This window comes from Ranitomeya variabilis, chromosome 6, assembly GCF_051348905.1.
Source record: "Ranitomeya variabilis isolate aRanVar5 chromosome 6, aRanVar5.hap1, whole genome shotgun sequence".
NCBI classification, from domain to species: Eukaryota; Metazoa; Chordata; class Amphibia; order Anura; family Dendrobatidae; genus Ranitomeya; species Ranitomeya variabilis.
The window spans coordinates 481,248,756-481,320,844 of record NC_135237.1 but is presented as its reverse complement, the minus strand read 5'-3'; the positions used below and the strand labels follow the sequence as shown (position 1 = coordinate 481,320,844).

The 72,089-nt window shown below is 41.7% G+C and overlaps 1 protein-coding gene across 2 annotated transcripts; it reads right to left on the bottom strand.

Moving 5' to 3' along the window:
• Nucleotides 1-18,460: 18,460 nt before the first annotated feature.
• On the bottom strand, nucleotides 18,461-67,238 carry PI15 (peptidase inhibitor 15). 2 transcript variants are annotated; one of them, XM_077267868.1, is made up of 6 exons: nucleotides 67,117-67,238; nucleotides 66,507-66,836; nucleotides 22,639-22,757; nucleotides 21,575-21,707; nucleotides 20,178-20,293; nucleotides 18,461-20,031 (listed from the first exon to the last, which is right to left on the bottom strand). In XM_077267868.1, exons 2-6 carry the CDS (start codon nucleotides 66,777-66,779, stop codon nucleotides 19,896-19,898), a joined length of 777 nt encoding a protein of 258 aa, XP_077123983.1. In that variant the 5' UTR covers nucleotides 66,780-66,836; nucleotides 67,117-67,238; the 3' UTR covers nucleotides 18,461-19,895. The 2 variants fall into 2 exon arrangements, with proteins under 2 accessions (XP_077123983.1, XP_077123982.1); XM_077267867.1 differs by lacking the exon at nucleotides 67,117-67,238 and having other exon boundaries at nucleotides 66,507-66,965.
• Nucleotides 67,239-72,089: the final 4,851 nt, after the last annotated feature.

The window sequence follows — 72,089 nt, the reverse complement described above, 5'->3', positions numbered from 1 at the left end:
TCGGATTACCGGGTGGTGCCCCCTGATTTGTCCCTTTATGTGTGGCCACCTTGCATGCATATTCTAAGGAACTATATCTGCATTTGATGTTATATTTGCCCAGTCTCAATAAAAGTTGTTGGATTGTTTCTCAGCCTGCCGACATTGCCTGCTCTGTCACACACCTCGTCACAGTTGGATGAAGCCATTTATTGTCAAACAAGTGTGTTTTCTCTTTTTACATCATAATGACAACCCAAAACACCCAAATGACCCTGATCAAAAGTTCAAATACCCCATTTCATAATTCCATGTATTGCCCCCTCTAACATCATTCACAGCTTGAAGTCTTTTGTGGTAGTTGTGGATGAGGTTCTTTATTTTATCAGATGGTAAAGCTGCCCTCTTTTCTTGGCAAAACGCATCTAGTTCCTGTAAATTCCTGGGCTGTCTAGCATGAACTGCGCGCTTGAGATCTCCCCAGAGCTGCTTAATAATTTTGAGGTCAGGAGACTGAGATGGTCATTCCAGAACCTTCACTTTGTTCTGCTGTAGCCAATGACAGGGCGACTTGTGTTTTAGATCGTTGTCATGTTGGAACGTTCAAGTATGTCCCATGCACAGCTTCCTTCAACTTTGATCAAGTTCCTGTGCCTTTGTAGTTCACACATCTTAAAAACCTCAGCGATTCACCTCCATGCTTTAGGTCGGGGTCACAATAAAATGCAAGAAGCTCGCACGAGTCTCTCGCATCAATACCCGCACTGCCACCGGCTCTTGGGAATGCAGCGTTCAGCTGCATAGAAATACATGCAGCCGCACACTCTGGTTCTGAGTGCTAGCAGTGCCAGGTATTGATGCGAGAGACTCATATGAGTTTTTCCAATTGTACTCGCAAGTGTGACCCCGGCCTTACAGTAGGAATGGTGTTCCTTTCGTCATAGGCCTTATTGACCTCTCTCTAAATGTAACATTTATGGTTGTGGCAAAAAAGTACAATTTTGGCTTGTCTCTGTGCTGTTTTGCATATTGTAGGCAAGATACTTTGTGGCATTTGCTCAGTAATGGTTTTCTTCTGGCGACTCGACCATGCAACTCATTCTTCTTCAAGTGCCTCCTTATTGTGCATTTTGAAATAGCCACACCACTAGTTTTCAGAGTCCAGTATTTTAGCTGATTTTATTTGTGGGTTTTTCTTTGCATGCCAAACAATTTTCCTGGCAGTTGTGGACAAAATTTTTGTTGGTCTACCTGACCGTGGTTTTGTTTTTACAGAGTCCCTGATTTTACATTTGTTAATCACAGTTTGAATGCTGCTGACTGGCATTATCAATTCCTTGGATATCTTTTAGCATCCCTTTCCTGTTTTATACAGTTCAACTACCTTTTCCTGTAGCTCCATTGACAATTCATTTACTTTTCCCATGACGCACAATCCAGAAACATCAGTGGCTGGATGAAAGATGCAAGAGTCTGTCTGGATCCCAGAAACTCACTCAGCTTTTATGCACGCACACACAGACTACAAGCAAACAGGTCACAGGTGAGGATGTTACCTTTAGTAGCCATTCAAACCCATTGTGTCAACTTCTGTGCATGTTATCAGGCCAAAATCACTAGGGTATGTGAACTTTTGATCAGGGTCATTTGGAAGTTTTGGGTTGTCATTATGATAACTAGATGGTGGCCCGATTCTAACGCATCGGGTATTCTAGAATATGCATGTCCACGTAGTATATAGCACAGCCACGTAGTATATTGCCCAGTGACGTAGTATATTGCCCAGCCACGTAGTATATTGCCCAGCGACGTAGTATATTGCCCAGTGACGTAGTATATTGCCCAGCCACGTAGTATATTGCCCAGTGACGTAGTATACAGCACAGAGCCACGTAGTATATTTCCCAGTCACTTAGTATATTGCCCAGCCACGTAGTATATTGCCCAGCCACGTAGTATATTGCCCAGCCACGTAGTATATTGCCCAGTCACGTAGTATGTTGCCCAGCCACGTAGTATATTGCCCAGCCACGTAGTATATTGCCCAGCCACGTAGTATATTGCCCAGTGATGTAGTATACAGCACAGAGCCACGTAGTATATTGCCCAGTCATGTAGTATATTGCCCAGTCACGTAGTATATTGCCCAGTCATGTAGTATATTGCCCAGTCACGTAGTATATTGCCCAGCCACATAGTATATTGCCCAGCCACGTAGTATATTGCCCAGTGACGTAGTATACAGCACAGAGCCACATAGTATATTGCCCAGCCACGTAGTATATTGCCCAGCCACGTAGTATACTGCCCAGCCACATAGTATATTGCCCAGTCATGTAGTATATTGCCCAGCCACGTAGCATATTGCCCAGCAACATAGTATATTGCACAGCAACGTAGTATATGGCCCAGCGACGTAGTATATTGCCCAGCAATGTAGTATATTGCCCAGCCAGGTAGTATATTGCCCAGTGATGTAGTATATTGCCCAGTGACGTATTATATTGCCCAGCGATGTAGTATATAGCCCAGTGACGTAGTATATTGCCCAGTGACGTAGTATATTGCCCAGTGACGTAGTATATTGCCCAGTGACGTAGTATACAGCACAGAGCCACGTAGTATATTGGTAGTATATTACCCAGTGACGTAGTATATTGCCCAGTGACGTAGTATTCAGCACAGAGCCACGTAGTATATTGCCCAGTAAAAAATAAAAAATAAACATACTCACCTTCCGATCCGAGGGCCCCTTGTAGTACTAACATACTCACCATACTTGTAGTTCTGTCGCCTGTCGTCTTCCGGTCCCAGCCTGCTCACGCAGGGCCTGTGATGACGTCGCGGTCACATGACCATGACGTCATGGCAGGTCCTTCTGTCAGACCATCCGTGCCAACGGAACGTGCCGGTTGCATAGCGAGGAGCGGGAAAGGCGGCGTAGGTGAGTATATAATCATTTTTTATTTTTTTTATTATTTTTAACATATGTTTTTACTATTGGCGCTGCATAGGCTGCGTCAATAGTAAAAAACTTGGTCACACAGGGTTAATAGCAGCGGTAACGGAGTGCGTTACCCGCGGCATAACGCGGTCCGTTACCGCCAGCATAACCCTGTGTGAGCGGTGAGCGGAGGGGTGTATGCGGGCGCCGGGCAGTGAGTGCGGGGAGTAAGGAGCGGCCATTTTCTTCTGGACTGTGCGCGTCGCTGATTGGTCGCAGCAGCCATGACAGGCAGCTGCCGAGACCAATCAGCGAACCGCGACAGAAAGGACAGACAGACAGACAGAAAGACGGAAGTACTCCTTAGACAATTATATAGTAGATGACCGCCAATACGTCTTTGAACTGACCTTATATAAAAGAGAATAGCCTCCCCATACAGGTGACAATCCAGGAGCTGTCAGCTGTGCACTATAGCTGACAACTTGCTGCATCAGCCACAATCATTGTTTGCACCATCCAAATCTGTTTAACCCCTTAGATGCTGCTGTCAATAATGACTACATCATATAAATGATTAACAGAGTGCGGGGCTTCCTCTTTATCCCCATCGGTGCCCTCAGATCATGATTTTGTGATTCTGATGTTTGCCATGGCAATTCATGACCAAATAGCGGCCTTAGAGTCTGATGGCTGTTGTAACCTGTTCAGAAGTTAGCGTCATTTGCGTGGTAAAAATACACATTTTCATTTCTGGCATGCCACTTTGCATTAATTCCTGAAAATCACCTGAAGGGTTAATAAACTACCTGACTGCAGTTTTCAACATGTCAGGGGGTGCTGTTTTTAAAATGGTATAACTTTTGGGTGTTTCCCAATATGTGGGACCCCTAAGGACACTTCAAACCTGGATAGGCCGCTAAAAAAATACATTTTGTAAATTTCCTTGAAAAAATGAAAAATGACTGCTACATTTTGAAACCTTCTAAAATGCTAACAAAATAAAATAACATTTTACAAATGATGCTGATGTAAAGCAGATATGAGGGAAATGTTATTTATTAATGTTTTGCTGTGGTATGGCTATCTGGATTAAAGAGATAATCATTCAAAGTTTGAAAATTGCTAATTTTTTATAATTTTTCTCAAACTTCTGATATTTTTTATAAATAAACGCAAAACATATTGTCCTAAATTTACCATTAGCATAAAGTATGATGTGTCACGAAAAAACAATCTCAAAATCACTGGGATATGTTGAAGCATTCCAGAGTTATTACCACATAAATTGACACTGGTCAGATTTAAAAAATTTGGCTCCGTTACTAAGGGGTTAAAATAAAAGAGAAAACACAGTAGTTTAACAATAAATGGCTTCACCCAACCACTAAGCATGAGTGGAGAAAAAATGTTGGTGTTATCGTTCATATTCTCTGAAAAAAGGCCAAGAAAGCAAATTCTGCCGGGGTATGTAAAGTTTTGAGCACAACTGTAATTAGCTCTCTGCTTTGAGCCATTGGAGGGACTCACTTCTATATAAACCACAGCAGACAGTCTCTAGCTACTAGTTATTAGTTAGTTTTCAGATAGAGCTGGTTTCGGACACCCTGCTCCTGTATGATTTTGGGTATCCTGTTGTCTGACCTTGACTTGTATTTTGACTATGTGTTTGCCTCCTGATTTTGTTCCTCAAGTGGCTTTTTGGAATTGACCCAGCATGTTGACCCCTCTTGCTGTGATTCACTCCTCTGGACTGCAGCACTTCCGTGGAAACAAGTCAGTGGACCCCGTTGTAGGTTCAAATCTCTTTACAGAGGTTAAAAGGGTGAAAAAGAAGAATCCAACCATAAAATCTCAATACATGAAATAGCGAATCAACAATATATTTTATTTGAATCAGATGATAATCAATAGGATAGAAAAACAATGCCTAAAAAACAAATAGTAAAAACAAATGGCAAACACCCAGACAGGTATAAATCAGTATCCAGAGGAAGAGAGTTATGCAAAATTCAATACAAGACATGTAGTATATCTTACATACAAACTGGCATAGTATAAATAGCATCGCTATTTATCCATTATTCATATCAAATCTTTGTAAATGAATACAGTAACTAGATTAGTAAGTAGGTAAAGTGCTAGTGCAATAAGGATTCATTTATAGCATATATCAGTTGTTGCCTAGTAAGTCAGGCTATAATTGATAACCTGTGTAATGCCAATATAGGAAAATGGACCTAAACAAGAAGATCATAGATCCTACGGCATGTAGGTCCAATATAGGTGAGCATTTACCACTTATAGTGTGTTTCTTCGCAGGAGCTAAATTTCCTCAAACAATTATTTGAAGACTTACACTGTCAGGCTTCCTCTTCCTAGTGGTGTTCACCCCGACACGCGTTTCGGCTTTCCGCCTTAGTCAGATTCAGGATTTCCTGCCAATCACAGTAATGCAGTAGCCAAGTTAGGTACCGTCATTACTGTGATTGGTCAGTCGCAGAGCGTCATCGGGTTTATATAAGACCCGGTGATGCCATGTTCTGCGCATTGTACCGGGAAATAGTGTAGGGAGAGTTTCTGCTGCAGAAAGGACAGTGTGTTATATAGTGTTATAGTACCTGCTGTTGCAACATTAAACCAACAGTCCTTTTCAGGGCTAATTCAAATAGATTCTATTTTATAATACCGCTCTTATCTGCAAGTAATGTAGGGTTAGCTGGCGGAATATAGGGATAGTGTATTAGAGGCATTTAGTCGAGATTCATTGCATTACAGTTCTTTGTACTGCTACGTACAACAAAAAAAGTAATTTCTGGGGCAATTTAAATAAATTCTATTTTCTAATAATAAAACTGTTATGTGCAATTTTTGTAGTATTAGCTGCTGGAGTAGGGATGACATATTAGAGGCATCTACTCAGGGATGGATTATTGTCTTACAGTCCTCGGTGCTGCCACATACAACCAAAGGTCCTTTCAGGGCCAATTTAAATAGATTCTATTCTCTAATACTACCGCTCTTAGCTGCATAATAATTTAAAATGCACAAGGCGTGAGGTAAGTGACGGAGAAGTGGATGTGCTGTTGATGGTGAATGCAAGGCCAAGGCTGTGGGACAGGTGAAACTGTGTCTGCTTGCAGAGCACAACAAACACTCTCATTCACAAGACCTAGTTTCTTGTCCCACCTTTCAGGGGTGAGTGAGACATCACTCTTGAAGCCAGAACAGTGTGAGCAGGTGGTCGGTTAGATTGCAGATAATACTTTTACAGTTTACTTTGCAGCACCACCCTGTCTTCCACACAATCCAGTCTCACTAACCAACAGTCTGGACCACATAATCCCCACCCTGATCGTCATTCCTCCCACCATGGGAGACAAGTTTTCCCACAATTGGACACTCTTAGGATCTTTTTGCGTTTTCATTTATTGATTCTGGCCTCTCGCCCTGCACATTTCAAGAGGAACATGTGGAGATGGTGTGTAGTGATGCCCAAAAATTTGAGCAGCCACAATAAGAAGAAGACAATGGTGGGGAATGGCAATTAGTGCATCAAGAGGTGGATGATGATGAGGCACAGTTGCCAACAAGTCATATTAAGTCAACAAGTCAGGAGGAGGACCAGAGTGCGGAAGTGGAAGATGCAGTGGTGGATGATTAAGTCACTTACCCAACCTGGCAAGATGGCATGCTGAATAAGTGCAGAGTGGGAAGGGTCTGCAGCACCGCAACAGTCATTAAGAGGCAGTGGGGTGGCCAGAGGTAGAAGGCGGGCAACTGTTCCCCAGCGCACCCACACTTGACCAGATCCCAGGCTAAGAGTTAGGTGTTCCCTAATCTGGCACTTTTTTACAGAAAGTGCAAAAGACAAGAAAATGGTAGTTTACGACCTGTGCCTTACCAAGCTCAGCAGGGTCCAGACTCTACAAGCCTGCCCACCACCTTCATTTTCAAGCACATGTCATTCAAGCACCTGACTAGGTGAGCTGAACATCTTGGTCCATAATCAGTGTCTGCATGTCTTTTCCTCTGTGCCACCTGCTTGTCAATCCCCTTTGTCCATGACACAGGCAAGGATGCTTCCTGACCCGCACCTGTCATTGCACATTCGCAAGCACCCTCAGAAACCAAGTCCACATCCCTGTCCCATTTTAGAGTTGAGGTGTCCCTACCCCAAATCTTGGAACACAAGTGTAAATACCCAGCCACCCACCCACAGGCTCAAACAATAAATGGCAATATTTCCAGATTGCTTGCCCTGTAAATGTTGTCATTTAGGCTTGTGGACACTGAGGCTTTTTCAACCACATGATGGTGGCTATTCTTCGGTATGTGGTCCCCAGCCACCACTATTTTGCCCAAAAAGCCATCTCAGACTTACACCAGAGCGTGTTCCATAAAATCACCTGTGCCCCAAACAATGCAGTTACTGGGAAGGTCCACTTAATCAACCTTCACGTGGACAAGTGCTTGTGACCATGGATGCTACATTTCCCTAATGGCACACTGGGTGAACCTGTTGGATGCCGGGACTGAGTAAGTACATGTGTTGCCGATGCCTCAAATTGCAGACCTAAGTTCCATCAGCGTTTCTCCCTCCTACTATGCCAGTACCTACACACCGCTCCTCCTCCTCATCTTCCATCTCAGAAATATAATCCATATCAGTCGCAAGATGGAAGCACTACAGCACTTTAAAACATAACCTTAATTAAACAAAAGAAATCCCCCAATCGGATATTAGATTAGTTAAAAGCAGGCAATACATATGACATGCATGGTTTCAAATACACGCAGATATAACATACAAAAAGTGCCAATGATGCAACCAGTGCAAGTAAAAAATGGAAGGATCTCACCCTTTTCTTGAGACACCTGTTCATGGAGGCACTAGTGGGGGAAGAGGGCGGATGTATCACCCCTAAACTCCCCTGTCTTGCCCTATATGAAAGTACCTGCCATAACAAGGGCAGTACCCAAGTTCCACCTAATTATGTCAACCCCCCACAGACCTGTCAATACATGTTTTGGCCCTAATTCAGTGGCCTCTTCAGGGGAATATCAATAGTTTGGGGTAAGTATAAGATGGGTAGCAAGATATATAAGTGGCTTTACAGTGGTACTAGGCCTTATATATGGTGTCTAAAGCTCACCCTCAGTGCTGCCAGATGACCTCTGCCCTGTGTATGGTCATTTGGAACCATTGAGGGTCAGTTTAAGACACCCTATCCTTCTAATTTTTACTTGCATTGGTTGCTTCATGGGCACTTTATAGGTTATATCTGCATGCATTTGAAACCATATGTTATATGTATTGTCTGCTTTTAACTAAGCAATTGTAAGTACACAGTGCTATATAATATGATGATTGCAATATACTAAGAGGATACAAATTTTGATGGGAGGAGTACTTCTTTAAATGTGCATCATAATTAAAAACATTACTTAGTGTATGGACAGGGTAAAATAAAAATAAGGAAATCTTTCATATTTACCTGCTGTCACCTCTGTGGATACAGCATAGGCTATGTAAGTAATGATATCCTCATTCTGCTGTCACATTACTGCTGAGGCCTGCAATTGTCAGTCAGGTGACTAGACCACCATGTCTAGATGGTTTTCTGATGGTGCACCTTTCTAGCCACCTAACTTTGGCAGCCAATCACTGGCTTTAGAGATCCAGTGACAGAGAAACGGTGACCTCAATGCTATTGGCTCTCTGGTAGGAGTAGGTCACTCGTGACTTGTGCTACATTCACAGAGGTGGAAACAGGTGAATGTGTTACATTTTGTTATTTTCATTCAATCCAGGCCCCCTGTATAATTTTTAGTTTGGCCAAACAAGCGCTCTAAGGTTTGTTGCATCATTGTATTTACCATCATTATAACTGGCACATTGTAAGTAGGGGACCTATTATACATTTTGCATTGGGACCCCATAGCGATAAGTTACGTATCTGATTGTGGCTATTTGCTAACATCATTTTGACTAGCTACATATTATAGTCTGTACTGGAAACATCTGGATAAGAGGATCATCTTGTACAATCAGTAGACTGGAAGCGCTCCTCATTACCCCGTAGTTGTTAATGCAAATCATTGGTGACATTGTGTAGGCACAGTTTCCAAGACCCATAAACAGAACATTTTATGCAGTTACTGGTTTATTCTGTTAGGAAGCAATAATATAAATCATTATGATATATTTGCTAAACGTGAATAAATTTGCATTTTTAAAATCCATTTTTCATATTTAATCTTTAAAATCTCAGTTGGGCATTTATTCAACAAGGAAGCTAACTACCATGATAGAAAATATTTTTTTTAGAAGAAGAAACTCTAAGGAAACTAATAAAGAATAGAAAAACTGAATTATGCTAATCTCAGTGTCCATGCTAGAATTTTGCTTTTTCTTATGTAGTTTATTCCTGTATTCCATGCCAATTCATTTCCTAATATACCTTATTATCACCCAGAGTTTCATATATCTATTCTAATTCCCCTACACAGACATTAAGTTGAAAAATACGACTCTTTCTAGCTGCAAATGCCAATAAGTATCTGACAGATATGTCCATTGTTACCTTTTGTCCTTGCTCAATAAACTTCAAGATGAGCGGATTTAAAATAAAATGTAATTTTGCACTATCCTTTTGGGAGTTGTTTATGCTATATGTCTTTATATATGGCCACCTGGTGGAGGACACATATGTATATGCTGTCATGTACATTCTGCCTCAGTGACTTCTAATTTTGAGCTGTTCGCAGTGAACTGCTGAGCTTCATCTACTGATGGTTGCAGACACAAAAGATTTATCGTAAAAATGTAAGACTTATTCAGGAGATATGGAAGCATGTATTAGAAAAAAAAACAGAGCTCCAATTAGTACAATATAAAGATATATTAGACTTAATATTATATTAATAGGTATACTTCCACATTAAATCAGAAAGCAGTCTCATTTCTGGTTTATTTATGGTGAAATATTCAACCAAACTTGTCATAATTCATAGAATCTGGGAAATTGTATGCTTTTAGTTGTGAGTTCTGGAAGCCTTAGTGGGGTGGGGTGCTCTCCAATTGGTTGGAGCAGGGAGCTGATGACTTCAGCTGGAAGCACATACCCACACTGCCAGACTGACAGCACTACAGGTCATAGATACTCTAACCTTAGTGGTTGGACAAAGCCCGCCATCCAAAGCTTCTGGAGTGGCTGCGGGCTACTATTTTTTAGGCTGGGGTGGCCAATATCCATGGCCCCTTACAAGTCTGAGAATACCAGCTGTTTGCTTTAGCTTGGCTGGTTGTCAAAATTGTGGAGACCCCAAGATTTTTTAAAATTATTTATTTAAATCATTTTAACCACTTTGCGACATTGAACATAAAGGTGTATCCAAGGTCACCTACCTTCCTTTGATGCAGGCTGTGGCAATGATCCTGCAATTTTTCCGACACATTTCAGCTGATTTCATAGCATAGCAGATGAGGCCTGCTGTGTGTAGCATAAGCGATCAGATGATCACAGCTTCAAGTCTCCATTGGAGACTGCTGAAGACAGTGAAAAGTTAAAAAAAAAAAGTTTCAAAAAATATTTTAAAAAATGTAAAAGTTTAAATCAACGCCAATAAAAAACAACAACACATATTTGGTATTGCTGCATTTAGAATTGCCAGATCTATAAATCTATAGAAAGAATTAATCCAATTGGTAAAAGTCATAACGAGAAAAAGAATCAAAATGCCAGAATTGCGTTTTTTTGGGTCACCGCAACATTGCATTAAAATGTAATAACGGGCTATCAAAAGATCATATCTACATCAAAATGACATCAATAAAAACATCACCTTTGCGCTAAAAAAAAATAAGCCATCACGAAAAAAGGAGACGCTGCGGGTCTCGGAAAAATGCAACTTTTTTTTTCACAAACTTTGAATTTTTTTTCACCACTTAAATAAAATAGAAACTATACATGTTTGGTATCTATGAACTGGTGATAACCTGGAGAATCATAATGGCAGGTCAGTTTTAGCATTTAGTGAACATGGTATGAAAAAAAAACCAATTGTGGAATTTTTAGCAATTTCACCATACTTTTATTTTTTCAAAATAACTCGTCCCACAAAAAACAAAACAAGCCCTCACATGGCCATATTGATTGGAAAGTGAAAAAGTTATGGCTCTGGGAAGGAGGGGAGCAAAACAAAAAAAAAGGGCAAAAATGGAAAAACCCAAGGTGGTGAAGGGGTTAAATTTTTTTTAGTGCCAACGTAAGATTAGAGATAGCCAAAAATGGTCAATCAAAAACATCTTCCAAGAGTTCATTCTACTTTATTCTTTCTGACCCTCTAATTTGTAGGCCAATATGTGATTGCTTTGTCTCATTTATGATTGTAAAATTTTATAAAACTTAATAAAAATTACAGTTATTAAAAAAAATGGTCAATCAAAATGAATAATTTTGCAATTTGTTTTATTGAATATAACATATTACAATTTATATAAGCATGACAATAGACTCAGATAGTATTTTTTATATCCTGTTTATTTCGATGCATGAAATCACAATTGCCAGAACTGAAAGGTGCTTTCACTATAATGGTGGATTATATTCTTGTGCAGTCTGTCGTCTACATATGACATAGAAAGAATACAATGCTATTAAGTGCAGTAGGTTTATATGGCCTTCATGTATTTACCTGAAGTATAGCACAATACATGTAGGAAAAAAATCATTTAAAAAAAATACAATTCCTAATTTAAAACGTTACAGAATCAAATATACAGTTATTTTATGTTTAATGTGTAGGTCCGGTTACAAATAACTTTTATAATGTTATGGTGCTTACTGAGAAAGTCTCATTGCAATACACAGCATTAGAGGTCCATGCCTCCATTCCTATTGTGCAGCACCAGAAACGACTGTCTCTGCAAATATCCTTCTCCAAGTAAATGCCACAACAGTTTAAGCTGGCAGTAACTGAAAGTGCAATTTAATATACATCCTACTATGTACTATAAAGCCTAAGTGAAACATACTTAATTCTAATAAATATCTGCAACATTTTATATAATACAACACATGGTTATCACATAAATACCTTTTGCAACATTACAATTTTAATTAGGTTTATATCTTTGAGTCTCTAAATTTTAAGACTTTATTTCATACATCTTTCTACAGCAGCTCGGAGAGATTCTAGAGTCTTCTAGTCTTGTGCTACCACTCAATGATAAAGGAGCAAAGTTATCAAAACTGAGTCTAATAATATTTTTTTAATTGCCTTTATTAATCACATATTAGCTTTCATTTTACCTGAGCCATTAAAGTCTACAGTATCTATAATTTAACATTTTATTAAAATGTGAAGGGTGAGTGCCGGGACCCCCACAAAGCGTCTGATAGACTTATCATAAGTGCACTGTTCAGAAGGCAGAAGCGCTCAGCTCTTTTCTGAGCATGCATGGAAAGTCTATGAGCCCATACACTACTCTGTACATACACTGACGGAAGAGATGAGCACTTCTACCTCCTCAGTTGCACACTTTTAACAGATCTTTTGAGCAATCGGTGGGAGTCTCAGGACCCAGAACTACACCTATCTGCAGGCATTTCAGACTCTAAGAAAAAAAAGTTATAAAGTTAAAGTGTTGGTACACTTTAAGAAATACAAGTTGAGCTCCGATATAGTCAACAAACGCTGTTTTTCTTTTAGAAAGGAGCAAATTTAGCAGAGGATCAGGTAAAAACTTTCATTTTTTCATAGAGTCTAGATCTCGTGAAGTAATTATCCCCCTCTACTCCTCCTTGGTCAGGCCTCATCTGGTATATGGGCACCACGTTTTAAAAAAGGCATTGAAAAACTGCAGCAAGTTCAGAGAAGAGCTACCAGGATGGTGAGCGGACTGCAAAGTATGTCCTACGAGGAACGGTTAAAGGTTCTGGGAATGTTTTGCTTCAAAAAAAGAAGGCTAAGAAGAGACTTAATAGTTGTCTACAAGTATCTGAAGGGATGTCACAGTGTAGAGGGATCATCCATATTCTTATTTGCACATGGAAAGATGAGAAGCAATGGAATGAAACTGAAAGGGAGAAGATGTAGATTAGATATTAGAAAAAACTTTGACAGTGAGGGTGATCAATGAATGGAACATGCTGCCATGGGAGGTGGTGATTTCTCCTTCAATGGAAGTCTTCAAACACGCGGCCGTAAAGACATCTATCTGAGATGCATTGAGCAAGGGGTTGGACACGATGACCTTTGAGGTCCCTTCCAACTCTAACATTCTATGAGTCTATGATTCTATGATTTATTCAAGAAAGCAAAAAGTAATCCTTCACTGCAAATTGAAGTTAAGACAAAACAATATTTTTGGGGGAGTGTTACCTGTTTTGAACTTCAACTTCAAGTTTCCTATTCATAACTTACTAAGTTACATAACTATGTTATAACTAAGAACTCAAGAGTTGTGGTTTTGAAATGTGTAAAACTCCTCCAGAAAGCTTGCTTTTTGTCTTGAATCACATTTTGTACTAAAGAACTATTGTTTAATAGCATTTTTCAATAGCACCAACTTTCCTGCCCTGCCCCCCTCTGTGCACCGCCAGCTAAACACAGCATGGACATTGCTATACTTGAGATGGTGAGTCGAATTATTTGCTCTTATTTTAATGCTTTTCTTTTAGACAGTTTTTATAACTCTGCCCCATTGAGTCTTCAGTAGGCTTTTGTGGTCCATAAGGAAATCAACATCTTTCACAAGTACCGTATTTTCCGGCGTATAAGACGACTTTTTAACCCCCGAAAATCTTCTTAAAAGTCGGGGGTCGTCTTATACGCCGGGAATCGTCTTGTACGCCGGTGTATATGGTGGGTGGGGAGGGGGAGTGATCCTGATGACGAGGGGGCGTCTCACAGGAAAGTGAGTAATCCCCATTACCTTATCCTAGCGGTGCAGCGTGGGGGTGTCAGTGCTGGGAGCGGCGGCGGCTGCTGTGTTCTGGTGCGGCGGCTCCTCTTCTGTGTGGGGCCTCTGTGCTGTGAGGTGGCGGCGGCAGCGGCGTATCTTTATCCAGTTGGGGCTCCTCCGGCATCTCCTTAGCCCTGGAGGCCCCGCCGCAACTCCATCGGTGCAATGTGGTGGCCTCCGGGAAAATGGCCGCTGCTCAGATTCAGATCTCGTGTCCCGAGATTTCGGGACGAGATCTGAATCTGAGCAGCGGCCATTTTCCCGGAGACCACCGCATCGCACCTATTGAGCTGCCTCCGGGAAAATGGCCGCTGCATTGCACCGATGGAGTTGCGGCGGGGCCTCCAGGGCTAAGGAGATGCCGGAGGAGCCCCAACTGGATAAAGATATGCCGCCGCCACCGCCACCTCACAGCACAGAGGCCCCACACAGAAGAGGAGCCGCCGCACCAGAGCACAGCAGCCGCCGCCGCCACTCCCAGCACTGAGACCCCCACGCTGCACCGCTACGATAAGGTAATGGGGGATACTCACTTTCCTGTGAGACGCCCCCTCGTCATCAGGATCACTCCCCCCCCCCCAAAAAGGCACATATTCACCGGCCCTATAAGACGACATAGGGTGTATAAGAAGACCCCCGACTTTTAAGAAGATTTTATATTTTAACTGGTAAAGTTGGGGGGTCGTCTTATACGCCCAGTCGTCTTATACGCCGGAAAATACGGTAGTATAAAAATTCAGGTCTGGAGTTATTTGGTACCTTTGGAGTACATCATTTTAAAATTATTCAAATTAAGTCATAAATAATATTGTACCAATTATATTTGATTTACAAGAATACATTTCTATTTTCTTCCTTTAGCATATTTATGTTGGTATGCTGGACTGCCAGAGCCTGATACCTCCATAAACAGCTGTTATAATATCAGCTTTTAGGGCATTGTTGCAGTAGATTCTACAGCATAATATCTGGTCTCTCCTAATACTACTCCAGAAAGACGTGAATAAATAAAGTGTACAGAGATTTTGTACAATCATGATATAATGAATTTGTCCCTCTGTTAAATAGAGGTATTCATGCACCAAGTTTTCTATGATATGAATTGTAGAACATAAGTTGTGCTTAGCCATAAATTGGATCCATATAACGTTACACATCAATAAGAGGTTTTACCAATAAAATTGCTTACGATCGAGCATACAAAGAAAAACACAGTTAACAATAAGACAATCATAATATGATAATAAAAATGATATCAGAATATAAAATTAGATTGTATTGGCCAAAACATATCTAAGATACCTTGTGTAACTTTTGCTAAACTACCTTTCTCCAACTCATCAATCCAGCACTGAGCAACTTTGGACAGACATGTTAACATTCTTAAATTGGTGGTCTGGGCATCTTATGTTGACAACTGATCAGCTATTAATTGTTTGGGTGGCAGCAAGATGTAACAGTGAATGGAGCTCGTCAGTATAGCTCCATATAATATGTAGAGGCCGCTGCCGGGTCCTGCAGATTAGCTCCCCATTATCATGTATTGAAGCTCAAGTGCGGTTCTCCTGTGACAACTAGTGATGAGCGAGTGTGCTCGTTACTCCAGTTTTCCGAGCATGCCCTGGTATTCTCAGAGTATCTTGGGTGTGCTCGTAGATTATGTTTGAGTCCCCACAGCTGCAAGATTTGCGGTTGCTAGACAGCCTGAACACATGCAGGGATTGTCTGTTTGTTAGGGAATCCCCACATGTATTCAGGCTGTCTAGCAGCCGCAAATCATGCAGCAGCTGCGGCGACTCAAACATAATCTACGAGCACGCCAAAAATGCTCGGAGAACACCCGAGCATGCTCAGAAATTTCGAGTAACGAGCACTCTCGCTCATCACTAGTGGCAACCTTTCTTAAATAACTGGTGTCTATGAACTGCAATCATCCATTGGATGCAGTTACAATACATACATTAGCTGGAGCATTCTAATGAACAAAAGGTTAAGCGTTAAGGAAGAATAGTGAATAAAATAAAACTGATATTTCTATCTAAACTGTTATGTTTTGAAGGCGGATGTATAAATGTTAGTATTCATGCTTGAATTATACCATATGTAATCATGCTAGCTTTGCTTAAAAAAATCTAAATTCTATTCTAATTTCTAAACAATTAATTGCAATCACTAAAAATATTAAATAAGTGAATAATGCCCACAATGCATTTGTAAACATGAATTGAGTTTACCAGATTTCCATTTTAATTATTTCCGGAACTGAAGAATGAAAATCATCTCTAACTGTCAATTAAACTATTTTCTCAATACTATGACTGAGATGAATAAATACAATCCCAGTTTTGGGGTGTTGTAACTGGTAGACAGAAAATAACTATCTTTTACAGTAAGTAGGTCATTTTCTGCCTAAAAAGATCAATATTATAGCAAGTCGCTCATTCAGCTCCATTTACGGGAGCAATCATGTGCACAGTGCACACTGTATGTGGACAGCTGATCATTACTATCATTGTTCGCTCCCATAGAGTTTGCACTGTTGGCAGCACGTCCTCCGTACATACAAGGGCATGTGCTGCCAAAAAGGGATCATTTTTATGTCTACATAAAAAGTGCGATTAGCTGGCAAATATTTGCTCGTTTGTCGGCTAATCGCTGCACAAGTTTACAGGGACAGTGATCAGAAATGAGGATTCCTATGAACTTTCATGTAATCAGTCACTGACCTGTGTAAGAGGGCCTTCAGGCTCTGTTCACACTGGGGGCTTACACTTAGAGTGCACATTTAAATAGTTTCACCAAATGTATGTCCCACATTTATACAACTGTTCTGTGAATTTGCAAACGTGTGAAATATTCAACGATATTTAGAAAGAAAATCTCAATTGATTAGTGAGTCCTTTCTTAATGAATAAGTTCTGTGGGCTCTATACTTGCTAAGCATCATTCAAAAACACTATATGCACAAAAGTATTGGGACACACATCTTAATCATTGAATTCAGATCTGCAGGCCATTGCTGCAGACAGGGCCGGCGTCAGCACCCGGCGTACCCGGGCAAGAGCCGGGGCCCTGCGAGACAGGGGGGCCCATTCAGGGCCGGCGTAAGGGGCAGGCAGCGGCCTAGGGCCCCCGCTCCTCAAGGGGCCCTCAGCTTGCGGCACATCACGCAGCTGCTATGGGGCCTCTGTGAGGCAGGGGGGCCCGCCTGTCGCCAGCGCCAACTCCCCCGCTGCCGCATTGATCTATACCAGCGTTTGCCAGTAAAGTTCAAAGCAAATAATGGAGGAGAGAGCGTCACCTGACGCTCCCTCTCCCATCATTCCCCACTCTGCCTCTGACACTGCCACTGCGGATGCGTGATGACGTCATCACACACTCACTGTGTGTCAGGCAGTGCAGCGGCAGCCGCCGAGACCGGAGCAGGGAGCAGCGCGGGCACGTTGAGAGGTGAGGAGTGTTTTTTTTTTGTAACTATAACAGTGAGTACAGGACTATGGGGCCATTCTTGGGGGGAGGGGGGCTGTGCTGTATACTACATGTCTGTGCTATATACTACATGGGCCGTGTTATATACTACATGGGCTGTGCTATATACTATATGGGCTGTTATATGCTGCGTGGGCTGTGCTATATACTACGTGGCTGTTCTATATACTATGTGGGCCATGCTATATACTATGTGGCTGTTCTATATACTGTATGGGCTGTAACATACTACGTGGCTGTGCTATATACTACATGGCTGTTCTATATACTACATGGGCCGTGTTATATACTATGTGGCTGTGCTATATACTATATGGGCTGTTATATGCTACATGGGCTGTACTATATACTACATGGCTGTTCTATATACTACGTGGGCCGTGTTATATACTATGTGGCTGTGCTATATACTATATGGGCTGTTATATGCTACGTGGGCTGTGCTATATACTACGTGGCTGTGTTATATACTATGTGGACTGTGTTATATACTTCATGGCTGTGTTATATGCGATCATGAATCGTGGTGTTAAAGGGGGGGCCCACTGAGACCTGGAGCCGGCCCTGGCTGCAGATATGTAAAATCTAACCCCTCGCCATGCGGACCTTACAAACATATCTTGTTCTAAAGAGCTCGATAAATTTTAGTAAACTAACTTGTCATGGCTGCAGCAATTTAGTTCCTGAAGAATCATCAATACTAAAATCACTCAATAACGGCAGAATCTAAATCTCATCTGGCTTTAACATCAGCACAGAAACAGTAAGTCAGGGGCTTCACGGGACATTTCCATGGTCCAACAGTTACAGTCATATGAAAAAGTTTGGGCACCCCTATTAATCTTAAGCTTAATGTTTTATAAAAATAGTTTTTTTTTGCAACAGCTATTTCAGTTTCATATATCTAATAACTGTTGGACACAGTAATGTTTCTGCCTTGAAATGAGGTTTATTGTACAGAAAATGTGCAATCTGCATTCAAACAAAATTTGACAGGTGCATAAGTATGGGCACCCTCAATGTTGGCGTTTAATTTTTTATTTGCTATTTTTTATTTTGTAGTAGTTCATTGCAAGAGTTTTTACTTTTATTCTAGATGAGCAGCAAGATACTTTATTTGACCTACAGACTGAAGTGTCCTGGCCATCAACAATACAAGAATTCATAATTCAAGGTAAAAACAATGGAACTGTGAACAGAGCCTAATTCCCTAAAGGGGTTGTCCAGCTAAGAAAATTGTAAAATATTAGTAAGCTGCACTTTTACTAATTTAAGCACTTTTAGAAACATATTTTAAGATTTGTTTTACATTCCTGATCCAACAGAATTCTGCATGTAGCACCAAAAGGAACATTGAGCACCTATTGTAGCTGAATTGTATCAAATGAAAAACAAACTAAGTTGAAGAGGTTGTACTGTATGTAACAACAGAACACTTTAAATAATAAAAAATCTAGACATATGTAAAACCTACCTATGGAAAATGCAATAATAATGAATTTAATAAAGCACCATAGGTCCCCTAATTGTAATCTTCAACACTTTCAATTGATAGATTTATTGAGAACCAAAATAGTCAGTTCTAGTCAACTACAGATTTTTATGAAAGAAAGGAAAAGACAATTGCCTAAAATTCTTAAGACGTAATACAGTATATCTTCTAGGCTGATATAGAGTGAATTTGCATGTCCTGACCTGAGATGTCGAATGATCATGAAGCTAAACGGTTGCACAGCAGTTTTATTTTGGTTGCAAAATTATGGACGTGCTATTGTGCCAAAATATACGGTAAAGTTTCTTCTTGTGGAGAGTGCCAAATCGCCACAGGAAGACTTATGGACCTTGCAATGCACCATTGGGAATTTAAACAGCAAAGTCCTTTAGAGGGTTGATATTCACTTTTAGGGTTGCTACTTCCAATAGACGGTGTTACAGTTACCGTCCTCTTCCTCTCTGAATAGGCAATTTGCATCTTCCAAAATACGGCACTTTTTTGGTACCATACTGTATGGCACTCAGTCTTAGGCCCTGTATGGTATATTTATTTGTGCACGGCATAACTGCACTATAGTTTTTCATAGAGGGTTGCATGGAGTGTTTGACCAACATCATGACCATAATATTGCTGTGTGCAGGAATCAATGGAACTAGTGCGTAGATGAATGCAGTAGATTTTGAGGCTTACCGTACATTGTGATAAAGCGGTCTTATTAGCTGCTTTTTAACAGTGGCAAGGCAGCAATCGTTTGCCTGTTCTATAAGAGCCATGCTACAATTGACTCAGGTCTCATGGTTCTAAGTTGACTTCATGTCCACCAATAATGCATTGGCTTTTAATATAATACATTAGTGACAATGTTGCTATCGATAAATGTATCTGAATAAGCTTGTTTGCTGATGTTATGCTAAAACTAATCATCACACTACATTTCCCATATCTTATGTAAAAATGTACAACATTGTCAAATGAATATTGCATTCTTTGAAAACAATATCCTACATGAAATCACCTCACTTAAACCAATATAAGTAGTTTGATGTTACTCCTGGAAAGCACTGATTATCTGTACAAGAGCCTCCATAACTAGGTGGACATGCAGAACATGGGACCCCAACTTTATAAGGTGCTTCTCCGATCCAGTTTCCCCTAAAACAAAATATTAAGAAAAATTACACATTACATATAAAATACAGTATATACATATTCCTATGGATGGATAGATAGATAGATAGATAGATAGATAGATAGATAGATAGATAGATAGATAGATAGATAGATAGATAATAACTTACTTGGGTGAATAGTTGCAGACTAAGTAGACAGCTCTTCTCCATATAGAGCCCCATACATTCATGTTGTGACAAGTATTGATTGCACAGCCCACCCGGTTAGTTGTTGCCCAAACCATCTGTGAAAAGACGTAAGATAATGGTTGTCATAGACGCAATGGTAAAATGGGGCAAAAATCCACATATCATCTCTTAAGAGAAGACCTCCCACCCTCGTATTGAAGATTGACTTAATTATTAATTGAAGGAAACAAGAGCTAGAACTCAGAAAACACTCCACATGATCCCTATTACGGCAGGCCCCCCTGCTGTGATTATGTAATTGAACTTGGTTATCCAATGGAGAATAGACATGGAGTCTATCCCAGAGGCTGGGAGGCAACACATTTATCACCTCTGGAGGTAACTCTTCTGGTCCTCAAAGGAATTTTATATCAGACACTCTAGCACTTTAGTCCAGTTATGTCCTGTGCATCAGTTTCAAATTAATATCAGAGCGATGGGTAACGATTTATAGGTTATGTTTCCTATATATGGAAAGCTAAAATCTTGATAGGAAATATGGCATTAATATCTCTCTCCTGGGACATCCAAAGGGGCAGATATTGTGAAATTTGGGGATCGTATAATTTTTTGGGACCTAACCACGTCCCAATGATCAGCCCCCATATGAGCTCACCATGGGGAGGTATGTGGGAGTGACTGTATCTGAATTATAATCAGTCAATTCTGGAAGACACAGTTCCCTGTAGTTCTGTACCATTTTCAAAGCAGATCTTCCCTCCATAGAAATCATTGCCTTTCCTGGGACCACAGGTTTAGTAGTTTTCATTTGATATCCCTTGTTTATTTCATGTAATTATACATACTGTATTGTTTTGTCCCCTTTTGTAACATCTTTTGTGTATTTTTATTAACATTGTCTACTTTTTGGATTAAATATCTAAAATTGAATAGCTTTGTTCCTCTGGCTCTATTAACCAGATCCCTGAAGCCATACGCTACCCCTAACGGGTGTCCAGTAGGTGTGTGTAAACGATTCGTGGTGGCAGCTAGTTTTCTTGGGTTATTGTTGAGCTTGGCAGTGACCATACCATAGTGTATATTATATATATACACACAAACACACATATATATATTTATTCCATGCCTTGGAACCAGAGATGTATATACCATACATTCACTGTGAGTTCCCCAATAACCGGCCTAGCAGCGAAAGCAGCCATGGCCTCATCCATCAATCGTCAGTCAACTGCATAATTGTCTTGATGTTTGCAGACAGTGGAGTGCTGGATTATGACACATTGGTGTCAGTGGCAGGATATTTGCAAGATACCCTGGCTGGTTCAATATCAAAACACCAAATACTGCTAAATTATTAGCATAAAAAATCATACTACCTGTGTATAATGTGTGCACATTGGACCATAGCATCTTAAAGGACATCTGGGATTGCAGTCTTGAGGATATGGAAATGCATAGTCCTTTACTTCATCATACCATGGTTTCACTAGTTGTAATATCGATTGATATCTGAAATAAAAGTTTACACAAAGATCAGTATTTAGAGGTGCATCAGGTAGCAGTGAAAATTATTGTCCATTCTACTCAGGCAAGTCCCATTCAGTATATACTGTATTTATGTACAGTAATATGACTAATTCACCCTGTAAATTGTCAGCTACTCTCACTATGCTCCCTATTCACTAAGTCTGATGAAGGGTTACTTGCCACCTAATCTGAGAGCGGCATAACATAGAGACAGAGATCCTGATTCCAAGGATGTATCACTTAAATTGTTGATTAGTTTAGTTTTGCCAAAAAATCACTGTATCATCAGCATCAGATGCTCACTAGAGGACCAGTAAACCTGCTACCACGTAGTCAAGCATATTAATGAGCTCTATATAACTACATCACTGATTGGCAGCTTTGCGCCTATGCACAGTGTACACGGAAAGCTGTCAATCAGTGTTGTGGGCGGGGTTATACAGAGCTCAGCGCTCTCCTGCATTTTACCAGTGGTGGACACTACAGTATCACACAAGCGCTGAGCTCCAAGCAGTCTCAATATTGCAGTCTGTGTACCGAAGAAGGTCTGTTGTTGACCAAAACATTAATTACCATCCTGGATTGATATTTTATAATCTCACATTACACTTATCTGGAGTGCCAAGTTATGGCTATTTATCTATGTGATAGGATCCTATTTGTTCACTCATCCACAGAAGTGTCATGGCTACCTCCTATTTTTACTGTCTGTCCAGGAATTTCCAGACAGTTGTCAACTCTGATACAGAAGAGGTCTCCTGTTCTTCTATATTTACATACTATCAGTGGGAAAGTAGTCAGCCCTCTTGAGGAAGTTCTCCTAGACACATTAAGTCTGAACCAGAGTTCTGTTGTCCATGTCATGTACTAAATGGACAAAAATGTCTCGTAAAAATATAAATTGCTTTTATACCTTCCTGTCCTCACTGAGAGGTTTTGACCAAGGAATCTCATTAAGTAGGGTGGTCCATGGTCCCAAATGCATGCGGCAGCCCAGGCTTCAGCTGACTTTGCCAAGTTCTCATCCCACACCTGTGTGAAAAAGAGATTGGTTACATATATTAAAAAAAACAAATAACTGGTCCATCAAGTTCAACCTTTCTCCAACACTCATATTTTAGTTAACTTGATACAAACTTTGTCACTGTATGCTCACATGTCAAAGGAAGAAGAGTAGTATACATATTTTTAAATGATTAATACTGTATTATTTTTTCTACTCTACACTCTTACTTTTTACTATTAATTTATACAGTTTGATCCAGAAATATTTGGAGAGTGACCGAATGTTTGTGATTTGGGCTCTGCTTACCAATATTTTGGATATAAAATAAAACAACTGAGATGCAATTGAAGGGTAGACTTTCAGGCTTAATTAAAGGGCTTGAACAAAAATATCCTGTGAAATGTTTTAGGAACTCCAACCTTTTTTCTACAATTCCTCTTCATTTCAGGGGATGAAAAGTATGTGTAGTAAGTGTCTGTACTAGCTCAAAAGGAGGATTCTACTCAATAGAGGTCTGAATACTTATGGCCATGTGATATTTCAGTTTTTCTTTTATAATAAATTTGCAAAAATTTCTACATTTCTGGGGGGGGTTTTTCAGTCAAGATGTGGTGCAGAGTGTACATTAATTAGAAAAAAAAATAACTTTTTTGAATTTACCAAATGGCTGCAATGAAACAAAGAGTGAAAATTTAAAGGGGTCTGATTACTTTCCGTACCAACTGTATGTCACAAAGACTTGATTAAGCCAAATTATATATAAAATAAAAATATAAAGTTAAAAAAAGAATACAATTTTAATAATTTAAAAATATATATATCCTCATAATATACATAAACTATGAATAATTTTGGATGTGAAATCCTGCTGACAGAATCCCTTTATTGTATCTTCATTGGACAAATATTTTATGCCACAATTAGTAGATTAGGAAATATACACCAGAGGAATCATGGTGGACTTCCTGTTCATCTTTGAAGAGGTATTCCATTTTAATACACTTTTAGGAAGTTCTAGAATAATACAGGGGGTTACCTATTCATGTTAATAATATTTTTGTTGACTATCTATGATACATTTGGCACATTAGATTTGATTTCTACACTTTTCATATTTTACAGTATTAGTTAAACTGCTGCCATTGACAAAGATTTAAAAAATCTTAAAAATAGATAAAAAAAGAAAAGACCACAAACACCCCCTGCTAAGACATGAAAGGTTTCCAAAATTCCATGAATTTGGAGACTTCAGGCTTGCACACAGTAATTTATTATCTTAATACTAGATTTACAGACTTATTCTTCAAGAATCCAAAACCAACTTTCAGTGTGCCAATTTATCTGTTCTCTATGCAGAAATGATGAGATTCCCTTTGTTGTGTAAAATTGAACTTGGATGTGTTTTCAAGACATGGTTGACATAATTGTAGTCATTGTCTGACTCTGCAGCTTCTTGTATACCTAAAATTCACTTTGTATAAAAATAATCCAAAAGTGGTTTATGTGGAACCTCAAAGCAGGATTTTCTTTACTTTAACAGAATCCCTTTACTTTACTTATTTTGTTTTTACACTCTTTGAAATGTGACATATCTTCATGGAACGTATAACTGTTGCTCGTGAACTATAATAACAGCTGACTTTTTCTAATAGAGGATAATTTTTAGAACAATGATACAAATTGTGAACATTTATGGAAGATAAGCTGTGTTGAAGATTCTCACGATGCAACTGTCATCTGCCTGGATCCACATACTTAATTCTCAAAGAAAAAGTCCAGAGATAAGTCTTAAGGAATTAACTTTTATTCCATCATGATAAAAATACGGTATCAAAAAATGCAGGAGCCCATGAATAAGCTACATTTTTGGCAGATTATGTCTTATTCATGACCAATGGTATATTGTTGGCATTTTCTGATGCTTAATGTATAAGTGACATCTTGTCCAAATCTGTGCTGAATTAAATATATTGACACAACAAAACTATTTTGCCTGTTTAGCATCCCATATCCAATTTGTGTATTTGAATTTTTATCTACTTTGCTTATCTGTATAGATATTTGAATAGGAAAAATCTAACTATTGTCTTGATACCAGGACAGAATTACTGTTTAGATCCATCCACGATGTGGGCATACAGACATCTCTTACCAGTGTTTCCTCCGCTTGCCTTGTTCAATGTACATATCTTACTGCATCTAATCGGAAGCAAAATGTGTGTATAAATAAGGATTTACTATATGCCTTTCATGTACTGTTTCTGTACATGGACAGGTTAGTTATCTAAGAGTAGACATGAGCGAACATGTTCGGAAAATGAGCACCGAATCCGAATGTGGCATATTTGTACCATATTCATGCCAATTTTAAGTTTCATGATCGTTTCCGAACATATTCACTCGTCTGTACTCCCATTGACTCCAATGGCATTCGGCTATGTTCGGTGAATATTGCAAATACGGCGATTGTAATCCGAACTGAATATTGAAATAGTCGCTCATCTCTATCTAAGAGAATATTAAGTCTCTTGTTTGCTCTTGTAAGTGTATAATTTTAACGTCATGCACTGTACATTTTTTGCAGATTTCACATAGCATGTCACCCAAGGCTCAGCAGTGCCACCAAGTAATGTTGCCATAGTTGATCGTGGAAATCACCTTCTTGGCTATCAGCTTTAGGTGAGCAGTATGGATGTCAGCATAGGCTCAGGAACAAATTAATGTTGACTAGTAAGTGTGTGTTATGAGGCGAGAAGGTGCTCAGTCTGACGTATCTAGGATGGCGTCACTCACTGCTTCTATCTTCAGCCCCTGAAGTGACAACGTCTTGTTTCACAGTTAGTAGCTGCAGTGGCGAAGAAACAAGCTGTGCCGGAGCTGCCCTCACCTCTGCAGCAGCATCTATCACATGGATACATTACATCTTCAGAGGGCAGCGATGCAAGAAACTGTAGTAAGTGACTGCAGTGAATCCCCCTGATGATATCCTGTTCCAGGAGGGGCTATAGACACTAAAGGCCCCGTCACACACAGCGACGCTGCAGCGATACAGACAACGATGCTGATCGCTGCAGCGTCGCTGTTTTGTCGCTGTGTGGTCGCTGGGGAGCTGTCACACAGACCGCTCTCCAGCGACCAACGATGCCGAGGTCCCCGGGTAACCAGGGTAAACATCGGGTTACTAAGCGCAGGGCCGCGCTTAGTAACCCGATGTTTACCCTGGTTACCAGCGTAAAAGTAAAAAAAAAAAAACACTACATACTCACATTCCGGTGTCTGTCCCCCGGCGTTCTGCTTCTCTGCACTGTGTAAGCACAGCGGCCGGAAAGCAGAGTGGTGACATCACCGCTGTGCTGTGTTTTCCGGCTGGCCGGCGCTGACAGTGCAGGAAAGCACAGCGCCGGGGGACAGACACCGGAATGTAAGTATGTACTGTTTGTTTTTTTTTACTTTTACATTGGTAACCAGGGTAAACATCGGGTTACTAAGCGCGGCCCTGCGCTTAGTAACCCGATGTTTACCCTGGTTACCAGTGAAGACATCGCTGAATCCGTGTCACACACACCAATTCAGCGATGTCAGCGGGACCTCAACGACCAAAAAAAGGTCCAGGCCATTCCGACACGACCAGCGATCTCACAGCAGGGGCCTGGTCGCTGGTACATGTCACACATAGCGAGATCGCTACTGAGGTCGCTGTTGCGTTTCTTAATTGTTTTATTTTCAAGGGTGCAAACTTGAACTTCTCCTTTTATTTCATTTTTTTAACCCCTTAAGCCCCAAAGGTGGTTTGCACGTTAATGACCGGGCCAATTTTTACAATTCTGACCACTGTCCATTTATGAGGTTATAACTCTAGAACGCTTCAACGGATCCCAGTGATTCTGACACTGTTTTCTCGTGACGTATTGTACTTCATGATAGTGGTAAAATTTATTTGATATTACCTGCGTTTATTTGTGAAAAATATGGAAATTTGGCGAAAATTTTGAAAATTTCGCAATTTTCCCACATTGAATTTTTATGCCCTTAAATCACAGAGATATGTCACACAAAATACTTAATAAGTAACATTTCCCACATGTCTACTTTACATCAGCACAATTTTGGAATAATTTTTTTTTGTTAGAGAGTTATAAGGATTAAAAGGTGACCAGCAATTTCTCATTTTTACAACACCATTTTTTTTAGGGACCACATCACATTTGAAGTCATTTTGAGGGGTCTATATGATAGAAAATAACCAAGTGTGACACCATTCTAAAAACTGCACCCCTCAAAGTGCTCAAAACCACATTCAAAAAGTTTATTAACCCTTCAGGTGTTTCACATTTAACTTTTTTTCACAAAAAATTTACTTTAGCTCCAATTTGTTTTATTTTACCAAGGGTAACAGGAGAAAATGGACCAGAAAAGTTGTTGTACAATTTGTCCTGAGTACGCCGATACCCCAAATGGGGGGTAAACCACTATTTGGGCGCATGGCAAAGCTCGGAAGGGAAGGAGCGCCATTTGACTTTTCAATGCAAAATTGACTGGAATTGAGATGGGATACCATGTTGCATTTGGAGAGCCCCTGATGTGCCTAAACATTGAAACCCCCCACAAGTGACACCATTTTGGAAAGTAGACTACCTAAGAAACTTATCTAGATGTGTGGTGAGCACTTTGACCAACCAAGTGCTTCACAGAAGTTTATAATGCAGAGCCGTAAAAATAAAAAAATCATATTTTTTCACAAAAATGATCTTTTTGCCCCCAATTTATTATTTTCCCAAGGGTAAGAGAAGAAATTGGACCCCAAAAGTTGTTGTGCAATTTGTCCTGAGTACGCTGATACCCCATATGTGGGGATAAACCACTGTTTGGGCACATGGCAGAGCTCGGAAGTGAAGGAGCTCCACTTGACTTTTCAATGCAAAATTGATTGGAATTGAGATGGGACGCCATGTTGCATTTGGAGAGCCAATGATGTGCCTAAATATTGAAACCCCCACAATTGACACCATTTTGGAAAGTAGACCCCCTAAGGAACTTATCTAGATGTGTTGTGAGAGCTTTGAACCCCCAAGTGTTTCACTACAGTTTATAACGCAGAGCCGTGAAAATAAACATTCTTTTTTTTCCCACAAAAATTATTTTTTAGCCCCCAGTTTTGTATTTTCCCAAGGGTAACAAGAGAAATTGGACCCCAAATGCTGTTGTCCAATTTGTCCTGAGTATGCTGATACCCTATATGTGGGGGGAACCACCGTTTGGGTGCATCGCAGAGCTCGGAAGAGAAGGAGCGCCATTTGGAATGCAGACTTAGATGGATTGGTCTGCAGGCGTCACGTTGCATTTGCAGAGCCCCTGATGTACCTAAACAGTAGAAATCCCCCACAAGTGACCCCACATTGTAAACTAGACCCCCCAAGCAACTTAACTAGATGTGTTGTGAGAACTTTGAACCCCCAAGTGTTTTTATTTTTATTTTCCCAAGGGTAACAAGAAAAATTGGACACCAAAAGTTGTTGTCCAATTTGTCCTGAGTATGCTGATACCCCATATGTTGGGGTAAACCCCTGTTTGGGTGCACGGGAGAGCTCAGAAGGGAAGGAGCACTGTTTTACTTTTTCAACGCAGAATTAGCTGGAATTGAGATTAGACGCCATGTGATGTGCCTAAACAGTGGAAACCCCCAATTGTAACTGAAACCCTAACCCAAACACACCCCTAACCCTAATCCCAACCACACCCCTAACCCCAACCACACCCCTAATCCCAACACACCCCTAAACCAAACCCCAATTACACCCCTAACTCCAACACACCCCTAACCCTAATCCCAACCATAGCCCTAACCACACTCCTAACCCTGACACACCCCTAACCCTAATTCCAACTGTAAATGTAATCCAAAGCCTAACCCTAACTTTAGCCCCAACCCTAACTGTAGCTCTAGCCCTAACCCTAACTTTAGCCCAAACCCTAACCCTAACTTTAGCCTCAACCCTAACTTTAGCCCCAACCCTAACTGTAGCCCTAACTCTAACTTTAGCCCCAACCCTAACCCTAAATTTAGCCTCAGCCCTAACCCTAACTTTAGCCCCAACCCTAACTGTAGCCCTAACCCCAACCCTAACCCAAACCCTAACCCCAACCCTAACCCTAGCTCTAACCCTAGCCCTAACTCTAGCCCTAACCTTAACCCTAACCCTAGTCCTAACCCTAGCCCTATCCCTAGCCCTAACCCTAATGGGAAAATGGAAATAAATACTTTTTTTAAGTTTATTATTTTTCCCTAACTAAGGGGGTCATGAATAGGGGTTTGATTTACTTTTATAGCGTGGGTTTTTTTTGGATTTTTATGATTGGCAGCTGTCTCACACTAAAAGACGCTTTTTATTGCAAAAAATAGTTTTTGTGTCTCCACATTTTGAGAGCTATAATTTTTCCATATTTTGGTCCACAGAGTCATGTGATGTCTTGTTTTTTGCGGGACGAGTTGACGTTTTTATTGGTAAAAATATTTAGAATTGAGAGTCCTCAGTGGTTGATACCTTTTAATGGCTAACTGAAAAGATGGTAACAAATTGCAAGCTTTCGAGACTACACAGGTCTCTTCATCAGGCAAAGACTAAAACAAATTCTGAAGAATCACATATTTATGCCCAACATAGTATAGAGAAAAAATAAAAAAAAATACCATCTTTTCAGTTAGCCATTAAAAGGTATCAACCACTGAGGACTCTCAATTCTAAATATTTTTCTATCTACTGGCTAACACGGTACCAAGATATATGTTTTTATTGGTAAAATTTTCGGGCATGTGACATTTTTTAATCGCTTTTTATTCTGATTTTTGCGAGCCAGAATGACAAAAAAACAGCTATTCATGAATTTCTTTTGTAGGGGGCATTTATACCATTCCATGTTTAGCAAAATTGATAAAACAGTTTTATTCTTCGGGTCAGTACGATTACAGCGATACCTCATTTATATAATTTTTTTTATGTTTTGGCACTTTTATATGATAAAAACTATTTTATAGAAAAAATAATTATTTTTGCATCGCTTTATTCTGAGGACTATAACTTTTTTATTTTTTCGCTGATGATGCTGTATGGAGGCTTGTTTTTTGTGGGACAAGATGATGTTTTCAGCGGTACCATGGTTATTTATATCCGTCTTTTTGATCACGTGTTATTTAACTTTTTGCTTGGCGGTATGATAATAAAGTGTTGTTTTTTGCCGCGCTTTTTTTTTTACGGTGTTCACTGAAGGGGTTAACTAGTGGGACAGTTTTATAGGTCGGGTCGTTATGGACGTGGCAATACTAAATATGTGTACCGTACTTTTATTGTTTTTTTATTTATATAAAGAAATGTATTTATGGACACAATATTTTTTTTTCTTTATTTAGGAATTATTTTATTTATTTTTTTTACACATCTAAATATTTTTTTTTACAAAATCACATTGTCCCAGGGTAGGACATCACTATATAGTGACAGATCGCTGATCTGACACTTTGCAGAGCACTGTGTCAGATCAGTGATCTGACGTGCACTGCTCCAGGCTTACAGGTGCCTGCTCTGAGCAGGCGCTTGTAAGTCACCTCCCTGCAGGACCCGGAAGTAGCCCCGAGGCCTTTTTGGATCCGGGGCCTGCAGGGAGGAGACGCTCTGTACCAGGTTAGCACATCGCCTTGTACCGAGGGTCTCAGGGAAGCCCGCAGGGAGCCCCCTCCTTGTGCAATGCTTCCCTATGCCCCCAGAACGCTGAGATCATGTTTGATCGTAGTGTTCCGGGCAATAATGTGCGGGGAGAGGTCCGTGACCGCTCCTGGCACATAGTGCTGGATGTCAGCTGTGTACTATCCTGTCACTGGGAATTAAGTCCCAGGTCACCTCGACGGGATAGTACATCAAATTGGATTAAGGGGTTACATTTTTTTTTCACTTTTTACTTTATTCGATAGTTCTGATAGACGACTTAAAGCAGCTACTCCTGTGCTATACATAGCAATGCTGAAGCAATTACAATCTCCTATGAATGCGGGAAAGAGCCAGTGATCACAAGTGGATCGTAAAGACAGGCACGGGGGTCTTCTGCAGACTGCAGGCTGTCAAGACAAACCATCAGCACCCTGCGATCACCTGACGGGGCGCTGAGAAGAATCCGGAATGATGCACTTCCGATCAGCACAAATTAAATTCTGCCGTCACAGAGATAACTTGTTAACAGTCGCAGGTGGAGCTACAATCCACCCATGGCTATTAAAGGCACATGACAGCTGATTAAATCAGCGCCGAAGCCCACATCAAAGTCGGGGACACGATATATGATGTAATATATACGTCATATGTTGTGAAGTCGTTAACTACTTACGTGATGCTCAAGTAATATAAACTTTAGATTTTAGTCTGCAGGTACACCTATGATTGTTGTCTTTATAGACAGGAGCCATAATGTGATATATTACACCATTTATAATCTATTGTTTTAAATTAATCCTGAAAAATAAAGTACAAAAAAATTAAACTATCTTTACTGCTGATATGTTCTGCAACAGTACATTCCCAAAAGTATAATGGAAGGTGCTCATCATTAGACAATAGACTTGAATATATGTAGTTGTTAACAAATGATTTATTAAGATTAGCTAGCTTTCCTGTTAGTCTGCTCCAGTTTATTAGATTGTGTTCTATAATGGGCCAAGCTGGAATTGCCATTAGATATGAGTGAATTGAATTTCTATTGTATTTTATATGCAAATTGCCTCTTCAGAGAGAAAATGGGTTTGAACTCTATAGCGTCACCTGTTGGAAGCAGCAATCCTATAAGATACTATCGACCCTTTAATAAGCCTTCAAATGTAACTTAGTACATATCTATTGAATTTTATGAAATTGTAAAGTCCTGATAAATTCAAATAACTTGGGATTCGATTCTCTAAATTTGCCAAAAAAATACCTAGTGCAATTTTACACATTGCAGAAGATTGCATTATTCACAAAAGGCACACATGACGTCAGGCGTGATAGCGCAGGCATCACCATAATGCAGTTCAGCCATTACAACAAATGGTATAGCGTAGCTAATCATGATTGACTATCTGTTATGACCCCAATGGCGAGGGTCTCAGAGGAACGTGGAAGTCTGCAGAATACAAAAATCCAGCTCATAGGGCAGTGGTAACTGGGTTGACCATATATCTACTCCTAACGCCAACACTAGAAGTAGCCGGGGATCATTCCTACGTTGATTCTAGATGACACGCGCCAGCCGGAGAATCTAGCTACCCCTAGTAGAGGAAAACAAAGACCTTTCTTGCCTCCAGAGAAGGGGACCCCAAAGCTGGATAGAAGCCCCCCACAAATAATGACGGTGAGGTAAGAGGAAATGACAAACACAGAAATGAACCAGGTTTAGCACAGAGAGGCCCGCTTACTAATAGCAGAATAAAGAAAGGTAACTTATATGGTCAACAAAAACCCTATCAAAATCCACACTGGAAATTCAAGAACCCCCGAACCGTCTAACGGTCCGGGGGGAGAACACCAGCCCCCCTAGAGCTTTCAGCAAAGGTCAGGATATAGATTTGGAACAAGCTGGACAAAAATACAAAACCAAAACAAATAGCAAAAAGCAAAAGGCAGACTTAGCTGATATAACTGGAACCAGGATCAGTAGACAAGAGCACAGCAGACTAGCTCTGATAACTACGTTGCCAGGCATAGAACTGAAGGTCCAGGGAGCTTATATAGCAACACCCCTAACTAACGACCCAGGTGCGGATAAAAGGAATGACAGAAAAACCAGAGTCAAAAAACTAGTAACCACTAGAGGGAGCAAAAAGCAAATTCACAACAGTACCCCCCCCTTAGTGAGGGGTCACCGAACCCTCACCACGACCACCAGGGTGATCAGGATGAGCGGCATGAAAGGCACGAACTAAATCGGCCGCATGAACATCAGAGGCGACCACCCAGGAATTATCCTCCTGACCATAGCCCTTCCACTTGACCAGGTACTGAAGCCTCCGCCTGGAGAGGCGAGAATCCAAGATCTTCTCCACCACGTACTCCAACTCGCCCTCAACCAACACCGGAGCAGGAGGCTCAGCAGAAGGAACTACAGGCACAATGTACCGCCGCAACAAGGACCTATGAAATACATTATGAATAGCAAACGACACAGGAAGATCCAGACGAAAAGATACAGGATTAAGGATTTCCAATATCTTGTAAGGCCCAATAAAACGAGGTTTAAATTTGGGAGAGGAGACCTTCATAGGAACAAAGCGGGAAGAAAGCCATACCAAATCCCCAACGCGTAGTCGGGGACCCACACCGCGGCGGCGGTTGGCAAAGCGCTGAGCCTTCTCCTGTGACAACTTCAAGTTGTCCACCACATGATTCCAGATCTGCTGCAACCTATCCACCACAGAATCCACCCCAGGACAGTCAGAAGGCTCCACATGACCCGAAGAAAAACGAGGATGGAAACCAGAGTTGCAGAAAAAAGGCGAAACCAAGGTGGCGGAACTAGCCCGATTATTAAGGGCAAACTCAGCCAACGGCAAGAATGTCACCCAATCGTCCTGATCAGCAGAGACAAAACACCTCAAATAAGCCTCCAAAGTCTGATTAGTTCGCTCCGTCTGTCCATTAGTCTGAGGATGGAAAGCAGACGAAAACGACAAATCAATGCCCATCCTACTACAAAAGGATCGCCAGAACCTGGAAACGAACTGGGATCCTCTGTCTGACACAATATTCTCAGGGATGCCGTGCAAACGAACCACGTTCTGAAAAAACACAGGAACCAGATCGGAAGAGGAAGGCAGCTTAGGCAAAGGAACCAAATGGACCATCTTGGAAAAGCGATCACATATCACCCAGATAACGGACATGCCCTGAGATAGCGGAAGATCAGAAATGAAATCCATGGAGATATGTGTCCAAGGTCTCTTCGGGACAGGCAAGGGCAAGAGCAAACCGCTGGCACGAGAACAGCAAGGCTTAGCTCGAGCACAAGTCCCACAGGACTGCACAAATGACCGCACATCCCTTGACAAGGAAGGCCACCAAAAGGACCTGGCCACCAGATCTCTGGTGCCAAAAATTCCCGGGTGACCTGCCAACACCGAGGAATGAACCTCGGAAATGACTCTGCTGGTCCACTTATCCGGGACAAACAGTCTGTCAGGTGGACAAGACTCAGGCCTATCAGCCTGAAATCTCTGCAACACACGTCGCAGATCCGGAGAAATAGCTGACAAGATAACTCCATCTTTAAGAATACCAACAGGATCAGCGACTCCAGGAGCATCAGGCACAAAGCTCCTAGAAAGAGCATCGGCCTTCACATTCTTTGAACCTGGTAAATACGAGACAACAAAATCAAAGCGGGAGAAAAACAATGACCAGCGGGCCTGTCTCGGATTAAGGCGTTTAGCAGACTCGAGATACATCAGATTTTTGTGATCAGTCAAGACCACCACACGATGCTTAGCACCCTCGAGCCAATGACGCCACTCCTCAAATGCCCATTTCATGGCCAACAACTCCCGATTGCCCACATCATAATTTCGCTCGGCAGGCGAAAACTTCCTAGAGAAAAAGGCACAAGGTTTCATAACAGAGCAACCAGGGCCTCTCTGCGACAAAACGGCCCCTGCCCCAATCTCCGAAGCATCCACCTCAACCTGAAAGGGAAGTGAGACGTCAGGCTGGCACAAAACAGGCGCCGAAGTAAACCGGCGTTTCAACTCCTGGAAAGCCTCCACGGCAGCAGGAGCCCAGTTAGCTACATCGGAGCCCTTCTTGGTCATATCCGTCAAAGGTTTCACAATGCTAGAAAAATTAGCGATAAAACGACGGTAGAAGTTAGCGAAGCCCAAGAACTTCTGAAGACTCTTAACTGACGAGGGCTGAGTCCAATCAAGAATAGCTCGGACCTTGACTGGGTCCATCTCCACAGCAGAAGGGGAAAAAATGAACCCCAAAAAGGGAACCTTCTGTACACCAAAGAGACACTTTGAGCCCTTGACAAACAAAGAATTTTCACGCAAAATTTTAAAGACCAACCTGACCTGCTCCACATGCGAATCCCAATTATCAGAAAAAACCAAAATATCATCCAGATAAACAATCAAAAATTTATCCAGATACTTCCGGAAAATGTCATGCATAAAGGACTGAAAAACTGAAGGCGCATTGGAGAGCCCAAAAGGCATCACCAAGTACTCAAAATGACCTTCGGGCGTATTGAATGCGGTTTTCCATTCATCACCTTGCTTAATGCGCACAAGGTTGTACGCACCACGAAGGTCTATCTTGGTGAACCACTTGGCACCCTTAATCCGGGCAAACAAGTCAGACAACAGCGGTAAAGGATACTGAAACTTGACAGTGATCTTATTTAAAAGCCGATAATCAATACAAGGTCTCAAAGATCCGTCCTTTTTTGCCACAAAAAAGAATCCCGCACCAAGAGGGGAAGAAGACGGACGAATATGTCCTTTCTCCAGAGACTCCTTGATATATGAACGCATAGCGGTATGTTCAGGTACCGACAGATTAAACAGTCTTCCCTTAGGAAATTTACTGCCTGGGATCAAATCTATAGCACAGTCACAGTCCCTATGAGGAGGCAGTGCACTGGACTCAGACTCACTGAAGACATCCTGATAATCAGACAAATACTCCGGAACTTCCGAAGGCGTAGAGGAAGCAATAGACACAGGCAGGGAATCCCCATGAATACCACGACAGCCCCAACTTGAGACTGACATAGCCTTCCAGTCCAGGACTGGATTATGGGTCTGTAACCATGGCAGCCCTAAAACAACCAAATCATGCATTTTATGTAAAACCAGGAAACGTATCACCTCGCGGTGTTCAGGAGTCATGCACATGGTAACCTGTGTCCAATACTGCGGTTTATTTGCTGCCAATGGTGTAGCATCAATACCCCTAAGAGGAATAGGATTTTCTAATGGTTCAAGAGTAAAACCACAGCGCTTAGCAAATGAGAGATCCATGAGACTCAGGGCAGCACCTGAATCTACAAACGCCATGACAGGATAAGATGACAGTGAGCAAATCAAAGTTACAGACAGAATAAATTTAGGTTGCAAATTACCAACGGTGACAGGACTAACAACCTTAGCTATACGTTTAGAGCATGCTGAGATAACATGTGTAGAATCACCACAGTAGTAGCACAAGCCATTCCGGCGTCTATGAATTTTCCGCTCATTTCTAGTCAGGATTCTATCACATTGCATGAAATCAGGTGTCTGTTCAGACAACACCATGAGGGAATTTGCGGTTTTGCGCTCCCGCAACCGCAGGTCAATTTGAATAGCCAGTGCCATAGTATCATTCAGACCTGTGGGAATGGGAAAACCCACCATAACATTCTTAATGGCTTCAGAAAGGCCATTTCTAAAATTAGCGGCCAGTGCACACTCGTTCCAATGTGTCAGCACGGACCATTTCCGAAATTTTTGGCAATACACTTCAGCCTCGTCCTGCCCCTGAGACATAGCCAGCAAGGCCTTTTCTGCCTGAATCTCAAGATTGGGTTCCTCATAAAGTAAACCGAGCGCCAGAAAAAACGCATCAAGATCAGCCAATGCCGGATCTCCTGGCGCCAGCGAAAAAGCCCAATCCTGAGGGTCGCCCCGTAAGAACGAAATAACAATTTTTACTTGCTGAGCAGAATCTCCAGATGAACAGGGTCTCAGGGACAAAAACAATTTACAATTATTCACGAAATTCCTAAACTTAAACCTGTCTCCGGAAAACAGTTCAGGAATCGGTATTTTAGGTTCTGACCTAGGATTTCTGATAACATAATCTTGTATGCCCTGCACACGAGTAGCCAGCTGGTCCACACTTGTAATCAAGGTCTGGACATTCATGTCTGCAGCAAGCATAGCCACTCTGAGGTAAAGGGGAAAAAGAAAAAAAAAACTCAGAATCTTCTTTCTTATAATCCCTCTTCTGCAATGCATTAAACATTTAATACGGGCCTGGCAAACTGTTATGACCCCAATGGCGAGGGTCTCAGAGGAACGTGGAAGTCTGCAGAATACAAAAATCCAGCTCATAGGGCAGTGGTAACTGGGTTGACCATATATCTACTCCTAACGCCAACACTAGAAGTAGCCGGGGATCATTCCTACGTTGATTCTAGATGACACGCGCCAGCCGGAGAATCTAGCTACCCCTAGTAGAGGAAAACAAAGACCTTTCTTGCCTCCAGAGAAGGGGACCCCAAAGCTGGATAGAAGCCCCCCACAAATAATGACGGTGAGGTAAGAGGAAATGACAAACACAGAAATGAACCAGGTTTAGCACAGAGAGGCCCGCTTACTAATAGCAGAATAAAGAAAGGTAACTTATATGGTCAACAAAAACCCTATCAAAATCCACACTGGAAATTCAAGAACCCCCGAACCGTCTAACGGTCCGGGGGGAGAACACCAGCCCCCCTAGAGCTTCCAGCAAAGGTCAGGTTATAGATTTGGAACAAGCTGGACAAAAATACAAAACCAAAACAAATAGCAAAAAGCAAAAGGCAGACTTAGCTGATATAACTGGAACCAGGATCAGTAGACAAGAGCACAGCAGACTAGCTCTGATAACTACGTTGCCAGGCATAGAACTGAAGGTCCAGGGAGCTTATATAGCAACACCCCTAACTAACGACCCAGGTGCGGATAAAAGGAATGACAGAAAAACCAGAGTCAAAAAACTAGTAACCACTAGAGGGAGCAAAAAGCAAATTCACAACACTATCACAGCATGTATAAATGCCAAGGCAGGGAATGCAGCTGCTATTTTAGGTTCAGTGAAAGTAGTGAGAGGAGTTCAGAGCTCACAGGTCAGCCATAGAGATGGGGAGAGAATGAATTTTTCTATAACTGCAGCACTGAAGAAAATGAGTGTTTTAGTCTGTGAATAATACAGAGATTCAATTGGTAGGGTATTGTTAGCAGTGCCAGAGATGTGGTATAGCTGTCAGTTGTAAAGCTGAATTTGAATTCCAACTACACATTTTATTTCTTTATTTTTATGCATTAGAAAGCAGCAAATCAGCACAATATTTTTACTGAAAAAATACATCTGAGTTCAGCGTCTATCAAAGACGATGTGCTTGGATATCAAAGGTAAGGGGTTTTGTAATTTCTAGTGCAGTGCTTTCAATGAAGGAAAATTATTAATTTTCTTGTGTATTTATAAAAAAAACTATCAATAATTCAGACATTTAACAGTTACTATCCAACAAAGTGAGCAAACAATTGTTTTTTCCTCATCTGTTTTACAACCGTACACACCACACCTATACTGTGGCCTGCTTTCATATTTTATTTTTTGTACGCATTTCTTATGTCCTTTTAAGCAAGGTTTGTATTAGGGTTGAAGAGATTGTCAAAAGTTAATTATGATATTGTACAAAATTTACGGTAAAAGAGTAAGTGGTATCAGCAATTGATGGTGTTGTGTGAAATAAAAACAAAAATAATGCCAAAATTAAGTATGAGGAATCTGCTATCATAAACCTATCACTCTGACAAATGTATTAGTGGGGAAGAAGAGGAGGGCATTATGTAATATATTGTACACCTTTTGTTTCAGTCACAACAGTATGATTTTACTGTGAGAAGGTGTGCAGCGGAAGATTAGATCCCTCACACCCATCTGGCATTGGGGATTAGAGATGGCCAACTACTGTCCAACCCAGACCCTGTGTAACCAAAATGAAGGGGAAAAGTTTAGATGGAGCATTAGGTCAGAAAGCAAAGACAGCCAATAGCACATCAGAGAAACATCAGGATGCACGCTCCAAGTCCATATATCCAATTGGACATGAATAGCTCAAAGTGAAAAAGAAGAGGAACAGCATCCAATCCAGGTGAAAAAATAGAAAAAACTTTATTCCGCCATCATATGATGGAGTACCAGGTCACGTGACATCCATGATGCAGTTCCCCGATATAAAAGGCTGGAGAGCCAAGGCAGGAGAGGATATGGTGCCAAAGAGAGAGAGCAGCAAGACTTGCGCTTAACGGTGCGTCACAGCCAAGATACCAGGCCACACCCGAGAGTCAGTCCGGTGTGACATCCAGACTGCGCCAGGCAAGAACCCTGGACCAAGACATGCCGGGTAAGACCTGAGGCCCAGCCCTTCACCACTCAAGATCTAATTTCTTTGGATCTCTGCATGATGTCTAACTTTTGAAGATCTTTTAGTCTACTTCACTTTGTTAGTCAGGTCCTATTTAAGTGATTTCTTGACTGAGAACAGGTGTGGCAGTAATCAGGCGTGGGTGTGGCTAGGGAATTTGAAGTCAGCTTACCAAAGATGTGATAAACCACAGTTAAAACATAAATTAAGGGGGGAGGAGGCCATCACTTTTTTACACAGGGCCCTGTAGGTTTGAATTTCTTTTTCCCTTAATAATAAAGGCCTTCATTTAAAAACTGCATTTTGTGTTTACTTGTGTTATTTTTGTCTAATATTTACATTTGTTTGGTTATCTGAAACATTTAAGTGTGACAAACATGTGAGAAAATAGGAAATCGAGAAGGGGCAAACACTTTTTCACACAACTGTACATCGCAGGTCAAGCGCCAAAGTTCTTGCAAAGACCCTTATCCGGAAGTGATTATCAGTGGCAGTGACCAGGAGGTGCAAGTGAACCAAGCCGTTACTTCCGACATTAACATACAGTACAGGGAACAATCTGGGGGGTGCAACAGACATGGCAGAGGGCCTACTAGAATGTGGGAGGCACATAGAGCATTGACTGACTTTATCAAAATGACTTGCGGCCTAGCGGGAAGAACCGGAGAACCCCACTAGAGCCTGAAAGATATAGGGGATTGTGAAAGAGATATCCTCATTACTGTGAACATTGTTCTCATTATAAACTAGATATATAATGCAGTGACATCATGCCGCAAGCGTTATAGTGTGTTGATAACAACCTTGATATTATTGTATACTGTACACTGAAAATACCGCTACTCACGAGTTATCCTTTGTTCCAAACACCCTCTTCCCGTATTCACACAAAGAATAAATAAACTGGTTACTTCCACCTTGTCCTTGTCTACGTGTTGCATCCGGTGACCTGCTTGCATTACCTCTAACAGTGACTCCATCAGTCTGAGTTAGTGTTCTGACTGATCACAAATGGCTAAGAATGATCATTCAGAACTGGTTTTAACTAGAAATTTTTTTTTATTAAATAGGCTGTTGGGTACTATTGGGCTGCCATCAGTCTCTATGATGAGGTCACTTTCACATTACTAAGACTGTGTTTTATTTGAAGAACTTACAACATTATCCTACCCTTTTAAGTGTTGCACATGTCCTCTCAGGGCAATAAGAGATTTTATAATATTGTGATTTGCTGCTAATCAAATTTTCGGGAGCCTGCCATGTTTGAATTTCAAAATATTCTCTCTTTTCTACTTTTGACTAAATCCTCATTCACACGTTAGTATTTTGTCAGCATTTTCCATCAGTATCGATAAGCCAAAAGGAGGAGTGGCTCTAAAACACACACAAGAGATGTACGTTTTTCTAATTACAGTTTTTTTCTGCAGGTTCTACTCTTGATTATGGCTTCAAAATACTTGTAGAATAAAAGAAAATGATGTGAAAATTAAAGGGGAATTTTAAAGAGAATCTGAGACCAGGTTTTTGCTATGTAAACTGAGGGCAATATGATGTAAGGGGAGAGACCCCCTGATTCCAGCAATGTGTCACTTGCTGGTCTACATAATGTCAATTTAATACAATCACTGTTTTCTCTGCTGCAAATCCAGTACTACTTAGAATGCAGAGTCCTGTGTAACGCCGTCCTCAACACTAATTGTACACTGTACATTGACAGTGAGCTACTAATCAGTGGCGGGGGTGTGGTTACACAGAGCAGGACTAGGAGGCACAAGACAACTAGTGCAGTAGTAGTAATATCCTGATGATAAAACACAGATTTTATTGAAACAGATTCCCTGTAACATGAAGAGCACTCCAAATCCATATGAAAAACAATTATTAGTTTCCACTACTACATTATTCTATAGGGACCTAGTTGTTTTAGCTGTGTAATCCTGGGCAAAATTGTAATGGAGGACAAAAAAATCAAATATAAGGACTAGCAATATATTGTAATTATATAGTAATACAGTACTTGCATTGTAAAGTAGTGCCCAATATTAAAGGAACATAACTTCATAAATAGCAGTCATATTAGGAACTATTCTTTAGAGCCAACGTATTGTAGTAGCCTTGCATTAGTGGCAGTCACAATGTAGTATCAAAAGTGTAGTGTCAGACCAGCCAACATATACTTATGCAGTGTTGCTGTATAGTAATAGTACCATCCACAGAATAAGCGTATTCATTCCCGCAAGTCTACAACCATTGCAACAACATCAAAGACGTACAAACCCTTGTAACATCTAGCGTATTTACTCTTTTCTTTTCCCAATGTGAAAATCTGATAAGATTTTAATATCTGATCCTTTCAGCTAGGATTTCTGTTATTTTATGCATTCAGTTAATTTCATATTAAAGGCTTAAGCACACATTTGGCTGACTGATGGTCCATGTCAATTTAAGGGCTGATCATGTTTGACATTCCGCTCCGCAGTTGAGAATTCTTAAACTTCCATAGGGAGATATGCTATGATGATATCTTTACTACGCTATGCTATAGGCAGGGTTGAGCCTTGCTATGCTTTTGATTGCTATGCTAAATAATTTACTCATTACATGTGCTGATTTGTAAGCTTTAGAAATGTTAGAATTAACTAGTCAAGGTTTATGACAAATGCTATAAATTACAATCACATTCATATTTATGTATAATATTAATAGGACAAGGTTTGTTTTGGAGCACTGCCCACAAAGGAATATAATGCTACTGCAAACATGTCATATATTATGATAATCAGCGTCAATTCGTGGAGTTCGGCGTAAAACATCTGTTTTATGTTATATCCAATTAATGTAAAGCAAATATCTGAAACTCACTGAATGGTCCTACTCAGCACCAAGATACATAATCATTATAAAAGTCTACAATACCCAGAGAGATTAGCAAAATTAGGATTATTTAGTCTAGAAAAAAAAGACGACTGAGGGGCGATCTAATAACCATGTATAAGTATATAAGAGCACAATACAAATATCTCTCCGAGGATCTGTTTATACCAAGGAAGGTGACGTCACAAGGGGGCATTCTCTGCGTCTGGAGGACAGAAGGTTTTTACACCAACATAGAAGAGAATTCTTTACTGTTAGGGCAGTGAGAATCTGGAATTCCTTGCCTGAGCAAGTGGTGATGGCGAACTCAGTCGTGGGGTTCAAGAGAGGCCTAGATGTCTTCCTGGAGCAGAACAGTATTGTATCTTACAGTTATTAGGTTCTTTAGAAGGACGTAGATCTGGGGATTGATTCTGACGGAATATAGGCTGAACTGGATGGACAAATGTCTTTTTTCGGCCTTGCTAACTATGTTACTATGGTACCATGTACTGTACATATGTTTATTCATTTGTGCCAATATAATCCATTTGTGCAATAATCACCCCTCCCTAAGAAAAAAAAGATGCACCTCGAGGCTCTATTTATGATGCAGCTGCCATAGGAAGTGTCCTGTTGAAATTGCAATGCTCCTGGTTGATAATGTGCAGTGCCTCTTCATTTGCTTCCTGCCAGCATAGCTCTGCTGTGCCACACTCTATGGCTCTGTGCAATGTACGCTCCTGTGCAGTACTCTGCCTGGCCAAATTTTGTCTCCTGCCACCTGCACCAGTATAGATGCCTGTGTGGTTTTATATAATAGTTTGCTGGTTCCAAGCCTAGGTCAACGCTCCTGGAATTCTACACAACAAAGCTTAACTTAAGTGCCCGGAATGATAGCAGAGACCACGCATCCTTGACTAAGGGAGAAGCCCAGCCATCCGCTGCACCAGGCCTGAATAGCAGTAGACCAGAACAGCAGCAGGAAAAGAAGCTTAATCCCTTCATGAAGTTGGGATTTTCCGTTTTTCCGTGTTCGTTTTTCACTCCCCTCCTTCCCAGAGCCATAACTTTTTTATTTTTCCATCAATATGGCCATGTGAGGGCTTATTATTTGCGAAACGAGTTGTACTTTTGAATGACATCATTGGTTTTACCATGTCATGTACTAGAAAGCAGGAAAAAAAATTCCAGGTGTGGTAAAATTGCAAAAAAAAGTGCAATCCCACAGTTGTTTTTTGTTTGGCTTTTTTACTAGGTTCAACAAATGCTAAAACTGACCTGCAATTATGATTCTCCAGGTCATTACGAGTTCATAGACACCAAACATGTCTAGGTTCTCTTTTATCTAAGTGGTGAAAAAAATTCCAAACTTTGCTAAAAAAACCCCCAAAAACGCCATTTTCTGATACCCGTAGCGTCTCCATTTTTCATGGTCTGGGGTCGGTTGAGGGCTTATTTTTTGCGTTCCAAGCTGGCGTTTTTATTGATACCACTTTTGTGCAGATACATTCTTTTGATCGCCCGTTATTGCATTTTAATGCAATGTCGCGGTGACCAAAAAAACGTAATTCTGGTGTTTCAATTTTTTTCTCTCGCTACGCTGTTTAGCAATCAGGTTAATGCTTTATTTTATTGATAGATTGGGCGATTCTGAATGAGGCGATAGTAAATATGTGTAGGTTTGATTTTTTTATTGTTTTATTTTGAATGGGGAGAAAGGGGGGTGATTTAAACTATTATATATATTTTTTTTTCACATTTTTTTTAACTTTTTTTTTTTACTTTTGCCATGCTTCAATAGCCTTCATGGGAGGCTAGAAGCTGGCACAACTCAATCGGCTCAGCTACATAGCAGCGATCATCAGATCGCTGCTATGTGGCTGAATTGCAGGCTTGCTACGAGCGCAGACCACAGGGTGGCGCTCACAGCAAACTGTCATCAGTAACCATAGAGGTCTCAAGGACCTCTGTAGTTACTATGCAGATGCATCGCTGACCCCCGATCATGTGATGGGGTTGTCAATGCGCTCATTTCCGGCCCGATGGCCGGAAGCACCAGATAAGTGCCACTGTCAGCGTTTGACAGCAGCATTTAACTAGTTAGTAGCGGTGGGTGGATCGCAATTCCACCCATCGCTATTGCGGGCACATGTCAGCTGTTCAAAACAGCTGACATGTCCCGGCTTTGATGCGGGCTCACTGCCGGAGCCCGCATCAAAGCTGGGTTTCTGACCTCAGACATACTATCCCGTCCGAGGTCAGAAAGGGGTTAAGATAGAAGCAGTGACAGGACGGGGACGCAGGTGGCTCCATATTGTGGCAACTTATCACATGGGCCGATGCCCTCAGATCCGATGTGAAATGGCTGAGGGAATACTCAGATGCAGTGAGTTTGGACCAGGAGGATGCTGTGTCACCGCAAGAGACAGTGCTGGGAAGGACGAATAAATGTGCAATGTGAAACCTGTTGTAAATGTTGTGAAGAATATGGATGTGCTGCCTAAAGAAAACAGTACAGTTGTTCATTTGAAAGTTGAAATGGACTGTGTCTCTATTTATGCAGAACTGTCTATAGGGAGCCTACAGCAGAGCAGAGAGGACCATGATGGCATAGAAAGTGGAGCCACAGGTATGCAGAATAATGGACACTATTTCATGTGATTGGAGACCAGGGCACAAATGCCCCAGTGTCCTCGGCCATGACTACGGCCCTGGCCCTCCCTCACATGTGCAGTGCTGAAAAACAAAGTTGAGCTGTGTATGTATCTTGCTGCCTACAGATCAGTAACGTTAAACTGTAAAGCTGCTTTATTGACGCATATGACAAAAGATAATCATCTGTCATATGCATTAAGAGATCAGCATTTGAGTTTTCCCAATTCATCTGTCAGAAGCAGGCAACAAACTCATTTCTACGCTTAATACTCCACTTAGTAATTACAACATCTATTGTGGATGGCTGCAGGAGAGCTGAGTTCTTCTAAAAAATGGGTAATAACGATGTAAACCACTTAGTGCAATTGACTTCCATGTATCACTGCATTGCACAGGGCACAGTACCTGCATCACCATATGCACAGCACAGTTTGTGAGCTCAATAGAAAGCCTAGAAGCTGGTGCACCGCTCTGTGCATACGCTCCAGTGAGTACTGTGCCCTGTGCAATGCAAGAAACACTAGTCATATCCATGTCATCATCAACTAAGTACCATCCTCATTGTATAGGGCCTGTTAGTGGTCTGCAGCTTCAGAAACAAGCTATCCAGCTGTTTTCACTAGAACTACCACTGCTACTGCATGCATTGTAAAGATGTAGGGGTAATTTTTAAGAGTTTTTAAGAGTTTCTAGCAAGTCTGTTTCAGGTAAGAATGTGAAACATCTCAGAAGAACATGTTTTGAGAGTGCTTCTTTCCATGGGGCTACAAAAAACAACATTTCATGTAGTCCAGGAAACGAGTCATGTTTGGAAAACTTATGCCAAGAAAAGCAATAAGTCATAGTAAACAGGGTCATCCGAGAAAGACCAAATCATTAAAAGTAGAATCAGTCACTGAATTCCTGGAAGTCTGTGTATTTATGTAGACAGAGAAAGAAAGAAAAAAAAATCTACATCTTCCGTATATTCAAAACCTACTAAGAACTACTGAGTGAAATGCCCCACTCAGAAGTTCATTGTAGGTTTTCAGTATTTAGGACTTGCCCCTCCATTTCTATTTTTAGTCTTTGACTATTGTTTCTTGGTGATTGTTGGTATGATATTTTTTGCTATCTTCTGTATATTGTAGCTACATACCATGATAACACTACTTAAAGGGGGTTGTTCAGTCTTCTGATGAAAGTCTGCAGTCACTCCAAGTGATTACAGACTTTGGAATCCTTACAGCATCGTACAGCAGCCCTATTCCAACAAAACGTGTTCTCGGCCTCGCTCAATTCACTTGTATTGAGTGAGGCTGAGCACGTCTAGTTGGCATGTGACTGTATGTATACAAATCTCATATTTGTGGTCATATAACTGCCCACTCTCACCGGCAACACTGGAGAATCCTGACAACGTTTGCAGTCACAGAGTGAGTTTCGTCAGAAAACCAGACAACTTTAAAGAAAAAGTATCAATGTAGCTTGCTAGATTGAAAAATAAGAGCACATGTTACACTGCCAATAAATAGGTACACATCTATAAAAATGCTATTTTTTATATTTGGATGAATATGGAAAAATTGTAGGATTGGAGCGATTATCCTTTGGTAAGTAATAGGTCCGTGGTAAGTTTGAAATCCTTTTATTGAAACAGATAAAGCATCAAATGCAACCAGATTTTATAAAATTTCTATATATATACATATAATAATAATAATAATCTTCATTTATATAGCGCCAACATATTCCGCAGCGCTATACACTGTATATACATATATGTATATATATATATATATATATATATATATATATATATATATATATATGAAAATGAAGTGATCTCTAAAAGGGCTAAGGTTGCAGATGACACATTTCCTTTGTATTTTAGGCAATATATTTATGTTTTCATCTTCTACATTTTAAAAATTACAAAAAGGAACTTGAGCTGATGCAACAATTTGAGCACCCTGCATGGTTAGTACCTAGTTTCACCCCCTTTTGAAAGTATCACAGCTTGTAAACATTTTTTGTCGCCAGACAATAGTCTTTCTATTCTTGTTTGATGGATTTTCATCCATTCTTTGGAAAATTCTTCCAGTTCTGTGAAATTCCTGGGTTGTCTTGCATACACTGCCATTTTGAAGTCTAGCCACAGATTTTTAATGATGTTCAGATTAGGGTACTGTGAGGGCCACTGTGGATTTTGATGTGTGTATAGGATCTTTATCAATTTGTAGAAGCCATCCTCTTTTCAACTGCAGCTATTTTATAGATGGTGTTATGTTTGCATCAAGAATTTGTTGAAATTTAATTGAGTCTTCCCTCTACCCATGAAATGTTCCATGTGCCATTGGCTGCAACACAACCCCAAAGCATGATTGCTCAACCCCCACGGTTGGTAAGATGTTCCTTTATAGAAATTCTGTGCACTTTTTTTCTCCACATATATCCTTGATCTTTGTGGCCAAAGAGTTTTATTTTCACCTCATCAGTCTACAGGACTAATTTGCAAAATGCATCAGGCTTATTTTGATATTCCTTTTGCATACTTCTGATGCTGAATCTTATGGTGAGGATGCAGGAGAGGTTTTCTTCTCATGTCTCTTCCATGAAGGCCATATTTGTGCAGATGTCTCTGAACAGTGCAACAATTTACCATAAATCCAGAGTCTGCTAAATATTTCTGAAGGTCTGTTGCAGTCAAGCGGGGGTTCTGATTTGCCTCTCTAGCAGTCCTACAAGCATCTCTCACTGAAATTTTCCATGGTCTTCCAGACCTTATCTTGACCTCAACTGTTTCTGTTAACTGCTATTTCATAATTACATTTTGAACTGAGGAAAGGACAACTTAAAAATGCTTTGCTATCTTCTTTTAGCCTTCTCCTGCTTTGTTGGCCACCACTGTTTTCACTTTCAGAGTACTAGGCAGCTGCTTAGAAGAATCTATATCTGCTGTTTTTAGAACAAGGTTAGAGGAGGCTGGGTTTTTATAAACCTTTTATCTCCTGGCTAGTGTTGAGCGATACCTTCTGATACTTGAAAGTATCGGTATCGGATAGTATCGGCCGATATCCGAAAAATATCGGATATCGCGGATACCGATACCCGATACCAATACAAGTCAATGGGACACAAGTATCGGAAGCTATCCTGGATGGTTCCCAGGGTCTGAAGGAGAGGAAACTCTCCTTCAGGCCCTGGGATCCATATTCATGTAAAAAATAAAGAATTAAAATAAAAAATATGGATATACTCACCCGTCCGGCGGCCCCTGGACCTTACCGATGTAACCGGCAGCCTCCGTTCCTAAGAATGAGGAGTTTAGGACCTTCGATGACGTCGCGGCTTGTGATTGGTCGCGTGACCGCTCATGTGACCGCTCACGCGACCAATCACAAGCCGCGATGTCATCACAGGTCCTAAACTCCTCATTCTTAGGAACGGAGGCTGCCGGTTACATCGGTAAGGTCCAGGGGCCGCCGGACGGGTGAGTATATCCATATTTTTTATTTTAATTCTTTATTTTTTACATGACTATGGATCCTAGGGCCTGAAGGAGAGTCTCCTCTCCTCCAGACCCTGGGAACCATACACTGGGAACTTCCGATTCCGATATCACAAAAATATCGGAACTCGGTATCGGAATTCCGATACAGCAAATATCGGCCGATACCCGATACTTGCGGTATCGGAATGCTCAACACTACTCCTAGCATATTCTAATGATGACAATGAATAAGCCATAAGGCTAACAGGCTAATTAAGTTATCTAAGCACACAAACCTCCAAGGGTGTCTAAATGTTTCTTTGTTTGCAATTTTTAAAATGAAAAAAAAATAGCAATTTATTTTTTGCCTGAAATACAAATGAAATTTGTCATATTTGACTTTAGCCCTTTTAGAGATCATTTTATGTTCAACTTGTTTAACTGTTCACAATAACAGTAATTTTGACCAGGGGTGCCCAAACTTTTACATGCTACTGTATATGTACATATACAAACACTCTTTTTTTTCATATACATTTATATAAATATAAAATGTCCCTTTACTGTGCAACCTCACATTTTATATAATATTATTTTATTACTTCTATTATGTACTTCGTATGCAAGAAGGAATTAGAAATTTTCATAGTTTGTTTCACATAAAAATATACCTAAATGTCTGAGTGTGTGTGTGACGCCCCAGGGTCCTGGTCGTCACAGTGGCATTGCTTTGCTCACGGGGAGAGTGATGTCACGCTTGGAAGCGATGAAGGATAACTCTCACGAGGTAACACAAACATGCAACATGTTCACACTCCAGGCCACAAGGGGGGATCTTTTGATCCTATTTTTAGGTGACTCCCCTGCATATAGATATATATTGTGGTTTGGAGGGAAAGTTGGTCAGATAGTGCCGGAGAGAAGATTGGAGTAGTCTGAGGCAGGAAGAACGTATGAGGAGCCACGCAGCCACGAGAAAGTGCTGCAGCTCCTGGACAGAGATAATACCAAAAGCCGAATAGATTGTAGTGAGAGCGTGGAAGAGCAAAGCACCGGAGAAGGAACATCAGTGGAGCAGAGCAGTGAATTAGCTTCCTTCCTGGCTGGCGCAGATTACCGGTGGCTGGAACACAGAGGTTGAGAGGGACTCTAAGACTGACAGCAGAAACCGGTAGGACAGCTGGATTACATATCACCTGTCCGCCCTAACACCCAGGAGGCACAGTGACACATAGAGCCCGGGTCATGATAGAGATCCTGTAAAAAGGCTCGAGTCACCTGCCATACGGGTTTTTATGTCCCACCTTTATGGAGGACAGAGAAGAACTGTGAGGACCTTATCAGAAGCCATAGGCAGTAAGGGACTACAACACCACCGTGCTATGAGGAAGGCTTTCATTCCCACCTGGTAAAGGGGACTCTGAATTCGCTTCCAAGCCAGCCGGACCCTGCCTGTCCTGTGATCTGGTACCCTGGACTGTGGCTGCCTGAAGTCTTCAGTAAACCAGGTGAAGAGACTGCAAACCTGTGTCCTCGTTCTTCGCTGCACCATTCACCATCTTCCATCTAAACAGCAGGAGCCCTGGGGAAATACTTCACCTGTGGGAAGTTATACCATCTAGCTGCCATAACATCACCCCAGAGGACACCGTAAAGCAGCGTCGGTCCCACTGATCGAACACCACTGGTGGCATCACGAACACGAACTTTAATCAATTTCCCCTTTTACATGGGTGCCCAGGGCCACGGACCGGGTCGCCACTGTGACATCCCCCTGTGAATACCGGACCCGGTACCGGGTACCCCACAGCCCTGGCGGGCGACTCATGTGTAATAAACAGTGTGTATTTTTGTTTGTATGAAATCTATATGCCTGATAAAGGCTCCAGACCAGTTTACATCTGATGCTTTATCTGTCTCATTAAATAGAATTTCTAACAAGAAATGAATGGACTAGGCAAAATTCGAACTTATCTGTTTGCGTGGATTTTCGCAGGAAATTATATTCACAGAGGTTATTCTCCAGTGATTTAATGACCCTTATGTGCTGGGATCTCTCCAAACCCCTGTAGGAAAATACACCTAAGATGTAAAAAAAAAAAAAATGTTTTTATACTCACCTCACCCCTCCTCTCTTCAGACCCTCCACTCCTCACCGTCACCCATCCTTTAATCACCATATATTCTCATCACCGTAAGTGCTGAATCTCCGAGCCTCTCCGTTAAAATGCAGAATTTTTAAAATTCGCTTCCACATAGATTCAGCAAAATGGAAGCCTCTGGCAACCATTTTTCTGAAGTATTTAGCACCATCAAAAGGATAAAAAATACTTATACTGAACTTACTGCTCACGTCTTCGACTCTTCTGCTCCTCACCATCACCTGTCCATCACCTTATTGCATCTTTTTACTGTTGCTGCAATTACTGAATCCCCACTAGGATTGAAATCATACTACAGCACTGATACAGATAGTATGAGATGGTTTTGCTTACAGGAGGTGTTAAGGAGGAACAGTCACCAAATTTTACATGTTGAACTACACACAAGATGTAGTAATGGCTGCAGGGCAGAATAAAACATTTTTTTTAATTCTTTAATTTTGCCTCTCCATTACGGAGATATTAACCCCTTCATGACCCAGCCTATTTTGACCTTAATAACCTGGCCATTTTTTGCAATTCTGACCAGTGTCCATTTATGAGGTAATAACTCAGGAACGCTTCAACGGATCCTAGCGGTTCTGAGACTGTTTTTTCGTGACATATAGGGCTTCATGTTACTGGCATATTTAGGTCGATAATTTTTGCATTTATTTGTGAAAAAAATGGAAATTTGGCTAAAACTTTGAAAATTTCGCAATTTTCAAATTTTTAATTTTTATTCTGCTAAACCAGAGAGTTATGAGACACAAAGTAGTTAATAAATAACATGACCCACATGTCTACTTTACATCAGCACAATTTTGGAAACAAAATTTTTTTTTTTTGCTAGGAAGTTATAAGGGTTAAAATTTGACCAGCGATTTCTCATTTTTACAATGAAATTTACAAAACCATTTTTTTTAGGGACCACCTCACATTTGAAGCCAGTTTGAGGGGTCTATATGGCTGAAAATACCCAAAAGTGACACCATTCTAAAAACTGCACCCCTCAAGGTACTCAAAACCACATTCAAGAAGTTTATTAACCCTTCAGGTGCTTCACAGCAGCAGAAGCAACATGGAAGGAAAAAATTAACATTTACTTTTTTGTCACAAAAATGATCTTTTAGCAACAATTTTTTAATTTTCCCTAGGGTAAAAAGAGAAACTGGACCCCAAAGGTTATTGTACAATTTGTCCTGAGTACGCCGATACCCCATATGTGGGGGGAACCACTGTTTGGGCGCACGACAGGGCTCGGAAGGGAAGGAGCGCCATTTGACTTGTTCAATGAAAAATTGGCTCCACTCTTTAGCGGACACCATGTCACGTTTGGAGAGCCCCCGTGTGCCTAAACATTGGAGCTCCCCCACAAGTGACCCCATTTTGGAAACTAGACCCCCCAAGGAGCTTATCTAGATGCATAGTGAGCACTTTGAACCCCCACGTGCTTCACAAATTGATCTGTAATAATGAAAAAGTACTTTTCTTCACAAAAAATTTATTCTATCCTCAATGTTTTCATTTTCACATGGGCAACAGGATAAAATGGATCCTAAAATGTGTTGGGCAATTGCTCCTGAGTACACCGATACCTCATATGTGGTCAAAAACCACTGTTTGTTTACACGGCAAGGCTCGGAAGGGAAGGAGCGCCATTTGACGTTTTGAATGAAAAATTTGCTCCAATCGTTAGCGGACACCATGTCGCGTTTGGAGAGGCCCTGTGTGCCTAAACATTGGAGCTCCCCCACATGTGACCCCATTTTGGAAACTAGACCCCCCATGGAACTAATCTAGATGTGCAGTGACCACTTTAAACTCCCAAGTGCTTCACAGAAGTTTATAATGCAGAGCTGGGAAAATAAAAAATCATTTTTCTTTCCTCAAAAATTATTTTTTAGCCCGCAATTTTTTATTTTCACAAAAGTAACAGGAGAAATTGGACCCCAAATGTTGTTGTCCAGTTTGTCCTGAATACACTGATACCCCATATGTGGGGGTAAACCACTGTTTGGGCACACATCGGGGCTCTGAAGGGAAGTAGTGACTTTTGAAATGCAGACTTTGATGGAATGGTCTGCGGGCGTCATGTTGCGTTTGCAGAGCCCCTGATGTGCCTAATCAGTAGAAACCCCCCACAAGTGACCCCATTTTGGAAACTAGACCCCCCAAGGAAATAATCTAGATATGTGGTGAGCACTTTGAACCCCCAAGTGCTTCACAGAAGTTTACAATGCAGAGCCATGAAAATAAAAAAATAATTTTTCTTTCCTCAAAAATGATGTTTTAGCAAGCAATTTTTTAGTTTCACAAGGGTAGCAGGAGAAATTGGACTCCAAAAGTTGTTGTCCATTTTGTCCTGAGTACGCTGATACCCCATATGTGGGGGGGAACCACTGTTTGGGCACACGTCGGGGCTCGGAAGGGAAGTAGTGACGTTTTGGAATGCAGACTTTGATGGAATGGTCTGCGGGCGTTACATTGCGTTTGCAGAGCCCCTGATGTGCCTAAACAGTAGAAACCCCCCACAAGTGACCCTATTTTGGAAACTAGACCCCCCAATGAACTTATCTAGATGTGTGGTGAGCACTTTGAACCCCCAAGTGCTTCACAGAAGTTTATAACGCAGAGCCGTGAAAAAAAAATAAAAAATTTTCTTTCCCCAAAAATTATGTTTTAGCAAGCAATTTTTTATTTTCACAAGGGTAACAGGAGAAATTGGACCCCAATAATTGTTGCCCAGTTTGTCCTGCGTATGCTGGTACCCCATATGTGGGGATAAACCACTGTTTGGGCGCACGTCGGGGCTCGGAAGGGAGGGAGCACCATTTGACTTTTTGAACGCAAGATTGGCTGGAATCAATGGTGGTGCCATGTTGTGTTTTGAGACCCCTGATGTGCCTAAAAAGTGGAAACCCCTCAATTCTAACTATAACACTAACCCCAACACACCCCTAACCTTAATCCCAACTCTAGCCATAACCGTAATCACAACCCTAACCCCAACACACCCCTAACCACAACCCTAACCCCAACACACCCCTAACCCTAATCCCTACCCTAACCCTAATCCTAACCCTAATCACAACCCTAACCACAACCCTAACCCCAACACACCCCTAACCCTAACCATAACCCTAACCACAAGCCTCATCTTAACCCTATTTCCAAACCTAGCCCTAATTCCAACCCTAACTCTAATTCCAACCCTAACCATAAGGCTATGTGCCCACGTTGCTGATTTGTGTGAGATTTTTCCGCACCACTTTTGAAAAATCTGCAGATAAAAGGCACTGCGTTTTACCTGCGGATTTACCGTGGATTTCCAGTGTTTTTTGTGCGGATTTCAGCTGCAGATTCCTATTGAAGAACAGGTGTAAAACGCTGCGGAATCCGCACAAAAAATTGACATGCTGTGGAAAATACAACACAGCGTTTCCGCGCGGTATTTTCCGCACCATGGGCACAGCGGATTTGGTTTACCATAGGTTTACATGGTACTGTAAACCTGATGGAAAACTGCTACGAATCTGCAGCGGCCAATCCGTTGCGGATCCGTAGCCAAATCCACACCGTGTGCACATGGCCTAATTCTAACCCTAACCCTAGTTCTAACCCTAGTTCTAACCCTAATTCTAACCCTAGCCCTAACCCTAGCCCTAACCCTAACCCTAGCCCTAACCCTAGCTCTAACCCCAACCCTAACCCTAGTTCTAACCCTAATTCTAACCCTAGCCCTAACCCTAGCCCCAACCCTAACCCTAGCCCTAACCCTAGCCCTAACCCTAACCCTAGTTCTAACCCTAATTCTAACCCTAACCCTAACCCTAGTGGAGGAAAAAAAAATATTTTCTTTATTTTATTATTGTCCCTACCTATGGGAGTGATAAAGGGGGGTTCATTTACTATTTTTTTTATTTTGATCACTGTGATAGGTTTTATCACAATGATCAAAATGTACCTGGAACGAATCTGCCGGCCATTTTGGAAGATGGCGGCGCCCATGGAGAAGACGGATGGACACCGGGAGGCTCGGTAAGTATGAGGGGGGGATCGGAGCACGGGGGAGCGGACAGGAAGACGGGAGAGCGGACAGGAGGATGGAGGGGAATATGGGACAGAACGGAGGACTGGGGAGGCGATCGATGTTGGTGGGGGGTCACATCAGGGTTTCCAGCCATGGCCGATGATATTGCAGCATCGGCCATGGCTGGATTGTAATATTTCACCACTTTTCATAGGTGAAATATTACAAATTGCTCTGATTGGCTGTTTCACTTTCAGCGATCATAGCCACAGGGGGGCGAAGCCACCCCCCCTGGGCTGAAGTACCACTCCCCCTGTCCCTGTAGGTCGGGTGAAATTGGAGTTAACCCTTTCACCAGATCTGCAGGGACGCGATCATTCTGTGACACAGCATATGCGTCACAGGTCGGATTGGCACCGACTTTCATGACGCATACGCTGTGTCACAGGTGGGGAAGGGGTTAACAATCTAAGTATTGACACATAATGAGTTAGTTTTTGTGAAGTCTAAGTGGGCAGTAGTAAAGGTCAACTCCAGGAGAAGTACACACCTCCAGTGAAAACTATCTAATAACACCATCTTGGAATTAACTAAAGTTAACTCATTAGATGCCAAATACTTTGATTTGCTAATATCTCTGCAACGGAGAGGTGAAATTAAAACAAACAATAACCTTTCTTCCACTCTGTAGCCACCATTACATTTTGTGTTCAGCTCTACATTAAAAATTTTGTGAAAGGTCCTTTTTAAGGAGCTTTTCGAATTTATAATTCCTGGCAGCCTTTACTTGCCAGCAATTACAATCATTCATCATTTATTCAGAGAACCTGGTTGTTTCTCAAGGTCTAACCCAATTATTGTGCGTTATTTTATTTTGAAGTTCGTTATGTCCAAGGAGTAAATTTTTGAGCTGAACCCCGTTCTTATCCTTTCTACTAAAATGAATTTTGTGAATTTAATATAGCGCTCGGAGAGAATCCTGAACTGGTTATTCTAGAAGAAACTCCATGCAGAACAACATACAGATGATGAATGGTTCATCAACATTGTAGAAAATCACCATTTTTTTCTAATTAGATCACATGACATATAACTTCCAATTACAATTCTGTAAGTTTTTTCCATGCACGAAATCAGCCTCTACAGCAGTTTGACCGCGTGCACGTGACAGTTGAGCAGAAGGTAATTATAACTGAAACATTAATTTACTTCCAGGGTGGCAAGATAGTTTGCTTTCTAAGAAAACTCTATTATAAGATTGGAGATTTTTCCCACGAAGCATTGCCAAAAAGACGTCAAACACAGCTGGTCCCTTAAGGCGAGCCAGTCCCCCGCAAGCTACGCAAGCAAAGGAAAATGTGGCATGTGGATAAAAGATACTGTCAACTACAAGGTAGAATGCAAATTATAAGGTCAAGTGCACACTGAATCTGGGATCATAAAAACCTCCAAATAATACTTTGACTCTTTATGATACCAATTTCCTATTGATGAATACAGTGTTCTCTTGATTTTCAGAAGCAAAACGATGGCATGCTCCATTTCATATGGTTCTACTAATATATACCCATGTCGACACATTGCTTACCTTGATATTGTACATTGGCATCATACTACGACACATGGAGTGCCTTTGGATCAGTAGGTTGAAGTCATCATGACTCCATGTGCCTCTGCACAGGCCATACATGTTTCATGGTACTTAGAAAATACAAACACTATGCAATGGAAACATTTTTTCTTTTGCTTATACATTTCTTTAAGGCTATGTTCATGTGTTGCATTTTTGCAACTTTTTAAATGCAAATTAAAAGCTACTTTCTTTTCAGTACCATCAAAAGCTGTGACATTTCAGAAATATCCTGCATACACACTTTTTTATTTTTTCCTGACCAAATTGGAAAACTGCAGTGTTTTTTAAATCTGCAGCATGTCACTTCTTTCAGCGTTTTTTCACCCATAGAAAGTAACGAGAAAGTGGAAAAAAATCAATACAAAAAATACAACGGCAGCACATTTTTGAAGAGTTTTAGGTGAATAAAACTAATAATAATAATAATTTTATTTATATAGCCCCAACATATTCCGAAGCGCTTTACAAATTATAGAGGGGACTTGTACAGACAATAGACATTACAGCATAACAGAAATCACAGTTCAAAATAGATACCAGGAGGAATGAGGGCCCTGCTCGCAAGCTTAGAAACTATGAGGAAAAGGGGAGACACGAGAGGTGGATGGTAACAATTGCTTTAGTTATTTGGACCAACCATAGTGTAAGGCTCGGTGTTCATGTAAAGCTGCATGAACCAGTTCACTGCCTAAGTATGTAGCAGTACAGACACAGAGGGCTATTAACTGTATAAAATGTATGAGAACATGATGCGAGGAACCTGATTATGTTTTTTTTTTTATGATAGGCCACACAGGGATCGTTAGGTTAATGCATTGAGGCGGTAGGCCAATCTGAACAAATGAGTTTTTAGGGCACGCTTAAAACTGTGGGGAATGGGGATTAATCGTATTAACCTGGGTAGTGCATTCCAAAGAATCGGAGCAGCACGTGTAAAGTCTTGGAGACAGCAGTGGGAGGTTCTGATTATTGAGGATGCTAACCTGAGGTCATTAGCGGAGCGGAGAGCACGGGTAGGGTGGTAGACTGAGACCAGAGAGGAGATGTAGGGTGGTGCTGAGCCATGGAGTGTTTTGTGGATGAGGGTAGTAGTTTTATACTGGATTCTGGAGTGGATGGGTAGCCAATGTAATGACTGGCACAGGGTAGAGGCATCGGTGTAACGGTTGGTGAGGAATATGATCCTGGCTGCAGCATTCAGGACAGATTGGAGCGGGGAGAGTTTGGTAAGAGGGAGGCCGATTAGTAGAGAGTTACAATAGTCCAGACGGGAATGAATAAGTGAAACAGTAAGAGTTTTTGCAGAGTCGAAAGTAAGAAAAGGGCGAATTCTAGAAATGTTTTTGAGATGCAGATAGGAAGAGCGAGCCAGTGATCGGATGTGGGGGGTGAATGAAAGCTCGGAATCAAGGATGACCCCAAGGCAGCGGGCATGTTGCTTTGGAGTAATGGTGGAACCGCACACGGAGATGGCAATGTCAGGCAAAGGTAGGTTAGTAGAGGGAGAGAACACGAGGGGTTCAGTTTATAACAGGTTCAGTTTCAGATAGAGGGAGGACATGATGTTAGAGACAGTGGTAAGACAATCACTGGTGTTTTCTAAAAAAGTCAGCGTGATAACAGGAGAAGAGGTGTATAATTGGGTGTCGTCAGCAAAGAGATGGTACTGGAAACCAAATCTACTGATTGTTTGTCCAATAGGGGCAGTATACAAAGAGAAGAGGAGGGGGCCTAGGACTGATCCGTGAGGAACCCCAACTGTTGTGATTCGGTTCGTGGGCTCCCCCGGTGGTCTCTTGTGGTACTGGTGTCCTGCAAGCTTTGCCTTCTCAGTTCACCTGTTCCTATCAGGATGTGGGAGTATCCTATTTAACCTTGCTCCTCAGTCATTCTAATGCTGGCCATCAATGTATCCAGAGTGATTCTGTTGCATGTTCCTGCTCCCAGTTTTCTGCTCAGCTAAGTTGGACACTTTAGTCCTTAAGTCTATTTTTGTATGTTTTGTCCAGTTTGCACTTATGTGAATCTCTGCAGCTGGAAGCTCTTGTTGGGCTGAAATTACCACTCCAGTGGCATGAGTTGTCACATGAGTTAAGGTAATTTCAGGATGGTGTTTTGAAGGGTTTTGCAGCTGACCGCGAAGTCCTCTGTTGTATCTTTCTGCTATTTAGTTAGCGGGCCTCTCTGTGCTAAATCTGCTTTCATACTACGTGTGTCTTTTCATCTGCTCTCACCGTTATTATATGTGGGGGGCTGCTATCTCCTGTGGGGACATTCTCTGGAGGCAAGCCAGGACTGTGTTTTCTTCTACCAGGGGTAGTTAGTTCTCCGGCTGGCGCGCGGCATCTAGAGACAACGCAGGTATGCCCCCTGGCTACTTCTAGTGTGGTGTGTAGGTTTAGCATCGCGGTCAGCTCTAGTTTCCATCACCCGAGAGCTTGTCCGTTTATTCTATGCTTCTGATGTTTCCTTGCCATTGGAAACCATAACAGTATGGCCAGCCCAAATGTTTAATCTATAGGCTGAAGCAGGAGAGAAAAGGAACTGTGTGAAACCTTTTTTTTTTTTTTTCCTTCCTCTGAAGTTGCACTCCAGCTCTAATTGCAGTCTCCTGTTTTCCTCTCCTCTTAACCCCTGAATGGCTCAGACTTTATCTGTGGAAATATGGATCCCCAGAGTCTGGCTACCAATTTGAATAATCTTGCCTCTAAAGTTCAGAATATACAAGATTTTTTGTTACATGCTCCTCGGTCTGAACCTAAAATTCCTATACCGGAGTTTTTTTCTGGAGATCGATCTTGTTTTCTAAATTTTAAATACAATTGTAAATTGTTTCTTTCGCTGAGATCTCATTCTGCTGGTGATCGTGCCCAGCAAGTAAAAATTGTTATTTCTTTACTGCGTGGTGACCCCCAAAATTGGGCATTTTCATTGGCACCAAGGGATCCTGCGTTGCTCAATGTGGATGCGTTTTTTCTGGCTTTGGGGTTGCTTTATGAGGAACCAAATTTGGAGATTCAGGCTGAGAAAGCCCTAATAGCCCTCTCTCAGGGGCAAGATGAAGCCGAAATATATTGCCAAAAATTTCGAAAATGGTCTGTGCTTACTCAGTGGAATGAGTGCGCTCTGGCGGCAATTTTCAGAGAAGGTCTCTCTGATGCTGTAAAAGACGTCATGGTGGGGTTTCCTGCGCCTACTGGTCTGAATGAGTCCATGACAATGGCAATTCAGATTGATCGGCGTTTACGGGAACGCAAACCTGTGCACCAGTTGGCGGTGTCTTCTGAAGAGGCACCACAGAGTATGCAATGTGATAGCTTTCTGTCCAGAAGCGAACGACAGATTTATAGGCGCAAAAATCATTTGTGCTTCTATTGTGGAAATTCTACTCATGTTATATCAGCATGCTCTAAACGAACAAAGAATGTTGATAAATCCTCTGCTATTGGCACTTTGCAGTCCAAGTTTATTTTGTCTGTAACTCTAATTTGTTCGTTATCTTCTATTGTTGCGGATGCGTATGTGGATTCTGGCGCCGCTTTGAGTCTTATGGATTGGTCCTTTGCCAGGCGCTGTGGGTTTGATCTAGAGCCTCTGGAAGTTCCTATACCTTTAAAGGGTATTGATTCTACACCATTGGCTAGTAATAAACCACAATACTGGACACAAGTGACTATGGGTATGACTCCAGACCATCAAGAGGTGATTCGCTTCCTTGTACTGTATAATCTACATGATGTGTTGGTGCTGGGATTGCCATGGTTGCAAACTCATAACCCAGTCCTTGACTGGAAAACAATGTCTGTACTAAGCTGGGGATGTCAGGGAAATCATGGGGACACATCTTTGGTCTCCATTGCTTCATCTATTCCCTCTGAAATTCCTGAGTTTTTGTCTGATTATCGTGAGGTTTTTGAGGAATCTACTCTTAATTCTCTTCCTCCTCACAGAGATTGCGATTGCGCCATAGATTTGATCCCTGGCAGTAAATTTCCTAAGGGTCGTCTATTCAATCTGTCTGTACCTGAACATGCTGCCATGTGAGAGTATATTAGGGAGTCCTTGGAAAAGGGACATATTCGTCCTTCTTCGTCTCCTCTTGGAGCGGGGTTCTTTTTCGTATCTAAAAGCGATGGTTCTTTGAGACCTTGTATTGATTATAGACTCTTGAATAAGATCACAGTCAAGTATCAGTATCCTTTGCCATTGCTGACAGATTTATTTGCTCGCATTGAGGGGGCAAAGTGGTTCTCTAAGATTGATCTTCGCGGTGCGTATAATTTGGTGCGAATTAAGCAGGGGGATGAGTGGAAAACCGCATTTAATACGCCCGAGGGTCATTTTGAGTATTTGGTGATGCCTTTTGGTCTGTCAAATGCCCCTTCGGTCTTTCAGTCTTTTATGCACAATATTTTCCGTGAATATCTGGATAAATTTATGATTGTGTATTTGGACGATATCTTGATTTTTTCGGATGACTGGGAATCTCATGTTCAACAAGTTAGGAGGGTTTTTCAGGTTTTGCGGACCAATTCTCTGTTTGTTAAAGGTTCAAAGTGTGTTTTTGGGGTTCAGAAGATTTCTTTTTTGGGGTACATTTTTTCCCCCTCTTCTATTGAGATGGATCCTGTGAAGGTTCGGGCTATTTGTCACTGGACGCAACCGACTTCTCTTAAGGGCCTTCAGAAATTTTTGGGCTTTGCTAACTTTTATCGTCGATTCATAACTGGTTTTTCTAGCGTTGTCAGGCCTTTGACTGATTTGACTAAAAAGGGTGCTGATGTTGCAGATTGGTCTCCTGCTGCTGTGGAGGCCTTTCGGGAGCTTAAGCGCCGTTTTTCTTCTGCTCCGGTGTTGTGCCAGCCTGATGTTTCTCTTCCTTTTCAGGTGGAAGTTGATGCTTCCGAGATCGGAGCGGGGGCGGTTTTGTCGCAGAAAAGTTCAGATTGTTCAGTGATGAGACCTTGTGCGTTCTTTTCTCGAAAATTTTCGCCCGCCGAGCGAAATTATGACGTCGGTAATCGGGAGCTTTTGGCGATGAAGTGGGCATTCGAGGAGTGGCGTCATTGGCTTGAGGGTGCTAAACATCAGGTGGTGGTCTTGACTGATCACAAAAATTTGATTTATCTTGAGTCGGCCAGACGTCTGAATCCTAGACAGGCGCGCTGGTCGTTGTTTTTCTCCCGGTTTAATTTTGTGGTTTCGTATCTGCCAGGTACTAAGAATGTGAAGGCGGATGCCCTTTCTAGGAGTTTTGAACCTGATTCCCCTGGTGATTCTAAACCTACGGGTATACTTAAGGATGGGGTGATATTGTCTGCTGTCTTCCCAGACCTGCGACGTGCTTTACAAGAGTTTCAGGCGGATCGGCCTGATCGTTGTCCGCCTGGTAGATTGTTTGTGCCGGATGAGTGGACCAATAGAGTCATCTCGGAGGTTCATTCTTCTGCGTTGGCAGGTCATCCGGGAATTTTTGGTACCAGAGATTTGGTGGCTAGGTCCTTCTGGTGGCCTTCCCTGTCTCGGGACGTGCGTACTTTTGTGCAGTCTTGCGATGTTTGTGCTCGGGCCAAGCCTTGTTGTTCTCGGGCTAGTGGGTTGTTGTTGCCCTTGCCTGTTCCTAAGAGGCCTTGGACACACATCTCTATGGATTTTATTTCTGATCTCCCTGTTTCTCAGAAGATGTCCGTCATTTGGGTGGTGTGTGACCGCTTTTCTAAGATGGTTCATTTGGTGCCCTTGCCCAAGCTGCCTTCCTCATCTGAGTTGGTGCCCCTGTTTTTTCAGAATGTGGTTCGGCTGCATGGTATTCCGGAGAATATCGTTTCCGACAGGGGATCCCAGTTTGTGTCCAGATTTTGGCGGGCGTTTTGTGCCAGGATGGGCATTGATTTGTCTTTTTCGTCTGCATTTCATCCCCAGACAAATGGCCAGACGGAACGTACTAATCAGACCTTGGAGACTTATTTGAGGTGTTTCGTGTCTGCTGATCAGGATGACTGGGTCTCCTTTTTGCCGTTGGCTGAGTTTGCCCTTAATAATCGGGCCAGTTCTGCCACTTTGGTCTCCCCTTTCTTTTGCAATTCAGGGTTCCATCCTCGTTTTTCATCTGGTCAGGTGGAGTCTTCGGATTGTCCTGGAGTGGATACCATGGTGGATAGGTTGCATCGTATTTGGGGGCAGGTGGTGGACAATTTGGAGTTGTCCCAGGAGAAGACTCAACGTTTTGCTAATCGTCATCGTCGTGTTGGTCCTCGTCTTCGTGTTGGGGACTTGGTGTGGTTGTCCTCCCGTTTTGTCCCTATGAGGGTCTCTTCTCCTAAGTTTAAGCCTCGGTTCATCGGTCCTTATAAGATTTTGGAAATTCTTAACCCTGTGTCTTTTCGTTTGGACCTCCCAGCATCCTTTGCTATCCATAATGTCTTCCATCGGTCATTATTGCGGAGGTATGAGGTACCACTTGTGCCTTCTGTTGAGCCTCCTGCTCCTGTGCTGGTTGAGGGTGAATTGGAGTACGTGGTGGAGAAAATCTTGGACTCCCGTGTTTCCAGACGGAGACTTCAATATCTGGTGAAATGGAAGGGCTACGGTCAAGAGGATAATTCTTGGGTTACAGCTTCTGATGTTCATGCTTCTGATTTGGTCCGTGCCTTTCATAGGGCTCATCCAGATCGCCCTGGTGGTTCTTGTGAGGGTTCGGTGCCCCCTCCTTAAGGGGGGGGTACTGTTGTGATTCGGTTCGTGGGCTCCCCCGGTGGTCTCTTGTGGTACTGGTGTCCTGCAAGCTTTGCCTTCTCAGTTCACCTGTTCCTATCAGGATGTGGGAGTATCCTATTTAACCTTGCTCCTCAGTCATTCTAATGCTGGCCATCAATGTATCCAGAGTGATTCTGTTGCATGTTCCTGCTCCCAGTTTTCTGCTCAGCTAAGTTGGACACTTTAGTCCTTAAGTCTATTTTTGTATGTTTTGTCCAGTTTGCACTTATGTGAATCTCTGCAGCTGGAAGCTCTTGTTGGGCTGAAATTACCACTCCAGTGGCATGAGTTGTCACATGAGTTAAGGTAATTTCAGGATGGTGTTTTGAAGGGTTTTGCAGCTGACCGCGAAGTCCTCTGTTGTATCTTTCTGCTATTTAGTTAGCGGGCCTCTCTGTGCTAAATCTGCTTTCATACTACGTGTGTCTTTTCATCTGCTCTCACCGTTATTATATGTGGGGGGCTGCTATCTCCTGTGGGGACATTCTCTGGAGGCAAGCCAGGACTGTGTTTTCTTCTACCAGGGGTAGTTAGTTCTCCGGCTGGCGCGCGGCATCTAGAGACAACGCAGGTATGCCCCCTGGCTACTTCTAGTGTGGTGTGTAGGTTTAGCATCGCGGTCAGCTCTAGTTTCCATCACCCGAGAGCTTGTCCGTTTATTCTATGCTTCTGATGTTTCCTTGCCATTGGAAACCATAACACCCAAGAGTAAGGGGAAGGTGAGAGGAGGAGGAACCAGCAAAACATACAATGAAGGATCGGTCAGAGAGATAGGAGGAGAACCAGGAGAGAACGGTGTCCTTGAAGCCGATGGAGCGGAGCATATTGAGGAGGAGCTGATGATCCACAGTGTTGAATGCTGCGGAGAGATCCAAGAGAATTAGCATGGAGTAGTGACCATTAGATTTAGCTGTTAGTAGGTCATTAGAGACTTTAGTGAGGGCAGTTTCAGTAGAGTGTAAAGAGCGGAAGCCAGATTGAAGAGGGTCTAGAAGAGAGTTATCTGAGAGATAGCGGGTAAGACGGGAGTGGACCAGGCGTTCGAGGAGTTTAGAGATGAAGGGAAGATTAGAGACAGGTCTATAATTAGCGGCACAGTTTTGGTCAAGGGATGGTTTTTTTAAGTAATGGATGTATGATGGCATGCTTAAATGAGGAGGGAAAAATACCGGAAGTGAGAGAAAGGTTGAATATTTTTGTTAGGTGAGAGGTGACAGCCGGGGAAAGGGACTGGAGGAGATGTGACGGAATGGGGTCACTGGTGCAAGTGGTCGGGTGAGAAGATGCAAGGAGCCGCACTAATTCTTCTTCTGTAACTGGCTCAAAGTCAGAGAGTGAACTAGATGCAGTGGGGGAGGGAGGACAGTGCCTGGTATGAAGAGATTGGGAGATGATTTCCTGTCGAATGTGGTCAATTTTTTCTTTGAAGTAATTGGCCAGATCGTCAGCACGGAGATTCATGGTTGGGGCCTGCTCTCCTGGGTTGAGTAGGGACTGGAAAGTGTCAAAGAGACGTTTAGGGTTATTTGACAGTGAGGTGATCAGGGTGTTGAAATAGGTTTGTTTGGAGAGGTGAAGGGCAGAGTTGTATGTTTTTAGCATGAACTTATAATGGATGAAATCTTCGGGTAGATTAGATTTTCTCCACAGACGTTCGGCGCACCTGGAGCACCGCTGCAGGAAACCTGTTTGCAGTGTGTGCCACGGTTGTTGCCATCTGTGCTGAGTTGTTCTATGTATAGGAGGTGCAGCTTCATCCAGGGCACTTTGCAGGGTTTCATTGTAATGCTTCAGAGCAGAATCAAGACATGAGATGGAGGAGATTGGGGCCAATGAGGACTGCAAGTTCTTCATAAGTTTCTGGGTGTTAATGGCCTGTATGTTTCTATAAGTGTGGAAAGTGGGGGTGACCTGAGCGGGATGGCAGTTCTTGATAGAGAATGAAAGAAGGTTGTGGTCAGAGAGCGGGAGAGGGGAGTTTGTGAACTCGTCCACTGAGCAAACATGTACATGTACTGTAGAAAAATCACACATGTAATCTACACGCAAAAAAATGCATGAAAAACGCTGCAAAAATGCTAAAAAAGGACAATTTTAACAAAGCATTTTTACTGCTAAAATATACAATGGCAACATATTTTTGAAGAGTATTAGGTGAATAAAACTACTTTTTTTAAACACGCTCTATAGAAAACGCACACATATAATCTACACACAAAAAATGCTGCAAAAATGCCAAAAATTTACATTTTTAATTAAGCATTTTTAATGGCAAAAAAAACAGGTTTTGGCTGCAGAAAAAAAAATGCAGCAAAAATGAGTGTAAACATAGCCTGATGCATGTCTATATTGTAGCCATCAAATGAGTACTGAGTTCCAGATTGAAATAATTGATGGCTGCAATGTAGCATATTACGTGGTTTCCAGAGTTTTATTTTTCTTATTAAAGGGAACCTGTCACCCCCAAAATCGAAGATGAGCTAAGCCCACCGGCATCAGGGGCTTATCTACAGCATTCTGGAATGCTGTAGATAAGCCCCCGATGTATCCTGAAAGATGAGAAAAAGAGGTTAGATTATACTCACCTGGGCGGGTGGTCCGATCCGATGGGCTTCGCGGTCCAGTCCGGCACCTCCCATCTTCATAGGATGACGTCCTCTTCTTGTCTTCACGCTGCGGCTCCGGCGCAGGCGTATTATGTCTGCCCTGTTGAGGGCAGAGCAAAGTACTGCAGTGCGCAGGTGCCGGGCCTCTCTGACCTTTCCTGCCGCCTGCGCACTGCAGTATTTTGCTCTGCCCTCAACAGGGCAGACAAAGTACGCCTGCGCCGGAGCCGCAGCATGAAGACAAGAAGAGGATGTCATCGTAAGAAGATGAGAGGCCCCGGACCGGACCGCGACACCCATCGGACTGGACCGCAGCGGAACCACCCCTGGGTGAGTATAATCTAACCTCTTTTTCTCATCTTTCAGGATACATCGGAGGCTTATCTACAGCATTACAGAATGCTGTAGACAAGCTCCTGATGCTGGTGGGCTTAGCTCACTTTCGATTTTGGGGTGACAGGTTCCCTTTAAGTCAGTCATACAGGTACTGTTACATAATGTTGGAGTGATAACTCCTCCTCAGAATTAATGGAGATAAATGGACAATCAGATAAACTACTTTAGGCCGGGGTCACACTTGCGATTGTGATGTGAGAAACTTGCGCATCAATACCCGGCACTGTCGCCGGCAGTTGGGACCAGAGCGTTCAGCTGCATAGAAATACATGCATCCGCACGCTCCGGACCCGAGTGCCAAGTATTGATGAGCGAGTTTCTCGCATCACACTCGCAAGTGTGACCCTGGCCTTAGACTGGAACACATTGGGCTTCCGAAAATGGCAAGTACAAGTAGTTTGAGGCATGGTGATAATTATCCAACCTATCACATCACATTTTTGCCAAATAGGAGTCAGTCATTGGCGAATATTAATATTTTTCTAAATATTTAACATTTTCAATCAATAGTTGAGATCTACCATTTTGGGTGACTTTTACCTTATGTATCTGAACAGCTGTAGACATCAGAAACTTCCAAGATTGAAAGCCATTTCAGCTGATAACTAGCACCATTGATTTTCCTATTAACAGGCATGTTTTAGATGGCCAGAAAAGTGCACAATTATATGTCTGGGGTGGCGAAATGTTAGGTGCTCTCAGAGTATGCATTAGATTCAAAGAGGAAAAATCCAACTAGATCCATTCATTGTCAAACATTATCCGTACACTATACAATATCAAAGAATCTGCCAACAACGATCTATAGGTAGCTCTCCAGTATACAAAAATCATAAAATATGACGTTGTCTTGCCTCAAACACAGATGAGGAACGGGAGTAACGGAACTTGGAACGCCTATAGCCAAACACTTTATACGCAGCAGGTTAATTTGGGAAAGTGCTTAATAAAAGGGCAAAAACTTTTCGAATCTTGCACATTAATTATTTCATGATTTATTTAACATTTTGAACATAGAGTTTTTTGGGGGGTCACTCACCATATACTCCATATTGGCAGCAGGTGGAAAAACCTTACTTCTGACTTGGTTATGGTAGTCTAGGATGGCGATCATGTCATTTTGGGAAATGTAGCGCTTCCTTCTGGCCTTGGTGATATTGGCTGAATCCAGCTGAGCGCTGAGACCAGAGCTTATGATGGTGGAATTACTGGCTGACGATGCCAACTCTTTGGAATTAGGTAAAACTAAACCACATGTTTCGCAAAGGAGTGAAAACATAAGAGCAGCGACCACACAACAGATTTCTGTCATGTTGGATGTTCTACGTTTAGGCTTTGCCTTTTAAAAGTAGATGATTTTCTTGGAAATCTGTAAAAACAAATACCGAAAAAAATATATATATAAAAAATAAAAAGCTGAAGAAATATACTGTCAAACAAAAGAATAAAATAGATCAGAACATGATTTATACACGACGAGCTTGGAAATGATACAAATGATATTACACCACAGAGTTCCTAAGTTTAGCTGTTACCATTTATGTATAAAAGTAAGATAAACTTGGCAAGCGCAGAGTTTAGCAAGAATAAAGAAGAAATCACTTTAGTCTTGGATCTTTTAAAGAAAACACTTGAGATCACAGTCTTACCTCTCAACAGAATGTCAATCTTGCACAAGTCAGCTGTCTAAGCTGTGCGCTGAGGTGTGGAGCCTGGGAAGGGGGATGTATCCTCCTGTCATAAATTCACTGAAAGCAAATCTCTGCTTGCTAGGAACTTCTGGCTGCAGGATTTTGTAAGTGATAACAGCTTTTATATGTTACAGGCTGGACGTGTTGCATGTAAGGTTTCCAGAGGAGGAGTCCACAGAAGAGTCCAGTGATTGGGTGGCATTATATCATAGGGGTGGTAAAAACAATGGCACATCCAAATAATCTAACAAATCAGAATGAAAAGCAAAATACCTGGTCATGGTCTTTTTTTTTCATTTATGGTTCTGTAGTTTGCTTGTTGGACAAAGCAATTAAATATACACAAGCTGATGAAAAAACACTGTAGGACAACCTGTCAAAGCAGTTGTATTAATGTTTGAAACATTATTTGTTTTTGCATTGAACTTCAGACATCATCATTTCAGAATCACACTCCTAAAGCTGCAGCCACTAGGTGGCGCATGCATCCGTATTAATTTGTAGAGAGCAAAAGTACTGAGCAGTCCATTTTTCAGTTATCTTGGCTTCCGATCTTAGAGGGAACTGAATTAAATGGCTTGTCCAGTGCTTTGATATTGAAGGCTTTTCCGGGCAGGTTATCAATATCAGATTGGGGAGGAGGGGTTTGCAACACCCGGCACCCCTAATAAACAGGTAGTGGGTGTTGTCCGGCACATTTTTGGGGATTAAATGATCTCTAATTTGACTTTTTTTCTATTATTTTTGTGTTGCTTTAATACACACAAAAGAAATAAACGTGTCAACAAATGTGTATTTTCAAATATTTCCTGAAAGAAATACTTAATTTTATGGAACAATTTCAAAGGGTTCCAACACTGTTGGCAGTGACCGTATGTGCCTTGTGCTGTCCAGCCTCATGGAGCCATTACAGGGACATAGGCATATTATTCATTTGCAATGTCATGATGATTGAACAGTGTTTTGTTGTCCTTTGCTGCCATCTACTGGCCATTTTTATTATGTGTTCGCATGCATTGCTGATGTAATCTCCCATCATGCCTCTCTCTTTGTAACTGTAACTCCTCCTATCTCCTGCCATCTTGGCAGAAGCATGCACCAGAGCTGGAGAGAGGATCCTACCGTTACCTCTATCCTCCGACCTCCATCTTCTACCTCATCCTCTTCCCTTCATCTCCTCTAACATCTCAAATGCATTATTTGTCAATGTTCCATGAATAAACTGCTAAAAAGTTTGTCTACTTCATTTTCCTTCCTGGATCATCCACGTGCAGCTGGTCAGGCAAGAGGGAAGCTGGGAATAGCGAGTAAACTATCTGCCACTGTTTGTACAGAGTTCCGTAGTCACCTCCTTCAGACACATCGCACCTACATACATTGGTGGCAGAATACGCTGCTCTTCCTTTACTTCTAGCTGAATATAGTTAGGCAGTCATGTAATAGTTAATTTTCAGAACAACCCTTTCATTAAATGATGAGATCTACACGTGTGTGGCAGGGTGGCCAACTATCCAGAAATTCCTGAACAATTTGAGAAAATACTTTCCTTTTTTGCACATTAAAAATGTTTTATGCATCTGTGACTTTTTTTGAAAGCAGAGATTGTTATGACTAATTATCATTTTACAGCTCAAACTTATTGCAGTTGACATTAGGCTGTAAACATATATTACTTAAAATCTTAATGATTTGTTATGGTTTGAGAATACATTTGTAGAAAAAGTCATATCTATGATTTTTTCAGAAGCTGTAAAAAAATAAAAATAAAATTGGCAACCCCATGCTACATGAGATGAGACCCCCGTTCCTGAAATACATGTGTGACCCATAGATGAGACATTTGTGAAAATGCCATAAATGCCTGAGATGGACTGTAGTCCAGTGTTAGTAATCTAAGAGGTAATATAATGTACAGCTTGGACTGAAACCACTAAAGAGACAGACGCCTCCCGCCACGCAGCTCCTACTTTAACACTTTTTATTTTATGATTCTAGTTATTTTAGTTATTGCGCTATCTGTTGGGAATTTTCTGCATCTCTGCACACATATTCGTTGAATCCATCTCATCCCATGTGCTGTAATTCCTCCAAGTCACAAAGGGATTTTTTAATTTTTGACCATTCCAACATTTGCATGTGTCAATCAGTAATAATCAGTAATAATAATAATCAGTAAGGTTGTACCTACTCAAATCTTAAGAAGGTCATTTCAATAAACTTTTGTTATTTAGTGACCAATCTGATCACTCTTTTTACCAAATATATTTTGGGATAGAAATATCACCCTGAAATGAAGGTGACTTCTGTCCACTCCCTGTTGTCAAGTTTAATCCATGTCCAGGAGCAGAGACCCCGAAACGGATTACGGGAAGAGGCGGTGGATCATACTACTGTCATATGTGGACTCCCATCTTGCGCCTCTCTTTTTCCGTCATAGTCAGACACATGTCAGGAAGCTTTCCTCTACTCCACTCTACATTGCACTCCTCTCTCACCAGATGCTTTGCACTGCATGGTCTACAGCTGGACATTGTCTTTCTTGCCCACCTGCCGAACAGCAATGATGGCGGCACCAGCAGTAACAAGCAACTTGTATATTTCGGCCATGTAGCATAAAAATATATGTAAAAGCAGCTGTCAGCACAATAGACTGAGATTATTGCAACTCCTCTCTATAGCAACATTTCTGTGGGATCCAATATTAGTTACGGGCACTTATAGATCATTAAAGGACACCATCACCAGGTTTTTGTCATATAATTTGAGAGCAGCATGATGTCTGGACAGAGACCCTGATTCCAGTAATGTGTCACTTACTGGGCTGTGTGTGTTGTTGTTTCAATAAAATCAGTGTTTTATCAGCAGGAGATTATCACTTTGGGACTAGATGTCTCCTTGTCAACTGCTCTGTGTAACCCCATCCTCACCACTGATTAGCAACTTTCTGTCAATGTACAGTGTACACAGAAATCTGTGCCAATCAGTGGTGTGGGCAAATTATACAGGCCTCTCTGAGCACTGCTAGACCTGCAGCAGAGAAAACAATGATTGTGTCAAAATGACAGTATTTAAACCAGTAAGTGACACATCACTGGCATTTGGGCCTCAGCCCCTACATCATGCTGCTCTTAGATTACATAGCAATAACTGATGACTAGTGTTGAGCGATACCGTCCGATACTTGAAAGTATCGGTATCGGAAAGTATCGGCCGATACCGGCAAAGTATCGGATCCAATCCGATACCGATACCCGATACCAATACAAGTCAATGGGACTCAAGTATCGGACGGTATCCCTGATGGTTCCCAGGGTCTGAAGGAGAGGAAACTCTCCTTCAGGCCCTGGGATCCATATTAATGTGTAAAAGAAAGAATTAAAATAAAAAATATTGCTATACTCACCTCTCCGACGCAGCCTGGACCTCAGCGAGGGAACCGGCAGCGTTGTTTGCTTAAAATTCGCGCGTTTACTTCCTTACTTGAAGTCCCGGCTTGTGATTGGTCGCGTGCCGCCCATGTGGCCGCGACGCGACCAATCACAGCAAGCCGTGACGTAATTTTAGGTCCTTCAGGATTTTAAAATTACGTTCTGGCTTGTGATTGGTCGCGTCACGGTCACATGGGCGACGCGACCAATCACAAGCCGTGACGTCACGGGAGGCTGGACACGCGCGCATTTTAAAATGCGCGCTTGTCCTGCCTCCCGTGACGTCCCGGCTTGTGATTGGTCGCGTCGCCCATGTGACCGTGACGCGACCAATCACAAGCCAGAACGTAATTTTAAAATCCTGAAGGACCTAAAATTACGTCACGGCTTGCTGTGATTGGTCGCGTCGCGGCCACATGGGCGGCACGCGACCAATCACAAGCCGGGACTTCAAGTAAGGAAGTAAACGCGCGAATTTTAAGCAAACAACGCTGCCGGTTCCCTCGCTGAGGTCCAGGCTGCGTCGGAGAGGTGAGTATAGCAATATTTTTTATTTTAATTCTCTCTTTTACACATTATTACATTAATGTTGTTTCGATACCGATACCCGATACCACAAAAGTATCGGATCTCGGTATCGGAATTCCGATACCCGCAAGTATCGGCCGATACCCGATACTTGCGGTATCGGAATGCTCAACACTACTGATGACAGATTCCCATAAATGATGTGCACATACTGACAAAAGGCTGCAATCTGACCATCACTGTGCGTGTTTCCTTAGTACATTGCTGTCTTTGTGTGCGGCTCCTGATCTTCTCTCTGTCATATCTCATACAACAGTTGTAAAGAAGAGTGTTTTTTTTATCAGGTTGCATGACATCAGCAAGTGCAAGGAAGTTTCAGCACATATCGTGCTGGCAGAAAGTTTCACAGAGAAACTGTCCTCTCAAATCGAGATTATTGCAAAAAAAGGAATGATCAGGAAGTTTCTGGCCAAATAACAATGCTATAGGGCATAAGTAAGGCAAAAACATGTATTTCCTTATTTGAACACAATTTTACATTTAATATGTAAATGAAATAAAAAATTTAACACTACTCATTGCCCTACATTTTTTGCACTAATGAGAATCAAATTGTCTTATAGGCCAGAGCTGCTTTCACAGTTTTTCTGTATATTGCTTTTGGAAACAGACAAAAAAACAAGTTTTAGTGGCTTAGCTAATAGTGGAGCAGTTAGTCTTTCACACATTTATCTGAGAGCAGCAAAATGTAGAGAAAGAGACCCTGATTCCAGTGATGTGTCACTTACTGGGCTGCTTCCTGTAGTTTTGACACAATCACTGTTTTAGCAGCAGTAGATTATCACTGGAGGACTAGTAAATCTGTTACCATATAGTTCTCCCTGGTCATGAGCTCTACATAACCTCAGATCCACCACTGAATGTCATCATTCTGTGTATACTGTGCATAGGTAGAAAGCTGCCAATCAGTGGTGT

Bases quoted from the DNA above. Each gene is read 5' to 3' on its own strand.
- PI15 (XM_077267868.1), bottom strand. From the start codon at position 66,779: ATGACAGAAATCTGTTGTGTGGTCGCTGCTCTTATGTTTTCACTCCTT. The intron at 22,758-66,506 runs GTGAGTGACCCC...TTTTTCACACAG, and splicing joins CTGCCAATATGGAGTATATG to GTGTGGGATGAGAACTTGGC. The intron at 20,032-20,177 runs GTAAGTTATTAT...ATTTTGTTTTAG, and splicing joins GTCTGCAACTATTCACCCAA to GGGAAACTGGATCGGAGAAG.